Here is a 72,089-nt window from a genome sequence, read left to right on the forward strand (position 1 = left end):
ACTGTGCTGGTGTGAATCTCCTCATGGTTTTGTCTTTCCCCATGCATTGTAATAATTATACTAACTCCTATGAAGTGATTTAAACCCAACAAACAAACAAGCAAGCAATAACAAATCCTTCATAATAACAAGTACCACTAAAGAGAAAAATGAGTGCTAGTTGTAGAAATAAAAAATAAATAAACAGGTGTAAGGCAGTGATTGTTCTTTGCCTAGAACTACATGTTTTATGGGAAAATATGAACAAAAACCAGGCAAAATATATTTTCTAGAAGTGTTCCTTAGTTCTTATTTATCCCCTCCAATGATACCAGATTTGGCAACTTCTGAAAAATGTTATGCCAAGATTCCAACTACTTTTTTTTTTTAATGTTTATTTATTTTTGAGAAAGAAACGGACAGAACGTGAGCAGGGAAGGGGCACAGAGAGAGGGAGACACAGAATCCAAAGCAGGCTCCAGGCTCTGAGCTGTCAGCACAGAGCCTGGCATGGGGCTCAAACCCAGGAACTATGAAATCATGACCTGAGTCGAAGTCAGACGCTTAACCAACTGAGCCACCCAGGTGCCCGCCACCTTCTTAATTTATTCCTTGGCTGTAACAAGAAAGAAAGGGTGGAGAGAGACAGGGGAGTAGGGTAAGAGAGAAGGAAAAAGGTGGTGAGCAATGCTGGCTGCTGGCCCTTGTAAAAGATTTCAACTGTCAACTGATACAAGTAATGGTTAGGAAGGTTTTTTTTTGTTTTGTTTTGTTTTGTTTAAAAGGAGGGGAGCATGTTTGAAAGAGGGTGTGCCTGCAAGTCATTGAAAACTGGCCCTTTTCCCAACTATTTGTGGAAAGGGTTGAGGTTTGATGACCAAGACTGGGAGAAGGAACAGAAAGTGGTGGGTCTGACACTCCAAAGGACAGCATGAGGTAGTCAGCAGATAAGCAGCTCCATATCTCTACATCTTGGAGTCATATAAACAATAAGCTGGGAACCAGGTCCACCCACCCTGGGACCCATCTCTGTATAGACAGGAAAGATATGAGGCCCCTTTCTGACGAAGATTGGACATAAAATCAGCAATCATGTTCTGTTTGCTGGTGGTTTGGCGACTTGAATAGATTTGGGGCATATGCCTGCCAACTACAGGCACTGAAGTTCTCTCGAATCACCCACAGGGGAGAGTACTCCTTGGCAAGATACGTACTGAGTGATTAGGGAGCTTTTGTGTAAAATGGCATATTATTTCTAGTTTCTTGATGACCTACAGAATCACTCTTGCTTGCTTTCCTTCTCACTGAGCAATTTTCTTTCTTTTTTTGAAATTGGCATCATCACTTATTGTCCCCTACTAACTTACCTGTTCATACGGGACAGCTCCCCATAACAAAAGTATATCTGGCCCCAAATGCCAGAAGTGCTAATGTTGAGAAACCTCAGCTTACATGTATATGGGACTTCAATTATATTTTCTGAGGGCCATTTTACTCACTTGTAAAATGGAAATAAAAATACCATCAAAGCATTTTATGATCCTTAAAAATATAAATTTTTTACTCAAAATCACCTACCTCGTAGACAATAATACTAAACAATACTGAATACCGGACCCAGATTTCTAAGTGCAGTTATCTTTCTGCTACATTACAATCTTGGTACCTGCTTAATTTCTATGTTCTCCTACTTGCACTCCTGACTGTCTGTTCCAGAGCATGGTAATCATACTCCTTAGCCCTCACTTTTTTTCTGCCTGGGTTTCTTACCTGTTCTAACTTCTAATATTGTCTTCCCTTGTGTCATCATTTGACCTTCAGTGTCCCTTGGTTCTATGCGAAACCCAAGGAATAGTGTTAGAGCTTGAAATTCCTTCATGTATTACTGAATTTTATGGATACAATAGAATAAATTTTAGTATATAATTGTTTTGTAATTCTTGAAAACGAACTTTCCTTATTGCTTTTTTAACACTGCTGCTCAATTGGTAAAACTTTTAAAAAGATAGCAACAAAGAAATTTGAAAACATTCAGTCTCCAAACCTAGAAATATCTCTGCCATCATTTTGTCTTTTTTCAATGCATATTTTTTCTTCCATTAAAAGGCATTGTGATGTCAACACTATTCTGTAATTTTTTCCCACTTAATACATTGTAACCTCTTTCCATGTCACCAAGCATTATTATCTAACATCATCTTTAATGGGTCCATAGTAATCCATTGTACAAGCGTATTAGAATTTGTTTAACCAACGGTGTTGTTGGAGTAATTAGGCTGCTTCCAATTTTTATCTTTTATAAACATGCCCTTCCAAATATTCTTAAAGCAAATCTTTGAGCATTCTTATCACATACCTAAAAGATGGATAAATGAATCAAATGACATGCAAAAGTTTGAGTTTTGACATATATTGTTAAATTGAAGGGAATTTTACTTTGAATTAATGAATTTTTTGGTTAGTGAGTGTTGACACGCCATGGACATTCTTCATCCTGATTGGTTTCTCACTATAGTGGCTCCTCATTGCGTATCTGTGAAATGAAAGCCAGAGTAAGGCCGGCAATTGGTGGTGATTAGTCAGTACTGTCACCCCTACTGTAAACTAACTTCGAGTAATCCTGAAATTCAATTCCACTGAAGTTCAGTGAATGCCACATAGTACTAAAAACAATGTGGAGACTATAACGATGAACCACCAACCTTGAAAGTATTTACAATTTAGTGTTCACACATAATTATTATATAATACAAAATACGATAAGTTCAATAAGAAAGTTACAAAATGCTGTGGGAAGAAAAATATTTCTGAATAGGATGTTTGGGAGGTTTATATAAAGGAAATTATATTTAATCTGGACTTTGATGAGGATAAGGTCAGACTTTGACTGGCAGGGGGCAGAAAGGCATCTTGGGTATGGAGATATACCAAGCAAAAGGACCAAGGGCAAGAAAGTGTGTGACATTCGTAACAAAGGCGGGGGGGTGTGGGCGGCAGCAATTGAGGTATCCCATGAGTACAGTTAATGCAAGGCAATAATGAGAGATGTACTGGGGAAGCAGACTGATAATCAAATTTTAACACATTGCTGAGAAGTAGAAACTATTTGTAGGGAAATGGGGAGCTAATGAAGGGGAGAGATATGCTGCAGGAAGGTTAGTGTGTCAGCAATGTGGGTCACAGAGGCATCTGGTAGAGGGAAGTATTGTAGTAGTCGTAGAAGAAGTAAATAAGGGCCTGAAAAAGGAAAGGGGCAGGTAAAGAGGCAGACTGTGAGGAAAGAAAATGTATAGAGAAATTCTTCAAGTTACGTAGAATAAAATCATGCAAGCAGTGAAAATCATGCAAGAGTGAAAACTGGAAAAATTAAAAAACTGGATTTATAGTTCCCCTCCACACACACCCAACTTTTTTCCTAAATAAATATCCAATTAATTGTCAACATAGACTGTTCAGCTCTTTATTTAGATTTTATTTGAAAAGCACCAGCACCACCTGGTGACAATAACTCAGATTGCCCCTCCCCAACAGTCCTGGTTCCTTCTTTTCTACTTTCAATTGCTTTTTGAAAAAATTTCACACATACATAAAACTTGAAAGAATACTAAAGTAAACACCTCTATACTATCATCTATATTTACCAATAGTTAGTGTTTTGCTACATTGGCTTTATCCGTTTCTATATGTGTTCATAACTGAACCATTTGAAAGTAAATTGTAGACACAAAAACACTTAAGCTCCAAAATTTCCTGCATGAATCTAAGAAAAGGATTTCCTGTACATGATTGTAGTATCATCACCTTACCTGAAAAGTTAATAATAATTTTACATCATCATACAATATGCTATGTATGTTCAAATTTTCCCAATTGTCGTAAAACATTTCTGTTTTTAATCCAAGATCTAATCAAGACTTATGCTTTTCAACTGGTTGTTGTTTCTGAGGTCTCTTCTAATCTAGAACGACATCCCACATTCTGGATTTGTCTGATTATTACCCCCATGATTAAGTTCATAGTAAACATTTTGAATACTTCATAGGTGACTTTGTGTAGTTTTTATCGCATCTCTTCAGGAAAACTTACTGGTCAGCTTGTCCTTCTATTGGTGTTGCCAAGTTTGATCAACTTGGTTAAAGTGGTGACTGCAAATTTTACCCCACATAATTAATGCCGTAAGTGGAGAGTTACCTTGAGACCAAATGAATGTCTTCACTCCAACAAATTTTTACACAAAGGTTTTGACATACATTGGCACGCCTTACTCAAATCAGTTAATTATACTAGAAATTGCAAAATGATTTTCTATTTCTATCATTCTTTTGACATTAATTATTAAAGAAAAACAAATAAATTAACCTAGCTATAAATCAAACTGATGCAAGCAGATTTTCACCAAGTATTCTGTACACCCTTGGTGAGCTATATCTCAAAGACAAAAGGAACTGAAAAAGAAATTTCGAACTTGGAGTACCTGAGTAGCTCAGTCAGTTAAGCAGCCAAGGTCAGATCATTACTTCGTGGTTCCTGAGTTCAAGCCTACGAATGGGCTCTCTGTCATCAGCGCAGAGCCCACTTAGTATCCTCTGTCTCCCTCTCTCTCTGCCCCTCCCCAGTGTGTGTGCATGCTGTCTCTCTCATTCTCTCTCTCAAAAATAAATAAACGTTTAAAAATAAGAAATTTTAAATTTTACTTAGTTTGTATATTATTAGTAATCATGGTATTGTAATTCTGAAACTTTTTATGTAATTATAAAATTAAGCAAATGAACAGATGTATTCATAAAATTAGGAACCAAGATTTCACCGGAAGAGCAAAGAAATACAGAAATCAAATATAACTAGCTAAGGAAAAATGCTATAATGTTACGCTTGAATTAGAATTATCAATATTAATTCATGCTTTAAGAAAAAAAAAAGTTACTTCTGGGGTGCCTGGCTGGCTCAGTTGGTAGAGCATGCAACTCTTTATCTCAGGGTTCTAAGTTCGAGGAGAAAAAAAGTTACTTCTGGGGTGAGTGGCTGGCTCAGTTAGTGGAGCATGTGACTCTTTATCTCCTGGTTGTAAGTTCGAGGTCCATGTTGGCTATAGGGATTACTTAAAAATAAAAACTTTTTAAAAAAATTTTTAATGTTTATTGATTTTTGAGAGAGAGAGAGCGCGCGCACAAGTGGAGGAGGGCAGAGAGAGAGAGAGAGAGAGAGAGAGAGAGAGAGAGAGAGAGATACACAGAATTCAAAGCAGGCTCCAGGCTCTGAGCTGTCAGCACAGAACCGGATGCAGGGCTCAAACTCACGAACCATGACATCATGACCTGAGCTGAAGTCGGACGCTTAACTGACTTAGCCACCCAGGAGACCCTTAAAAATAAAATCTTACAGGGGCGCCTGGGTGGCTCAGTAGGTTGGGCGTCCGACTTAGGCTCAGGTCATGATCTCGCAGTCCGTGAGTTCGAGCCCCGCATCGGGCTCTGTGCTGACAGCTCAGAGCCTGGAGCCTGTTTCAGATTCTGTGTCTCCCTCTCTCTCTGACCCTCCCCTGTTCATGCTCTGTCTCTCTCTGTCTCAAAAATAAATAAACGTAAAAAAAATTTTTTTTAATAAAATAAAATCTTACAAAAAGAAACAAAGAAATAACTCCTTAGTTCTGTCCACTAATCATTTAAACAAAGATATTGCAGCAGCAATAACAGAACTAGCACCCAGATTTTGGTTTCTCATATGCTTACCTGACATTTGCGTATCTTCCTTCATGAAATGTCTGCTCAAATCTTCTACCTATTTTCATTGGATTGTCTGTGTTTTTTTATGATGTAGTGAAAGGACTTATTTCTGTATTCTGGATTCAAGTCCATTATCAAATATATTGTTTCGTGAATATTTTGTCTCATTCTATGGCTATATTATTTATTTTCTTAGTGTTTTTTTGATGAGCAATTTTTAATTATGATGAAGTCCAATTTACACATTTTTTTTCTCTTATGGTTATCGCTTTTCTGTGTTCTGCCCAAAACACCTTTGTCTATTCACAAATCACAGATACTCTTCTAAAATCTTTACAGTTTTAGTTTTAAGAATTTTTGTCAACTTATATAAAAGTTATTTGAATTTCAAAAAAATCTTTATAGTTTTACTTTTTATGCACAAGTCTACAATCTATCTAAAATAAATTTTGGTTTATAATATGAAATAAGCATGAAAGTTAATTTTTCTATATAGATATCTAGTTATTCCAAAATTATGTATTTAATGTTTATTTATTTATTTATTACTATTTTTTTAATATATGAAATTTACTGTCAAGTTGGTTTCCATACAACACCCAGTGCTCATCCCAAAAGATGCCCTCCTCAATACCCATTACCCACCCTACCCTCCCTCCCACCCCCCATCAACCCTCAGTTTGTTCTCAGTTTTTAACAGTCTCTTATGCTTTGGCTCTCTCCCACTCTAACCTCTTTTTTTTTTTTTTTCCTTCCCCTCCCCCATGGGTTTCTGTTACGTTTCTCGGGATCCACATAAGAGTGAAACCATATGGTATCTGTCTTTCTCTGTATGGCTTATTTCACTTAGCATCACACTCTCCAGTTCCATCCACGTTGCTACAAAAGGCCATATTTCATTTTTTCTCATTGCCACGTAGTATTCCATTGTGTATATAAACCACAATTTCCTTATCCATTCATCAGTTGATGGACATTTAGGCTCTTTCCATAATTTGGCTATTGTTGAGAGTGCTGCTATAAACATTGGGGTACAAGTGCCCCTATGCATCAGTACTCCTGTATGCCTTGGGTAAATTCCTAGCAGTGCTATTGCTGGGCCATAGGGTAGGTCTATTTTTAATTTTCTGAGGAACCTCCACACTGCTTTCCAGAGCGGCTGCACCAATTTGCATTCCCACCAACAGTGCAAGAGGGTTCCCGTTTCTCCACATCCTCTCCAGCATCTAGAGGCTCCTGATTTCTTCATTTTGGCCACTCTGACTGGCGTGAGGTGATATCTGAGTGTGGTTTTGATTTGTATTTCCCTGATAAGGAGCGACGTTGAACATCTTTTCATGTGCCTGTTGGCCATCCGGATGTCTTCTTTAGAGAAGTGTCTATTCATGTTTTCTGCCCATTTCTTCTCTGGGTTATTTGTTTTTCGGGTGTGGAGTTTGGTGAGCTCTTTATAGATTTTGGATACTAGCCCTTTGTCCGATATGTCATTTGCAAATATCTTTTCCCATTCCGTTGGTTGCCTTTTAGTTTTGTTGGTTGTTTCCTTTGCTGTGCAGAAGCTTTTTATCTTCATAAGGTCCCAGTAATTCACTTTTGCTTTTAACTCCCTTGCCTTTGGGGATGTGTCGAGTAAGAGATTGCTACGGCTGAGGTCAGAGAGGTCTTTTCCTGCTTTCTCCTCTAAGGTTTTGATGGTTTCCTGTCTCACATTCAGGTCCTTTATCCATTTTGAGTTTACTTTTGTGAATGGTGTCAGAAAGTGGTCTAGTTTCAACCTTCTGCATGTTGCTGTCCAGTTCTCCCAGCACCATTTGTTAAAGAGACTGTCTTTTTTCCATTGGATGTTCTTTCCTGCTTTGTCAAAGATGAGTTGGCCATACGTTTGTGGGTCTAGTTCTGGGGTTTCTATTCTATTCCATTGGTCTATGTGTCTGTTTTTATGCCAATACCATGCTGTCTTGATGATGACAGCTTTGTAGTAGAGGCTAAAGTCTGGGATTGTGATGCCTCCTGCTTTGGTCTTCTTCTTCAAAATTACTTTGGCTATTCGGGGCCTTTTGTGGTTCCATATGAATTTTAGGATTGCTTGTTCTAGTTTCGAGAAGAATGCTGTGCAATTTTGATTGGGATTGCATTGAATGTGTAGATAGCTTTGGGTAGTGTTGACATTTTGACAATATGTATTCTTCCAATCCATGAGCAGGGAATGTCTTTCCATTTCTTTAAATCTTCTTCAATTACCTTCATAAGCTTTCTACAGTTTTCAGCATACAGATCTTTTACATCTTTGGTTAGATTTATTCCTAGGTATTTTATGCTTCTTGGTGCAATTGTGAATGGGATCAGTTTCTTTATTTGTCTTTCTGTTGCTTCATTGTTAGTGTATAAGAATGCAACTGATTTCTGTACATTGATTTTGTATCCTGCAACTTTGCTGAATTCATGTATCAGTTCTAGCAGACTTTTGGTGGAGTCTATCGGATTTTCCATGTATAATATCATGTCATCTGCAAAAAGCGAAAGCTTGACTTCATCTTTGCCAATTTTGATGCCTTTGATTTCCTTTTGTTGTCTGATTGCTGAAGCTAGAACTTCCAGCACTATGTTAAACAACAGCGGTGAGAGTGGGCATCCCTGTCGTGTTCCTGATCTCAGGGAAAAAGCTCTCAGTTTTTCCCCGTTGAGGATGATGTTAGCTGTGGGCTTTTCATAAATGGCTTTTATGATCTTTAAGTATGTTCCTTCTATCCTGACTTTCTCAAGGGTTTTTATTAAGAAAGGGTGCTGGATTTTGTCAAAGGCCTTTTCTGCATCGATTGACAGGATCATATGGTTCTTCTCTTTTTTTTTGTTAATGTGATGTATCACGTTGATTGATTTGCGAATGTTGAACCAGCCCAGCATCCCAGGAATGAATCCCACTTGATCATGGTGAATAATTCTTTTTATATGCCGTTGAATTCGATTTGCTAGTATCTTATTGAGAATTTTTGCATCCATATTCATCAGGGATATTGGCCTGTAGTTCTCTTTTTTTACTGGGTCTCTGTCTGGTTTAGGAATCAAAGTAATACTGGCTTCATAGAATGAGTCTGGAAGTTTTCCTTCCCTTTCTATTTCTTGGAATAGCTTGAGAAGGATAGGTATTATCTCCACTTTAAACGTCTGGTAGAACTCCCCTGGGAAGCCATCTGGTCCTGGACTCTTATTTGTTGGGAGATTTTTGATAACCGATTCAATTTCTTCGCTGGTTATGGGTCTGTTCAAGCTTTCTATTTCCTCCTGATTGAGTTTTGGAAGAGTGTGGGTGTTTAGGAATTTGTCCATTTCTTCCAGGTTGTCCAATTTGTTGGCATATAATTTTTCATAGTATTCCCTGATAATTGTTTGTATCTCTGAGGGATTGGTTGTAATAATTCCATTTTCGTTCATGATTTTATCTATTTGGGTCATCTCCCTTTTCTTTTTGAGAAGCCTGGCTAGAGGTTTGTCAATTTTGTTTATTTTTTCAAAGAACCAACTCTTGGTTTCGTTGATCTGCTCTACCGTTTTTTTAGATTCTATATTGTTTATTTCTGCTCTGATCTTTATTATTTCTCTTCTTCTGCTGGGTTTAGGCTGCCTTTGCTGTTCTGCTTCTATTTCCTTTAGGTGTGCTGTTAGATTTTGTATTTGGGATTTTTCTTGTTTCTTGAGATAGGCCTGGATTGCAATGTATTTTCCTCTCAGGACTGCCTTCGCTGCATCCCAAAGCGTTTGGATTGTTGTATTTTCATTTTTGTTTGTTTCCATATATTTTTTAATTTCTTCTCTAATTGCCTGGTTGACCCACTCATTCGTTAGTAGGGTGTTCTTTAACCTCCATGCTTTTGGAGGTTTTCCAGACTTTTTCCTGTGGTTGATTTCAAGCTTCATAGCATTGTGGTCTGAAAGTATGCATGGTATAATTTCAATTCTTGTAAACTTATGAAGGGCTGTTTTGTGACCCAGTATATGATCTATCTTGGAGAATGTTCCATGTGCACTCGAGAAGAAAGTATATTCTGTTGCTTTGGGATGCAGAGTTCTAAATATATCTGTCAAGTCCATCTGATCCAATGTATCATTCAGGGCCCTTGTTTCTTTATTGACTGTGTGCCTAGATGATCTATCCATTTCTGTAAGTGGGGTGTTAAAGTCCCCTGCAATGACCACATTCTTATCAATAAGGTTGCTTATGTTTATGAGTAATTGTTTTATATATTTGGGGGCTCCGGTATTCGGCGCATAGACATTTATAATTGTTAGCTCTTCCTGATGGATAGACCCTGTAATTATTATATAATGCCCTTCTTCATCTCTTGTTACAGCCTTTAATTTAAAGTCTGGGTTGTCTGATATAAGTATGGCTACTCCAGCTTTCTTTTGGCTTCCAGTAGCATGATAAATAGTTCTCCATCCCCTCACTCTCAATCTAAAGGTGTCCTCAGATCTAAAATGAGTCTCTTGTAGACAGCAAATAGATGGGTCTTGTTTTTCTATCCATTCTGATACCCTATGTCTTTTGGTTGGCGCATTTAATCCATTTACATTCAGTGTTATTATAGAAAGATACGGGTTTAGAGTCATTGTGATGTCTGTATGTTTTATGCTTGTAGTGATGTCTCTGGTACTTTGTCTCACAGGGTCCCCCTTAGGATCTCTTGTAGGGCTGGTTTAGTGGTGACAAATTCCTTCAGTTTTTGTTTGTTTGGGAAGACCTTTATCTCTCCTTCTATTCTAAATGACAGACCTGCTGGATAAAGGATTCTCGGCTGCATATTTTTCCTGTTTAGCACACTGAAGATATCGTGCCAATCCTTTCTGGCCTGCCAAGTTTCAAAAGAGAGATCAGTCACGAGTCTTACAGGTCTCCCTTTATATGTGAGGGCATGTTTATCCCTTGCTGCTTTCAGAATTTTCTCTTTATCCTTGTATTTTGCCAGTTTCACTATGATATGTTGTGCAGAAGATCGATTCAAGTTACGTCTGAAGGGAGTTCTCTGTGCCTCTTGGATTTCAATGCCTTTTTCCTTCCCCAGGTCAGGGAAGTTCTCAGCTATAATTTCTTCAAGTACCCCTTCAGCACCTTTCCTTCTCTCTTCCTCCTCTGGAATATCAATTATGCGTAGATTATTTCTCTTTTGTGCATCACTTAGTTCTCTAATTTTCCCCTCATACTCCTGGATTTTTTTTATCTCTCTTTCTCTCAGCTTCCTCTTTTTCCATAACTTTATCTTCTAGTTCACCTATTCTCTCCTCTGCCTCTTCAATCCGAGCCGTCGTCGTTTCCATTTTGTTTTGCATTTCGTTTAAAGCGCTTTTCAGCTCCTCGTGACTGTTCCTTAGTCCCTTGATCTCTGTAGCAAGAGATTCTCTGCTGTCCTCTATACTGTTTTCAAGCCCAGCGATTAATTTTATGACTATTATTCTAAATTCACTTTCTGTTATATTATTTAAATCCCTTTTGATCAGTTCATTAGCTGTTGTTATTTCCTGGAGATTCTTCTGAGGGGAATTCTTCCGTTTGGTCATTTTGGATAGTCCCTGGAGTGGTGGGGACCTGCAGGGCACTTCCCCTGTGCTGTGGTGTATAACTGGAGTTGGTGGGCGGGGCCGCAGTCAGACCTGATGTCTGCCCCCAGCCCACCGCTGGGGCCGCAGTCAGACTGGTGTGTGCCTTCTCTTCCCCTCTCCTAGGGGCGCGATTCACTGTGGGGTGGCGTGGCCCGTCTGGGCTACTTGCACACTGCCAGGCTTGTGGTGCTGGGGATCTGGCGTATTAGCTGGGGTGGGTAGGCAAGGTGCACGGGGGCAGGAGGGGCAGGCTTAGCTCGCTTCTTCTTAGGTGATCCATTTCAGGAGGGGCCCTGTGGCAGCGAGGGAGTCAGATCCGCTGCCGGAGGTTTGGCTCCGTAGGAGCACAGAGTTGGATGTTTGCGCGGAGCGAGCAAGTTCCCTGGCAGGAACTGGTTCCCTTTGGGATTTTGGCTGGGGGATGGGCGGGGGAGATGGCGCTGGCGAGCGCCTTTGTTCTCCACCAAACTGAGCTCTGTCGTCCGGGGGCTCAGCAGCTCTCCCTCCCTTTGTCCTCCAGCCTTCCCGCTTTCTGAGCAGAGCTGTTAACTTATGACCTCCCAGACGCTAAGTCGCGCTTGCTGTCGGAACACAGTCCGTCAGGCCCCTCTGCTTTTGCCTGCCAGACTCGGGGGCTCTGCTTGGCTGGCGAGCTGCCCCTCTGCCCTGGCTCCCTCCCGCCAGTCCGTGGAGCGCGCACCGCCTCGCCGCCCTTCCTACCCTCTTCCGTGGGCCTCTCGTCTGCGCTTGGCTTCGGAGACTCCTTTCTGCTAATCCTCTGGCGGTTTTCTGGGTTATTTAGGCTGGTATAGGTGGAATCTAAGTGATCAGCAGGACGCGCGGTGAGCCCAGCGTCCTCCTACGCCACCATCTTTCCAGAAAATAATAATTTTTTAAAAAGGTAGCCAAGGTACCTTTCAACAGGTGAATGGATAAGCCAACTGTGGTATTTTCACACAATGGAATATCTCTCAATGACAAAAATAAGTAAACTACCAACCATTTAAAAGACATGGATAAGCCTTAGATGCATATTGCTAGGTGAAATAATCCAGTCTGAAAATGATTCCCATTACATGACCTTTTGGAATAGGCAAAACTACACAACCAGCAAAAGATCAGTTGTTGCCAGGGATTTGGGGGAGGAGGGAGAGTTCAATAGTTCAAGGCAAGCAATATATTTAGGGCTGTGAAACTATTCTGTATGATACTATAATGGTGAATACATGAAATTATACATTTACTAAAACCCATACAGCTTCACAGCACTGAGTGAAACAATGTATGCAATTAAAAGACATCATTTAGGAGGTTGGGGGATTCAGGAAGGAATGCAGATGAGACAAGAGACTCTAACTGTATTACAATGTATAAAACCACTTCCTTTCTCTGTTAGCAAGGAAATAAATATCACAAGTGTATAGGAATATAAGTTAATGATTGAATAGGGAAATGAAGGAAGGAAAAGAGACAAATATCCCTTACAGAAGAATTCTAATTTATTTACGTAGATGATCTGCCATGAAGGAGCATAACTTCCCACTGTGCATTAAGTGATTATCTTCCAAAGAGTACAGTATGGAAGGGGAGAGGGGAGAGTAACTTTATAGAGGAGAAATCTGACAATACTATCTCAGCCATATGAGCAAGGTCAATATCAACAGTGATAAACCATATTCATAATATGTACCTTTGATATGATGTGAAGAAAATAGCAATTTACCTCTGGGGTCTTCATCTCCAAACCCATATCCCCAGTCTAATCATGAGGAAAAAATTAGACAGATTCCATTAGAGGGATATCCTGCAAACGCTTGACCAGTACTCTTCAAAACTGTAAAATTCATCAAAATAAAGGAAGTCTAAGATTCACAGCCAAGAGGAGCCCAAGGAGACATGACAAGTAAATGCAATGTAGTATCCTGGGTAGGATTCTGGAACAGCAATATACATTAAGTAAAAAACAAAAACAAAAACAAAAACAAAAAACTAAGGAAATCTGAGTCTTCTATTGACTTTAGTTAACTGTAATACAAAAATACTGGTCCATTAAATTGTAACAAATATGCAATACCAATATAAGATGTTAATAATAGGGGAAACTGGGTGAGGAGTATATGGAAACTCTCTGTACCATATTCTCAATTTTCTGTAAATCAAAAACTTATGTAAAAAAGAAAGTGTATTAAAAGTATATGGCAGGGGCGTCTGGGTAATTCAGTGGGTTAAGCAGCCGACTCAGCTCAGGTCATGATCTCATGGTTCTTGAGTTGGAGTCCGCATGGGTCTCTGCTGTCAGCACAGAGCCCACTTCAGATCCTCTGTCTCCCTCTCTTTCTGCCCCTTCCCTGATCTCACTGTCCTCTCAAAAATAAATTTTAAAAATCTTAAAAACTGGTTGATCTTTTCAAAGAACTAAATTAAAAAAAAAAAAGGTATATGGCAGACATATTCCTATTAATGAAAGGAATCCTACTTAATGATAAATAATACTTAATGATAAATAAAAACAATAAAAAAGCAAAGACTTGAATAGATACTTCACAAAGGAAAATATATGAATGCCCAGTAAGTGCATGAGTAGTTAATATCACTAGTCATTAGGGAAATGCAAAAGTAAAACTACAATGAAAAGCCACTATTGACCCACTAGATTAACTAAAATTTAAAACACTGAAAAGACCAAATGTTGGTCAGGATGTGTGACTCCCATCCATTGTTGGTGGTATTATAAAATGGCACAACCACTTTGGGAAATATTTGACAATTTCTCATTAAATAGAGCAATTCCAAGTTTAGATATTTATCCCTCAAAATAAAATCTCATGTCTACAAAAAGGGCTTGTACATGAAAATAAATGTATAGCACCTTCACTCATAACAGCTAAAAACTGGAAATAATCTGTATGTCCATCATTGTTTATTAGATAAATAAACTGTGTTGTATTCATAAAACACTACTAGGTAATAAAATGGAACAAACTATTGATAACCACAGTGGTATGGATGACTGAAAGAAGCCAGGACATGATGCTAAATGGAAAAAGCCAGATACAAAATAATTCGTACTGTAATGTACTTTATATGATGTTCCAGAATAGGCAAAAACAATCTATGGTAGAAAAAAATCAGAAAAATTATTTACTCTTGGAGAGGGGTGGTATATAGCCTGGGAAGGGACATGTGAGCACTTATCTGGGTGATGCAAAGGTTCTATATGTGGGCAATTGTGGATTACCTGCATACATGCATTTATCAAAAGTCATCATGTTATAAAGTGAAGATATGTGTATTTCAATATGTAAATTTACTGAAATAAAAAACTCTGAAGGGGAAAAAAACTCTTAAGAAATAACTGGATTGTGAACTGGTAATTTTAATAAATTGAATAATTATTTTTAAAACTCTTGAATAATTTTTGTGATTAAAAAACTATCAACAAAGACATTATAAAAAATTCAAGATTAGATAATTTTGGCAAGAGATTTTGCCAAGAAAGGGAGGACAGAAATATAATGTTAGAGTCAGATGTGGAATCCAGGCAAAGTTTTTTATTTTACCTATTTATATTAAACTTTTTATTTTGAGTGAATTTTTAAATGTATAGAAATCATGATGATAGAAATGTTTCCATATACCCTTAACCTAATGTTATATATCATAGAATCACTGTACATTTATATAAACTAACAAATTTATGTTAGTACAATATTATTACTAAAGTAGAAATTTTCTTTAACTTTTCCAATTGATTTTCTTTTTTTGTTCCAAGATCCGATTTTGGGCACTACACCATTCTATTTTATTCGTCTCCTCCAATATGTGACAGTTTCTCAGTGTTTTCTTGTTTTTCATGACTTTGATAGTTTTGAAGAACACTGCTCAAGGTATTTTGTAGAATGTTCTTCAATATGAGTTTATGTGACGTTTTTTGTTCTGCATTTTCTTAGATCCTGTATTCATAGTTTTGGCATCCATTGATCATAGGGCCAAACTAACAGCCAGAGTTCTTTGCATCTCCTTTGTGATCCAGCATTCACAGGTACATGAAAATCATATTACAAACCCTCACCAGTTCTGGTCCATACTCTCGATAACCTCCTTTATCTAACTATCACATACCAAGCCAATATTTCCCCTGCTTTAAATCACCCAGGGCCAGGAACCAGACCACACCCGTAGCTGAGAGCCTGTTGATATTATTTGAAGTAGTCATTCCTAAGCGGTTTCTCCTGTCCTGTCTTGCCTGTTCCATTGAAAATACAATAAAGTTTTAGGCCATATGTTGCCCTTGCTCCTACTTCTGTCTCTTGATCAAAACTGGTGCTTTCCCATGTAGTCCTGTATGGCATGGCATAGCCCCTTCTCTTGGGAATTATAAGTAATAAATTCTTTCAGTCACATTAGCCTCTCCATGTCATCACTCAGTTACCTCCATAAATTTAAATCCCACATGTACATTTTAATACATTTTCTCATTATTAGACCAGGGCTATGAATTAGGGGGAAGAATACTGTAGAAGTAAAATGCTCTTATCATATCATTTTAGGGGCACATGATACCAACATTACTTATTACTGGTTATATTAACCTTGACTCCTTGGTTAAGGTAATGCCTGTCAGGTTTGTCTGCTGTAAAGTTAATGTTTTTCCCCTTCTATATTCTTTTTTTAAAATTTTTAAAAAATGTTTATTTATTTTTGAGAGAAACAGAGAGAGAGAGACCATGAGTAAGGGAGGGGTAGGGAGAGAGGAGACAGAGTCTGAAGCAGGCTTCAGGCTTCGTGCTATTAGCATAGAGCCAGACACGGGGCTCCAACCCACAAACCGTGAGATCATGACCTGAGCCTAGGTCAGATGCTCAACCGACTGAGCCACCCAGGTGCCCCAATACTTTCTCTATTCTGTTCAATAGAAGCAAATCACTAAATCTAGCATACAAGAAGTAGAATTACGTTCCACCTTTTGGTGGGAGAAATATCAAAGATTTTTTGGACGTATGTTAAAAGCACCACAATTATTAATAAACATGTTGGGGTAGATATTTCAAGGCTATGCACATACCCTATTTCTCCTTAAAGTTTTGCCCCCAAATTATAGTGCTTATTTTTATTGTGGTATTCTAATGGTGAATTTCTATTTCCCTTATCTTTCTGCATTTATTACTTGAAATTCTTTTCTAAAGATTTGTCCCTTCTCTCTTTCTCTTCCTCTTTCTCTCTGTTTTCCTTATTTATTTGCATGAATATGAATTCATGGACAATTTATTTTACTCACAGATGTATAATCAACACTATTATTATTTTGTTGTTTAAATTGTTCCAGCGTTGGCCATTGGGAGCCTGTGTCCTTTTGACATGCCCCCATCTCCCCATCCTCATCTTTTTTTATTTTTTTTTTTAATTTTAATTTTTTTTAATTAAAAAAAATTTAATGTTTATTTGTGAGAGAGAGAGAGACAGAGTGTGAGCAGGGGAGGGGCAGAGAGAAGGAGACACAGAATCCAAAGCAGGTTCCAGGCTCTAAGCTGTCAGCACAGAGCCCGATGTGGGGCTCAAACTCACAAATCATGAGATCATGACCTAAGCTAAAGTTGGATGTTTAACCAATTGAGCCACCCAGGTGCATTGCTATTAGGCACACTTGCTGCTTTTCAGCTCTCTGTAGACAAAACTAGAACATAAATGTATGTATACTAACCCATGCATACACATTGCATTGGTGGTCCTCATGACCACTTTCAGGTTCAGTGTTTTGCTAGAAGGACTCACAGGCCTCTGAAATCATTATATTCATGGTTTATTACATAAAAAAAAATACAAATAAAAATTATCAAAGGGAAAAAGCACATTGGATGAAGTCTGGAGGAATTCAAATGCTCATTTCCAAGAGACTTCTCCCAATGGAATTTTACAGGATGCACTTGATTCCTCCAGCATTTAATTGTAACTGCATGTTCAAACTGTTGTCTACTAGGGAAGATTGCTTAAGCCTGGGAATCCAGAGTTTCTATTGGGAATTAGTCACATAAACACACAGTGAATGCAGTTTCTGAAGTTCCCTATGCCCAGAAGGAAAGAAAATACTCACTATAAGTCATACTGTTTGCACAAATTATCTAAACAAATTGGTATAGGGGTTCAGGGCTTCTTTCACTTAGAAATGTAGCTGCATGAATCAGTACTTCGTTCCTTTTTATTGCTGAGTGGAATTTCATTTTCAGGATATACCATAGTTTGTTTATCACCTTTTGAAGGATGTCATCTAGGTTTTGTTGATTAATATAAAACTGCTATGCACATTTGTGTACAAGAACATAAGTTTTCAATTCTCTTGGGTAAGTATCTAGGAATGGGATTGTGGGGGGTCATTTGTTTGAAAAGAAACGCCAAAATGTTTTACAAAGTGGCTGTACAATTTTGTATGTACACCAGCAGTGAATGAGACTTCCAGTTCCATTCTCAACAGCATTTAGAATTGTAAGATATTTTGATGTTAGCCATTCTATTATGTGTTTAGTAGTAGTTCATTGTAAATTTAGTTTGCGTTTCCCTAATAATCAATGATGTTAAGTGCCTTTTCATATACTTATTTGCATGTGAAGTGTCTGCTCAGATCTATTGCCTACATTTTTATTCAGTTTTTTGTTTTCTTATTGTTGTATTTTAAGAACTCTATATAGAATTCTGGGAAGTTGGAAGGGTAGAAAGCACCAGGAATCTCTTTCTCTACCTAGACCACAATTGCTTTGGAGGAATCTGTCTGATGTAACTATTTTAGAACGCTGGAGTCTATTGAAGGATTGCAACTTCTGAAGAAAGGCTCAGACAGTAAATTTCATTTAATTTATGTCAATTTCAGCTTAGCACAGTAGTAGCTACCCATCCACCCATCCCCAGATCCATTGCAGGCAGCTGTGCACATGTTCCAGGAGCAGCTTGCATGCAGTTTGTGGAAGCCATGGTGGACAAAAAAGACCCTGTCACCTCCAGCATTACAGATCTATCCTCTGATACAGGTTGGAGCTTCTGATCTCAGAGGTGGGGGCAAAGAGTTGGGTGGCCTTTGTTATTTTACCTCCTTTATAGTTGCAAACCCTTCCTCCTCCAGTCAAAGTGACTTCCACAGGATTTAAAGGCCTCCTGTCTTCATTTTTCTCTTATTCCTCTTTTGGGAACCAAACATTAGAAATGAATATTCAAAAGCAATTGCATAAAAGGGGGAGATTAGAAAGTCACCATACATGCCCATGGATAGGCTTAAGCTCAGATAAAATCTGTGATCTTTAGCACAGACTTTGCCTACAATAAAAAAACAAAAACAAAACCCCCCAGCAAATTATAGGGGTAGGGAGAGAATCTAACTTCTAGACTTATCACAGTTTTGGATTCAAGTTCGCAGCTGTCAACAGCAACAACAACAACAAAATCACAAGGCATATAAAGAAACAGGAAAATATGGTTCCTTCAAAGGAAAATAAAGCATCAGAAACTGTCCCAGATGGCAGATCTGTTAGACAAAAACTTTAAAGCAACTGTTTTAAAGATCCTTAAAGAATGAAAGGAATATGTGGAGACAGTCAAGAAAATGATGTATGAAAATAAAATATCAATAAAGAGATAAAAAATCTAAAAAGAAACCAAAAAGAAGATTTCGAGCTGAAAAGTACAATACTGAAATGAAAAATTTGCAAGAGAGAATGAGGGTCGTATTTGAGTAGGCAGAAGAAACAATCAGTGAGCTTGAAGATAGAATGATGGAAATTATCAAGTGTGAGGAACAGAAAGAAAAAAATTTTGAAAAGTGAATAGACCCTAAAGGACTTGTGAGCACCATCAAGTGGACTAACATCCATGTTCTGGGAGTTCCAGGAAGAAAAGAGAAAGAAAGGAACAGAGAGATTCTTTGAAGAAATGATGGCTGAAAACTTTGCAAATTTGATGAAAGATGTGAATATAAACATCTAAGAAGCTCAGCTAACTCCAAGTAAGTTGAACTCGAAGAGATCCACAGTGAGATACATTATAACCAAACTTTCAAAAGACAAAGACAGAGAATCTTTAAAGTAGCCAGAGAGAAATGTTGAAAGCAGTCAGAGAGAAGTGACATGTCAGATCCAAGAGCTCCTCATTGAAATTATCAGTAGATTTATCATCAGATACTTTGGAGGCCATGCCAGAAGGCATGATATATTCAACGTGCTAAAAGAAAACAAAAAACCCTATCAATTATGAATTTATATCTGCAAAACTGTCCTTCAAAAGTGAGGAGAAATTAAGACATCACCAGGCAAACAAAAACTGAGGGAATTTGCTACCATTAGGCCTGCCTTGTAATAAATGCTAAAGGGAATCCTGCAAGTTGAAATGAAAGGGCACTAGATAGTAACTTGAAGCCATATGAAGAAATAGAGATCTCACTAAAGATAATCACCTGGGAAATTATAAAAACTAGTATTATTGTAACAATGGTTTGTAACACTTTGTTTTCTATGATTGAAGAGACTAATACATTTTAAAAATAGCAGTTTAAAAGCTAGTATTATTACAACTTTAGTTTGTAACTCCATATGTTTTTCTATGTAATTTAAGAGATTAATGCATTTATTTATTTATTTATTTATTTTTGAGATTAATGCATTTAAAGAATTAGTAGATTATGGTTGGGGGCATACAGTGTATAAAGATATTTTTTTGTGACATCAACCACTGAAAAAGTTGTGGATGGAGTTGTAAAAGAGCAGAGTTTTTGTATGTTATTGAATGTAAAACTGAAAAATTTTCCTCTTAGATTAGGAATAAGGCAAAGATGTCCACTTTAACCACTTCTATTCAAGTACTAGGGGTCTAGCCAGAGCAATTAGATAAGAAAAATAAGTAAAAGACATCCCTGTTGGACAGGAAGAAGTAAAATTATTTATCTTTACAGATGATAGGATCCCATATGTAGAAACTCCTGAATGGTCCACAAAAGTGTTAGAACTAACAATGCTGGGAAAACTGTATATCCACATGCAAAAGAATGAACTGGACCCTTACCTAACACCATATACAAAAATTAACTCAAAATGGATCAAGAAAACAAATGTGAGAAATAAAACTACAAAACTTTTAGAAGAAAACAGAACAAAAATCATGACATTGGATCTGGCAATGATTTTTTTAGATATGACACCAAGAAAAAATAGGCAATTTAGACTATATGAATGAAAGTTTAAAATTTTTATTAAAAAAGTCAATACACAGCTTGTATAGTTAGTACCTTTTATATGAAGAGGTCAGTGTTAATACTATGTAGACTGAGAAAAGTTAAGGATAGATGTTGAAATCTCTATAGTGACCATTAAAAAATTAACAGAAAGCTGTATAACTAAAAGGCAACAGATAAATTAAAATGAAAATTTTAAAGTAGTTCATTCAAAAACAGGCAAAAGGAGGAACCGAGGAACTAAAAACAGAGAGCACAGGCAGAAAGCAAAATAATGGAGTGGAATGCTTAAACCATATCAATGATAACATTTAATAATTATAATAAGACACCTAGAAATACTCTGACTAAATGTAGAGATTTTCAAAATGGATAAAAAAGGAGGACCTGACTATATGTTATTTCCAAGAGAGGACATAAATAACATGTTGCATGTCATATATATTTATAAATGAATATCATACACACACACATGCACACACACAGTGTTTTTGAAAGTAAAAATAGAAAAAGACACATGATGCAATAGGTGAACAAAAAACTGGAGTTCTATATTAGTATTGATAAAGTAAACTCAAGGAAAAGTATTACTCTGAGATAGTACTGCAATAAAAAAAGATATGTTATAAAAGAAGTAATTCATCAGGAAACATAATAATCACAATTGTGTATGTGTGTAACAACAGAACTTCAAATCATGAAATAACAATTGATGGAATTAAATGGAAAAATAGACAACTCCTTAATTATAGTTGGAGATTTTAACACATTTCTGTCAGTAATTGATAGAATTTTTTAAATCAGGAAAGACATAGAAGATCTGAATAACTCTATTAACCACATTTACCTAACTGACATTAAGTGGAACAATACACAACAACTGGAGAATACACATCCTTTTCCAGTGGACATTGCTAAGTTTACCAGGATAGAATGTATGCTGGTCCATAAAACAAGTCAATAAGTCTCCAAGCATTGAAATTTCACAGAATATACTTTCTGACGAGAAAGCAAGTATATTAAAGGCCACTAACAAGATATACAGAGTAATCCAATTACTTTGAAATTAAATAACACATTTTGAAATAAGCTGTGGGTCAAGGAAAAAATTTCAAGGGAAATTAGAAAACATTTCAAAGTAAATGTTAGTGAAGACGAAAAATATCAAAAATTGTGGGATGCAGATAAAGATACTTAGAGGGAAATTTGCAGTCTTAAAGGCTTATTTTAGAAAACAAGAAAGGTCTAAAAAAATAAATAAACAAAGGTCTAAAATCAGTAACCTAAGGTTCTGTCTTAAGAAGCCAGAGACAGAAGAGCAAAGTAAAACCAAACTAAGTAGAAGAAAAGAAGAACTAAAGACTGAAGTAGAAATCAATGAAATAGAAAACATAAAGACAATATAGAAATTTCATAAAGCCTCAGTTTGTTCTTAGAAAAGATCAACAAAGTTGATAGACACCTATCTAGACAGATTAAAAAAAAAAAGAGACCAAAATCACCAATAGGAGTAATCACTACAGACTCTAAAGAAATTAAAAGGCTAATTAGAGAATTAAAAAAAATTTTTTTTAAGTTTGGTTATTTATTTATTTATTTATTTATTTATTTATTTATTGAGAGGAAATGAGCATGAGCAGGGGATGGACAGAAAGAGAGGGAGACAGAGGATCCTAAACAGGCTTTTAGCTATCAGCGCAGAGGTAAACAAGGGGCTTGATCTCATGAATGGTAAAATCATGACCTGAGCCAAAATCAAGAGGCAGATGTTTAACCGACTGAGTCACCCAGACACCCCAGAGAAAGTTTTCAACAACTTTAAAGCAATGCATTTGACAGCTTGGAGAAAACAGACTAATTCTTTGAAAGATAAAACTTACACAAATTGACACATGATTAAATCTATTAAAGAAATAGAATTATTAAAAACCTTCCCACAATAAAAAGTGAAAGCCCAGATGGTTTTATTATTTAATTTTCTCAAGCATTTAAGAAAAGATATAAAACTAATCCTAACAAACAAACTCCTTCAAAAATAATGGAGTGACTACTTTCCAATTTATTTTATGAGGTCAGCACAACCTAATACAATACCTAACAAAGACCTTACAAAAAAAGAAAATTACAGCTCTATATCCCCAATAATCATAGCAAAAATATCCATAATAAACAATTAGTGAGTCAAATCCAACAATACATAAAAAAGATAATACATTGTGACAAGTTAGTTTTATTCTAGGAATAAAAGGTTGGTTTATATTTGAAAATCAATGAAAGAAAGCATATTAACAGAAAAATGGGAAAACTATATTATTATTTCAATAGATACAGCAAAAACATTTGGTAAACTTCATTCATTACTAGTAAACACTCTCAGAAACTAGAAATAGAAGGGAACTTGCTCACTCTGATAAATGGAATATAAGAAAATGGCATATATGAAAAAATAACAGTACTGCTTAATGGTGAAATATTGAATGCTTTCCCAAAAATTAAGAACTAGGCAAGAATACTCATTCTCATTACTTTATATTCACTCTCTCTAAGGTCGTAGCCATTTCAGTAGGGCAATAAAAAGCAGTAAAAAGCATTAAAGATCAGAAGAGAAAGCCTGTTATTTTGTTGTTGTTGTTGTTTTCGGCAGATGACATGATTGTTTATATAGAAAATCTCAAGGAATTTATAAGATAACTATTAGCAAAATTTCAGGATACAAAGTTAATATACAAAAATCAATTGTATTTTTGTATATTATCTTAAACTACTGGAAAATAAAATAAAAAGTTAATTTCACTCACAATAGGATAAAAAAGTTAAAATACTTAGTAATAAATTTAATAAAAGACATGCAAGTTATTTTCATTGAAAACTATGAAACATTGCTGAGAAAAAAGGATGACATTATATGAAAATATATACCATGTTCATGGATTAGAAGACTCAATATTGTTAAAATGTCAATTCTTCCCAAACTGATTATAGATTCAACACAATCCTAGTAACAGTTCCACTATGCTTTTGGTAGAAATTGACAAACTTTTTCTAAAATTCACTTGGAAATGAAAAGGATCTAGAATATCCAAAACATCTCAAAAAAAGAACAAAGTTAAAAGACCTAACTACTTAAGTTCAATACTACTATGAAGCTATGGTAATCCAACTGTATGGTATTGGCATAAGAATTGACATGTAAATCAGAGGACTGAATAGAGAGAATTAGGCTCACACTTATAAGCTATTTGATTTTCGACAAAGATGCCAAAGTCATCTGATAGGTAAAGGAAAACATTTTAACAAATAATTTTGGGAAGATGGTGGCGTAAGAGGACGCTGGACTCACCGAGCATCCTGCTGATCACTTAGATTCCACCTACACCTGCCTAAATAACCCAGAAAACCGCCAGAGGATTAGCAGAAAGGAGTCTCCGGAGCCAAGCGCAGACGAGAGGCCCACGGAAGAGGGTAGGAAGGGCGGCGAGGCGGTGCGCGCTCCACGGACTGGCGGGAGGGAGCCGAGGCGGAGGGGCGGCTCCCCGGCCAAGCAGAGCCCCCGAGTCTGGCAGGCAAAAGCAGAGGGGCCTGACGGACTGTGTTCCGACAGCAAGCGCGACTTAGCGTCTGGGAGGTCATAAGTTAACAGCTCTGCTCAGAAAGCGGGAAGGCTGGAGGACAAAGGGAGGGAGAGCTGCTGAGCCCCCGGACGACAGAGCTCAGTTTGGTGGAGAACAAAGGCGCTCGCCAGCGCCATCTCCCCCGCCCATCCCCCAGCCAAAATCCCAAAGGGAACCAGTTCCTGCCAGGGAACTTGCTCGCTCCGCGCAAACATCCAACTCTGTGCTCCTACGGAGCCAAACCTCCGGCAGCGGATCTGACTCCCTCGCTGCCACAGGGCCCCTCCTGAAATGGATCACCTAAGAAGAAGCGAGCTAAGCCTGCCCCTCCTGCCCCCGTGCACCTTGCCTACCCACCCCAGCTAATACGCCAGATCCCCAGCACCACAAGCCTGGCAGTGTGCAAGTAGCCCAGACGGGCCACGCCACCCCACAGTGAATCGCGCCCCTAGGAGAGGGGAAGAGAAGGCACACACCAGTCTGACTGCGGCCCCAGCGGTGGGCTGGGGGCAGACATCAGGTCTGACTGCGGCCCCGCCCACCAACTCCAGTTATACACCACAGCACAGGGGAAGTGCCCTGCAGGTCCCCACCACTCCAGGGACTATCCAAAATGACCAAACGGAAGAATTCCCCTCAGAAGAATCTCCAGGAAATAACAACAGCTAATGAACTGATCAAAAGGGATTTAAATAATATAACAGAAAGTGAATTTAGAATAATAGTCATAAAATTAATCGCTGGGCTTGAAAACAGTATAGAGGACAGCAGAGAATCTCTTGCTACAGAGATCAAGGGACTAAGGAACAGTCACGAGGAGCTGAAAAGCGCTTTAAACGAAATGCAAAACAAAATGGAAACGACGACGGCTCGGATTGAAGAGGCAGAGGAGAGAATAGGTGAACTAGAAGATAAAGTTATGGAAAAAGAGGAAGCTGAGAGAAAGAGAGATAAAAAAAATCCAGGAGTATGAGGGGAAAATTAGAGAACTAAGTGATGCACAAAAGAGAAATAATCTACGCATAATTGATATTCCAGAGGAGGAAGAGAGAAGGAAAGGTGCTGAAGGGGTACTTGAAGAAATTATAGCTGAGAACTTCCCTGACCTGGGGAAGGAAAAAGGCATTGAAATCCAAGAGGCACAGAGAACTCCCTTCAGACGTAACTTGAATCGATCTTCTGCACAACATATCATAGTGAAACTGGCAAAATACAAGGATAAAGAGAAAATTCTGAAAGCAGCAAGGGATAAACATGCCCTCACATATAAAGGGAGACCTGTAAGACTCGTGACTGATCTCTCTTTTGAAACTTGGCAGGCCAGAAAGGATTGGCACGATATCTTCAGTGTGCTAAACAGGAAAAATATGCAGCCGAGAATCCTTTATCCAGCAGGTCTGTCATTTAGAATAGAAGGAGAGATAAAGGTCTTCCCAAACAAACAAAAACTGAAGGAATTTGTCACCACTAAACCAGCCCTACAAGAGATCCTAAGGGGGACCCTGTGAGACAAAGTACCAGAGACATCACTACAAGCATAAAACATACAGACATCACAATGACTCTAAACCCGTATCTTTCTATAATAACACTGAATGTAAATGGATTAAATGCGCCAACCAAAAGACATAGGGTATCAGAATGGATAGAAAAACAAGACCCATCTATTTGCTGTCTACAAGAGACTCATTTTAGATCTGAGGACACCTTTAGATTGAGAGTGAGGGGATGGAGAACTATTTATCATGCTACTGGAAGCCAAAAGAAAGCTGGAGTAGCCATACTTATATCAGACAACCCAGACTTTAAATTAAAGGCTGTAACAAGAGATGAAGAAGGGCATTATATAATAATTACAGGGTCTATCCATCAGGAAGAGCTAACAATTATAAATGTCTATGCGCCGAATACCGGAGCCCCCAAATATATAAAACAATTACTCATAAACATAAGCAACCTTATTGATAAGAATGTGGTCATTGCAGGGGACTTTAACACCCCACTTACAGAAATGGATAGATCATCTAGGCACACAGTCAATAAAGAAACAAGGGCCCTGAATGATACATTGGATCAGATGGACTTGACAGATATATTTAGAACTCTGCATCCCAAAGCAACAGAATATACTTTCTTCTCGAGTGCACATGGAACATTCTCCAAGATAGATCATATACTGGGTCACAAAACAGCCCTTCATAAGTTTACAAGAATTGAAATTATACCATGCATACTTTCAGACCACAATGCTATGAAGCTTGAAATCAACCACAGGAAAAAGTCTGGAAAACCTCCAAAAGCATGGAGGTTAAAGAACACCCTACTAACGAATGAGTGGGTCAACCAGGCAATTAGAGAAGAAATTAAAAAATATATGGAAACAAACAAAAATGAAAATACAACAATCCAAACGCTTTGGGATGCAGCGAAGGCAGTCCTGAGAGGAAAATACATTGCAATCCAGGCCTATCTCAAGAAACAAGAAAAATCCCAAATACAAAATCTAACAGCACACCTAAAGGAAATAGAAGCAGAACAGCAAAGGCAGCCTAAACCCAGCAGAAGAAGAGAAATAATAAAGATCAGAGCAGAAATAAACAATATAGAATCTAAAAAAACGGTAGAGCAGATCAACGAAACCAAGAGTTGGTTCTTTGAAAAAATAAACAAAATTGACAAACCTCTAGCCAGGCTTCTCAAAAAGAAAAGGGAGATGACCCAAATAGATAAAATCATGAACGAAAATGGAATTATTACAACCAATCCCTCAGAGATACAAACAATTATCAGGGAATACTATGAAAAATTATATGCCAACAAATTGGACAACCTGGAAGAAATGGACAAATTCCTAAACACCCACACTCTTCCAAAACTCAATCAGGAGGAAATAGAAAGCTTGAACAGACCCATAACCAGCGAAGAAATTGAATCGGTTATCAAAAATCTCCCAACAAATAAGAGTCCAGGACCAGATGGCTTCCCAGGGGAGTTCTACCAGACGTTTAAAGTGGAGATAATACCTATCCTTCTCAAGCTATTCCAAGAAATAGAAAGGGAAGGAAAACTTCCAGACTCATTCTATGAAGCCAGTATTACTTTGATTCCTAAACCAGACAGAGACCCAGTAAAAAAAGAGAACTACAGGCCAATATCCCTGATGAATATGGATGCAAAAATTCTCAATAAGATACTAGCAAATCGAATTCAACGGCATATAAAAAGAATTATTCACCATGATCAAGTGGGATTCATTCCTGGGATGCTGGGCTGGTTCAACATTCGCAAATCAATCAACGTGATACATCACATTAACAAAAAAAAAGAGAAGAACCATATGATCCTGTCAATCGATGCAGAAAAGGCCTTTGACAAAATCCAGCACCCTTTCTTAATAAAAACCCTTGAGAAAGTCAGGATAGAAGGAACATACTTAAAGATCATAAAAGCCATTTATGAAAAGCCCACAGCTAACATCATCCTCAACGGGGAAAAACTGAGAGCTTTTTCCCTGAGATCAGGAACACGACAGGGATGCCCACTCTCACCGCTGTTGTTTAACATAGTGCTGGAAGTTCTAGCTTCAGCAATCAGACAACAAAAGGAAATCAAAGGCATCAAAATTGGCAAAGATGAAGTCAAGCTTTCGCTTTTTGCAGATGACATGATATTATACATGGAAAATCCGATAGACTCCACCAAAAGTCTGCTAGAACTGATACATGAATTCAGCAAAGTTGCAGGATACAAAATCAATGTACAGAAATCAGTTGCATTCTTATACACTAACAATGAAGCAACAGAAAGACAAATAAAGAAACTGATCCCATTCACAATTGCACCAAGAAGCATAAAATACCTAGGAATAAATCTAACCAAAGATGTAAAAGATCTGTATGCTGAAAACTGTAGAAAGCTTATGAAGGTAATTGAAGAAGATTTAAAGAAATGGAAAGACATTCCCTGCTCATGGATTGGAAGAATACATATTGTCAAAATGTCAACACTACCCAAAGCTATCTACACATTCAATGCAATCCCAATCAAAATTGCACAGCATTCTTCTCGAAACTAGAACAAGCAATCCTAAAATTCATATGGAACCACAAAAGGCCCCGAATAGCCAAAGTAATTTTGAAGAAGAAGACCAAAGCAGGAGGCATCACAATCCCAGACTTTAGCCTCTACTACAAAGCTGTCATCATCAAGACAGCATGGTATTGGCATAAAAACAGACACATAGACCAATGGAATAGAATAGAAACCCCAGAACTAGACCCACAAACGTATGGCCAACTCATCTTTGACAAAGCAGGAAAGAACATCCAATGGAAAAAAGACAGTCTCTTTAACAAATGGTGCTGGGAGAACTGGACAGCAACATGCAGAAGGTTGAAACTAGACCACTTTCTGACACCATTCACAAAAGTAAACTCAAAATGGATAAAGGACCTGAATGTGAGACAGGAAACCATCAAAACCTTAGAGGAGAAAGCAGGAAAAGACCTCTCTGACCTCAGCCGTAGCAATCTCTTACTCGACACATCCCCAAAGGCAAGGGAGTTAAAAGCAAAAGTGAATTACTGGGACCTTATGAAGATAAAAAGCTTCTGCACAGCAAAGGAAACAACCAACAAAACTAAAAGGCAACCAACGGAATGGGAAAAGATATTTGCAAATGACATATCGGACAAAGGGCTAGTATCCAAAATCTATAAAGAGCTCACCAAACTCCACACCCGAAAAACAAATAACCCAGAGAAGAAATGGGCAGAAAACATGAATAGACACTTCTCTAAAGAAGACATCCGGATGGCCAACAGGCACATGAAAAGATGTTCAACGTCGCTCCTTATCAGGGAAATACAAATCAAAACCACACTCAGATATCACCTCACGCCAGTCAGAGTGGCCAAAATGAAGAAATCAGGAGCCTCTAGATGCTGGAGAGGATGTGGAGAAACGGGAACCCTCTTGCACTGTTGGTGGGAATGCAAATTGGTGCAGCCGCTCTGGAAAGCAGTGTGGAGGTTCCTCAGAAAATTAAAAATAGACCTACCCTATGGCCCAGCAATAGCACTGCTAGGAATTTACCCAAGGCATACAGGAGTACTGATGCATAGGGGCACTTGTACCCCAATGTTTATAGCAGCACTCTCAACAATAGCCAAATTATGGAAAGAGCCTAAATGTCCATCAACTGATGAATGGATAAGGAAATTGTGGTTTATATACACAATGGAATACTACGTGGCAATGAGAAAAAATGAAATATGGCCTTTTGTAGCAACGTGGATGGAACTGGAGAGTGTGATGCTAAGCCATACATAATAAGCCATACAGAGAAAGACAGATACCATATGGTTTCACTCTTATGTGGATCCCGAGAAACGTAACAGAAACCCATGGGGGAGGGGAAGAAAAAAAAAAAAAAAGAGGTTAGAGTGGGAGAGAGCCAAAGCATAAGAGACTGTTAAAAACTGAGAACAAACTGAGGGTTGATGGGGGGTGGGAGGGAGGGTAGGGTGGGTAATGGGTATTGAGGAGGGCACGTTTTGGGATGAGCACTGGGTGTTGTATGGAAACCAATTTGACAATAAATTTCATATATTAAAAAAAAATAAAAATTAAAAAATAAATAAATAAATAAATAAATAAATAAAAAATTATTATTTTCTTCCAGTCTATAACCTGCCTATTTATTTTGGTAAGAAATTTTACATTTGATGAAGTTTAACATATAATTTTCTCTTTTATGGCTATTGCTTTCCATGTCTTCTAAAAATTATTTGCCTATTCACAAGGGTATATACATATTTTCCTATATTTTCTTCCATAAATTTTATTTTATGTTTATGTCCACAATCTATTTTCAATTAATTTTTATGTAGCATATGAAGTAGGGATTGTAGTTCATTTTTTTACTGATGTAAAATTCATATAAGAAAAACTATCATTTAAAATTACTTTTAAGTTTATTCATTTTGAGAGATACAGATACAGCGTGAGTGGGGAAGGAGCAGAGAGACAGAGGGAGAGAGAGAATCCCAAGCAGGGTTCATGTTGCCAGCACAGAGCCTGATGCAGGACCTGAACTCACAAAACCGCAAGATCATGACTTGAGCCAAAACCAAGAGCTGGATGCTTAACTGACTGAGCCACCCAGGCGGCCTCTAAATCTATCATTTTAGAGTGTACAAATCTGTGGTATTTAGTACATTTCACAATGTATGCAACAATTGCCTCAATAGAAGCAATTATTAATAAATAACATTTTCATCACCCCAAAAGACAACCTTATGCCTATTAAGCAGTTCTTCTCCATTCCATCCTTTTTTCCAGCCCTGGCAAACATTATTCTGCTTTCTATCTCTGTGGTATTACTTAATCTGGATACATATAAATGTTGTTACAGAATATGTGAACTTTTGTGTCTGGTTTCTTTTCTATAGCATAATATTTTTGAGATTCACCCACATTGTAGCATGTAGCAGTACTTTATTCTTTTTCATGGTTGAGTAATACTTCAGTGTATGTATGTACCACATTTATTCATCCATTCGTCTGTTAATAAGACTTTTGGGTTGTTTCCATGTTTTCCCTATTCTGAATAGTGCTGCTCTGAAACTTGTGTACAAGTATTTGCTTGAGTATCTGCTTTCAGTTCTCTGGAGTATATGCCTAGGAGTGGAATTGCCAGTTTATATAAAAATTATGAATTGAATTTTTTGAGAAACCACCAAACTACTTTGCACAGTGGCTGTACCATTTTACATTCCCACAAGGATGTACAATGTTCCAATTTCCCCAATTTCTCAACCAATATTTGTTTCCTTTTTTAAATTATAGCCATTCTAGTGGGTGTGAAGTAGTATTTCATTGTGGTTTTGATTTTCATTTCCCTATTAATGATTTTGACCATCTTGTTATGTGCATTTTGGACATTTCTATATTTTCCTTAAAGAAATGTCTATTCAAGTCTCTTGCCCATTTTGAAAAATGGCTGTCTTTTGATTACAAGTTTTATTCTTTATTATTATAGCTTAATAATAAGCCTTGCATTTCTTCAAACTTTTCTTATTTTTATAAATTAATTTTGTTAATATAGGTCCTTAGAATTTCCAAGTAAATTTTAGAATAATCTCGTCACTTTCTATACAAAAACCTACTGGGATTTTGATTAGGATAGCATTCAATATATTGATCCATTTAGGAAGCAATGACATCATAGTGACATTACGCATATCGATCCATGAACATAGTATATTTCTCCAATTATTTAGTTTGTCTTTAGCTTATCTCCAGAATATTTTGAATATTTTGTAGTTCTCAATATATAGGTCTTATACACATTTTATTTTTAAGTATTTAATTTTTAATACTATTATAAATGGGTCCCTCTTTTAAAATATTTAATTTTCAATTGTTTGTTGCTAACATGGAAATACAATTGATTTTCCTATTGAGCCTATATTAATTCTCGTAAACACACTTGTTAATTCTAGTCTGCTTTTAATAGATGTCTTGGATTTTCAACCGAGATGATCATGACATCATGAATAAAGTAATTTCTGATCTGTATACTTTTTATTTCTTTTTCATATCTTGGTGCACTGGGTAGGATTTCCAATACAATATTGAATAAAAGTGGTTACAATGAACATCCTTGTCTTGCCTTTGTTCTTAGAGGACATAGTGGGAAGAATTCTAAAAATATCCCCCCAAATTCTCATTCTGTGATTATACAATCAAATACTAATCTAGGTACTGCTGTGTAGTGACTCTGAAGATGGAATTAAGGTTACTAATCAGCTAACCTTAAATTAGGAAGATTATCCTATTAAGCCCAATGTAATTACATGAGCACTTAAAAGTAGAAGAAAAAGGCAGAAAAGTCAGTCAGAGAGATGCTGAAGAAGAGGAAGTTAGCAAAGGAAAGATGATGAAAAAAGGGAGGTTAGAGAAACAAAGCATAAGAAGAATTTGACTTGCCATTGCTGATTTTGAGAATGCAAGAAGGCAGGCATGAGCCAAGGAACACAACTGGCTTCTACAAGCTGGGAACAATCTCCAAGTGACAGCAAGGAAACAGGGACCCCAGTACTACAATTGTGTGGAACTGAATTCTTCCAACAACTTGAATGGTCTTAGAGGTGGATTCATTCTTAGAGCCTCCAGAAAAACAAAACAATACAATACAAAAAACACAGCCCTGCTGACACCTTCAATTTGGCCTGCTAAAATGCAGGGCAGAAAATGAACTGAGCCACACTGTGCATGGACTGCTGATGTACAGAACTGAATGATTTTTAAGTGAGAGTTATTTTAGGGCACCTAATTTGTGACAATTTTGTTATGGCCACAATAGAAAAGAAATATAAAAGGAACATATTCAGTATTTCACTGCTGAGTTTGTTCATTGTTGGGTTTTTTCATAGATGTCCTCTTTATATGTTACTATGTTAAAGAAGTTCCTTTATATTCCTAGTTTGCTGAGTTTTTCTCAGGAATGTATATAAAGTTTATCAGATGCTTTTTCTGCATCTATTGAGATGATCATATGGCTTTTCAACACTTTTCTGTCAATGTGGTGAATTATATTGAATTTTTCTTCTATCTTTTTAATTAATATTTAGGAAAGTCATAACAAATGGAACTTTTCATATAAGCATATAAAGGAAAAGGTTTATGAAAGAACCTTCACTATGGTATGCAAAATTATTTATGCATCAATGCTTACTTTTTATCTTTTTTAAATAACAGCTTTATTGAGGTATAATTCACATACCATAAAACTTCCCTAGTAAAGTGTACAATTCAGTGACTTTTTTTAAGTATATTCAGGGTTATGCAACCATCACACTAGTTTCATTTTATGTTTTCATCACCCCAAAAGAAACCCTGTACCCATTGGCAGTAACTTATTCTCCCCTCCATCCAGGTCCTGGTAACCACTAATCTACTATGTGTTTCTATGAATTTGCTTATTCTAGATCCTTCATATAGATGGAATCACTCAATATGCAGCCTTTTTTCAAGTAGCATTATATTTCAAGGCTCATCCACGTTGTACTATTCATAAGTACTTCTTTCTTTTTATTGTGAAATATTTTTCATTGCATAGAATATAATGGAATATTATATGACTAGATGTGGAATTGCTCAGTCAGATGCTTACTCTGTGTTTAACATTTTGAGAAATGAGAAACTCATTTAACATTTGAAAAAAATTTCTTTGCCTTTCTTTCACTAGCATAAGGTAGAAATCTATGCCATTGATTTAAACCTTTCTCCTTTCCTAAAATAAACATTTAAAGCTATCACTTTTTTCTCTACAGTTGTTTTAACTATAGCCTACAAATTTTAATATATTGTATTTTTGTTATTCAATTTAATATATTCTTCTCACTTTCCTTGCCTTTTCTACTTTGACCTACAGGTTAATTACAGATGTCCTAATCTCTAAATATTTTCAGTTTTTAAATATGTCTTACTGGTTTTTTATTTAATTCTATTGAGGTTAGCCAAAGATTTCTGAAAATTGATCAAGCATATTTTGGATGATGATCAATGTATACTTGAATTCAATGTGTATTTTACAGATTTTAGGTATAGCACTCTAAAAATGTCCATTAGATCAAGATGGATTGTGATTTTAAACCATACTACATTCTTAATGATGCTATGTCTATTGTTTCATATATTGCTGAGAAAGGTATTGAAAAATACCTACAATTGTAGACTAGGCTATGTATTTAGTTCTGTCAGTTTTTGCTTCATGTATTTTTAAGCTCTATTAGTCATGTACACACCTAAATTATGTTTTCCTAATGATTTGATCCTTTATCATGCAATGTCTCTTTTCCATTGGTAATAGCTCTTTGTCTTGAGGTCTACGTTATGTGATATCAATAAAGCCACTCCAACATTTTAATGCTTACTGTTTGATTGGTATCATTTTTTTAATCCCTTTATTTTCAACCAATATGTGTCTTCACTTTTAAGGTGTATCTGGTAACACTATATGTTAACTAACTTGGATTTAAATAAAATTCAATGTTTTTTAATTAAAAAAAAATTTTTAAAAGTGTAACTGGTAGATGGCATATAGTTGGGTATTATGAGACTGAGATTCTCTAGTCTGACAATCACTACCTTTTAATTGGAATGTTTAACCCATTTATATTTAATGTAATTATTGATCTGGTTAATTGGGATTGGGTCTCTTTGTTATTTGTTCCTATTTGCCCCATCTGATTCTTTTGAGATTGATGACATATATTTAATGTAACATATCCAAAATATAATTTCAACATGTGATCAATATAGGACATTATTAGATAATTTATCTTCTTTTTTGAACTTACTGAGGTATAATTGACAAATATATTTGTAAGAAAATTTAAGTGTACATCATGATGATATGATATACATACACATTGTGAAATGATTCTTCCCATTTAGTTAATTAACACATCCATCATTTCATATACTTATGTTTGGGGGTTATTTTTTGTTACTGTTGTTGTTGTTTGGTGAGTACATTTAAGTTCTACTCTCATACAATAAAATGTTATCAACTATAGTCACCATGTTATGTATTAGATCCTTAGACCTTATGCATTTTATAAGTAAAAATTTATACCCTTTTACCAACTTGTCTCTATTTCCCTGTCTCCTATTGCCTGGCAACAATATTCTATTCTCTGCTTCTATGCATTCGACTTTTGTTTTTGGTTTTGTTTTGTTTTGTTTCCACACATAACAATCTAAATGCAGTATTTGTCTTTCTCCATTTGGCTTACTTCACTTAGAATAATGCCCTCAAGATCCATCTGTGTGTTACAAATGGCAGGATTTCCTTCATTCTCATGGCTGAATTCTATATTTGAATTATAATTCAGCCATATGTGTGTGTGTCTCCCATCTTTTTTATCCATTCACCCATCAATGGACACTTAAATTATTTGCATAACTTGACTGTGTGAATAGCAATGAACATGAGAGTCCACATATCTCTTTGATGTCCTGTCTTCATTTCCTTTGGATATATACCCAAAAGTGGGATTTCTGGATCATATAATAGTTCTATTTTTATTTTTTTTTAACAACCTCCATGCTGTTTTCCATAGCTGCTGCACCACTTTACATTCCCAACAGTACACAAGGGTTCCCTTTTTTCCACATCCTTACCAACACTTGTTATCAAATACATTTTTGAGGATAACCATTCTAACAAGTGGGAGGTAATATCTCATTATGATTTTAGATTTACATTTCCCTGATGATTAGTGATGCAGAGCCCCTTTTCATGTACCTGTTGGCCATTTGTATATCTACTTTGAGAAATATCTATTCTGTTCCTTTGCCCATTTTTTACATTTAGACTGTTTTTATGCTATTGAATTGTATGAGTTTTATATATTTTGGATATTAACCCCTTATCATGACTTACAAATATTTTCTCTGATTACATAGATTGCCTTTTCTTTTTGTTGATGGTTTCCTTTGCTGTAGAAGCTTCTTACTGTGATATAGTCCCACTTGCTTATTTTTGCTTTTGTTTTCTTTGCTTTCAGTGAAAAATCCAAAATATCATTGCCAAGATCAACGTCAAGAGCTTACCCCCTCTGTTTTCTTCTAGAAGTTTAACAGTTTTGAGTCTGTTGTTCAAGTTTTTAAACCATTTGAATTATGTTTGTATACAGTGTAAGACAAGGGTCCAGTTTCATTCTCTTGCATGTGATTATCCAGTTTTTTCAACACCAGTTATTGAAAGATTATATTGTATATAACTGTATACTCCATTGTATTCATTGTATATTTATGCCTCCTTTGTTGTAAATTAATTGGCCATATAGACATCGGTTTATGCCAGGATCCTCTTCTAGTCAATTGTTCTATGTATCTGTTTTTATGCCAGTACCATAGAGTTTTGATTACTTTGGCTTTGTGATACAGCGTGAAATCCAAAAGTGTGGTGCCTCTAGCTTTGTTCTTCTTTCTCAAGATTAGTTTGTCTACTTTGGGGCTTCTGTGGTTCCATGCAAATTTAAGGAGTTTCTCCTAAGGTGAAAAATGCCATTTGAATTTTGAGACGAATTGCACTGAATCTGTAGATTGCTTAGGGGTAGTATGCACATTTTCATAATATTAATTCTTACAATCCATGAGCACAGAAAATATTCCCATTTATTTGTGTCTTCAATTTGTTTCATCAACACTGTTTTCTGTGTATAGGTCTTTCACCACTTTGGTTAAATTTATTCCTAAGAATTTTATTCTTTTTGATGCAATTATAAATGGATTGTTTTCTTAATTTCTTTGATAGTTCATTACTAGTGTATAGAAACACAACTATCTTTCCATATTAATTTTGTGTCTTGCAACTTTACTGAATTCATTTATTCTAACAGCTTTTTTGGTAGAAACTTTAGGGTTTCCTATATACAATATAATGTCATTGCAAACAGAGATCATTTTACTTATTTTCCAATACGGATGGCTTTTATTATTTTTTCTTACCTAAATATTCTGGTTAGGACTTCCTAACAACAAGTGGAATAAAGGTGGTGAGAGTGGGTATCCTTGTCTTAATTCATTATTAACTGTGGGTTTGTCATATATAACCTTTATTATATTGAGGCACAATCACTCTATACACAGTTTGTTGAGAGTTTTTATTATGAATGCATGTTGAATTTTGTCAAATGCTTTTTCTGCAACTATTGAGATGACTGTATAATTTTTATCCTTCATTTTGTTAATGTGGTATATCATATTGATTGATTTGCAGATGATGAACCATCCTTGCATCCCTGGAATAAACCTCACTTGATCATGGTGTACAATCCTTTTAATGTACTATTGAATTTACTTTGTTAATATTTTGTTAAGGATTTTTGCATCTATGCTCATCAGGGATATTGACCTATAATTTTTTCTTGTAGTGTGCTTGTCTGTTTGGGGTATTATATGGTCTTATAAAGTGAATTTAAAAGTAACCCCCCTCTTCAATTTTTTGGAAAAAGCTTAAGAAAAGTTTATATTAATTCTTCTTTAAATATTTGGCAGAATTCATCAGTGAAGCCATCTGGTCCTGGACTTTTTTTTGGTTGGGAGGTTCTGATTACTGATTCAGTCACCTTACTAGTAATTGATCTTTTCAGATTTTCTATTCTGTGTGATTCAGTAATTGTAGGTTGTATGTTTTTAGGATTTATCTATTTTTTCTAGGTTGTCCAACTGTTTGAAGTATAATTGTCCATGGTCGTCTCTTATTTCTCTGGTATCAGCTGTAATGCCTCCTCTTTCATTTATAACTTTTTTTCATTTATAACTGTTCTTTTTTCTTGGTAAGTCTAGGTAAATGTTTTTATCTGTTTTGTTTATTTTTTTAATAGCTTTTAATTTTACTAATATTTTTCCAATTTTTTTTGCAGTATTCCATTTTGCTTTGGTAATTTGTGTCTTCATTTTCATTTGTCTCAAGATATTTTATTTCTCCTTGATCTATTGGTTGTTCAGTAGCATGTTGTTTAATCTCCACATATTTGTGACTTTTCCAGTTTTTTTTCTTGTAATTATTTCTAGTTTCATACCTTTGTGGTCAGAAAACATTTGATATGCTCATAATCTTCTTAAATGTATTGATTTGTTTTGTGGCCTAACATATATATAACCTATCCTGGAGAATGTTCCATGTGCACTTGAGAAGAAATGTGTTTTCTGCTACTGTTAATTAAATATTTTGCAAATGTCTGTTAAGCCCATCTGGTCTAATGTGTAGTATAAGTCCATTGCTTCCTTATTGATTTTCTATCTGGATGATCTATACATTGTTGAAAGTGGGGTATTGAAGTCCCCTACTATTATTGTATTGCTGTCCACTTCTACTTTTAGGTCTGTTAATAGTTCCTTTATGGATCTAGGTGTTTCTATGTTGGGTGCATAATTATCTACAAATGTTATATCCTCTTTCTGAATTCACCCCCATATCATTATATGACTTTGTCTCTTATTACAGTCTGTCTTAAGGTCTATTTTGTCTGATATAGAAGAATAACTATCTCATCTTTCTTCTGGTTTCTATTTGCATGGATTATCTTTTTGCATCCCTTCACTTTCAGTCTGTGCCCTTAAGGCTGAAGTAAGTCTCCTGCTTTAGCTTTAATAATCATCTATATACTAATGATTCACAAATGTCCATTTCTATTTAAGATATATACATATATCTCCCATAGGAAGCTGAAATTCAATCTGCCCAAAAGTAAACTCAACTTTCCCTGGTAATTTGCTCTTTCTGTTATATTTTCTATCTCAATGAATGGTAGCATCATTCTCCCAGTTTTTTACTGTATCCTCTTCCTCATACCCTACATCTCTCTTTCCATTTTGACCCCTAACATTTAATTAATTATAACACTATTTCCATTTTTCACGTAATTCTCTTGAATATGTCCTCTCTATGTTCTCATAGTCACCACCTTTGTTCACCAACATATTTCTTCCTAATCAGTTTCCTATTTCCAATATTTTCTCCTCCCTCCAAATCCTCCATACCATAACCAGAAGTGTCTTTCTAAATGAAAGCTACATTCTTGTTATTTTCTTATATGTACTATTTCAATATCTTTCTGGTTTACTTGGGAGAAAATTCAAGTTCACTTATCTCTTTTTACAGTATGCACCAGATACACTGAAACATTTACAGTCCAGGATGATGCTATAATTCTCTCATCTACAAGTCTTTGTATCCCTTATCCCTTTGCCTAAAATACCTTTTCCAAAACTCTCCTCATTGCTAACTTCTACTAATTTTTTTTCATGTCAGATTAATATATTCACTGCTAGAGAAGCAGTCTTGAAATCTTCTAGACCTGTGATGTGTCCAATATCATAGACACCATCATACCTATTGAACACTTAAAATATGGGTAGTCTGGGTAGTCTGAATTGAGATGTACCCTACACCAGAGACTGAAGGATCAGTTTAAAACAACTATAAAATTATCTTAATAATAATTTTTATATTGGTTACATATGAAATCTTTTGGATGTATTGGGTTAAATAAAATATATTATTGAAATTAATTTTATCCCCTTTAACTTTTTAAATATGGTTGCAACAAAACTCAAAATTATATGTGGCTTACATCATATTTCTATTGGATTACACCTAGACTAGATGAGGAAGAGCTCTTTTTTTTCAGAACCCTGTAGTTATTTATTTGTATTTATTTTATCTGTTAAAATTGCTAAATTGCATCATATAGTAGACTGCAAGCACCTAACGAACAGGGGGCTGTCTTGGTAAACATGGTAATTCCAGTGCTAAAGGTATTAAAATAAAAACAGTAATCCCCATTATTCATGGATTCCATATTTGTGACTCTGCCTATGGATTCAATTTACTTACAATCAGGACTAGCAGTGCTTTCAGTCAGTTATGGACAAGCACAGAACAGCAAAAGATAGAAGTCATCCAATGCATATTTTCCTAGCTGAGGTCAAACAAGGTGAGGCTCTGCCTTCTTGCTACAGCTGTCAAATTCAACAAGTGTTTCTTTTCAGTCTATTAGCACCACTTTTCACATTTTTGTGACTTTTGTTGGTGACTTGGCTGTTTACGATGGCTCTGAAGCATAGTGCTGAAACGCCGTCTAGTGCTTCTAAGCACAAGAAGGCTGTGATGTACCTTATGGAGAAAATACATGTGTTAGATAAGCTCCACTCAGGCATAATAATTATAGTGCTGTTGGCTGTGAGTTAAATGTTAATGAATCAATACGTATTAAGTAAGGTGAAACTGAAACACACATAAAACAAGATTATATATTGGTCAGTTCACAAAAATGTTGTGACCAGAGACTCACAGGAACCTAACTCTGCACTTCCCCTAGGAACAATGGTTCAGTATTTGCTGACTCCGAGTTCCAGCAACTTCACTAGAATTGACTGTATTTGTTGAATGAATGAAGCTGGATCATTTGATTCCAAATCCAAATCTTATGCAAATGCAGCAGTAGTTAAAGTAGTGATTATGGAGCCAAGCTGCCTAGAGTTCAATCTTGGCTCTCTGATTTCCTAGCTGTGTGAGTTTGGCCAAAATACTTTTCTCTGCTTTTTTCTCACAATTAAAAATGCAGATAAAACAGCAGTTGCTAATGGTTTCCAGGGGCTGGGTGTAGGGGGAGGGGACTAACCACAAAAAGGAGGGAACTTTTGGAATCAGGGAAATATTCTTTATTTTGATTGAAGTCATAGTTATAGAACTACTTATGTTTTTCAAAACTCACAAAACTGAAAAGGGTAAGTTTTAATTTGTAGAAATTATAACGTAGTAAACTTAACGTTAAGGGGCACCTGAGTGGCTCAGTCAGTTAAACGTCCAACTTCAGCTCAAGTCATGAGCTCAGGTTCCTGGGTTCTAGCCCTGCATTGGGTTCTGTGCTGACAGCTCAGAGCCTGGAGCCTGGCGCCTGCTTCAGATTCTGTGACTCCCTCTGTCTCTCTGTTTCTCCCCTGCTCATGCTCTCTGTCTCTCTCTCAAAAATAAATAAAGATGAAAAAAATTAAAAAAAAATAAATTTGAGGTTAAAAAACGGGTAATAGTCAAGATTAAAGGAATAATGCACATAAGACATTTTATGCTTACCTACTTGCATAGATACTCTTTACATATTAGCAATCATTCTAATAACATTAGACAGGGAAAGGTTAGACTGTGTAAGGAAAAGCAGAGTGGACTCATGAACCAGGGTTCTAATTCGACTTTTTCATATATTAGCTAGAGGCTGAATTCCGTTTATGGGAGTTCATTTTTTTACAATAAAGGTTGAATTCAACATGTGTCAAATACCTGTGCAAACCATAGGGCCACATAGTAATGTGAGAACGTGACTGGTACTCAAAAGACAGCGATACAAAATTACAAGACCACATACTGGGGAGTATAGGTCACCTCCCCAAGGTAGAATGCAGTGCGTTGTGAAATGGAACACAAGGGGGCGCATCTCTTTTAAGAACCTTGGTCCTTAATCCTAGTCAAGTCTCTATTGGCTCCTGGTCTATTTTGAAGACAACCCAACAGCTCTACTGAGGTTTGAACATACCTCAAACTCAAATACCAATGCCAAGAGGAAAGAAGAGCCGAGTTTCTCAGAACTGGACTGGTCTGAGTTTCTGGACAGGACCGTGATGAAGGAAGGAGGTAGGCATTCACCATTCACCTTCACAACTCCGTAACAGCCTAGTGTGAAGAATGAGCTGGGTCGTTTCACTGCTGTTATCTGGGTCGCAGATGTCTCAGGAGTTCCCACCCCAGAAGGCACTGCTGACCCTGCCCAGGCACCCAGTGGCAGTCACTGCCAGAACCTCATCACGGATGGCCGGGGTCCCCTGTGAGCCGACAAGTTAGAGCCGGTAATAAAATACTGCACTTGGGCTCTTCCTTGAGGAGCCAAGTGTGGTTTCAACCATCAACCTGAGCCAGAAGTTCGACCCCAAATCTCCTCCCACAGCCACGCAGGGCACCCGTTGAATCCGTGTCCCTCACAGGGCCTGACAACTGTCACGTGACAACCGCCACGCACCCGATGGCAGGGGCCACAGAACGTGTGGTTTGGCTTCTGTTAACTTCAACTTGGACCCGAGTGCAACCAACATAAAAGTTTGAGGTAGCAAGTTTCCTTGCCTTTAAGTTCACCCTCAGCAAACGGACTCCAAAAAGTGCTCCTCACGCCGGAAGTGCACTAATCCGCAGCACGTGGGGTTGCCAGGGCGCTCTTCACGTGACTGGGCGGGACCTCGTGAACATTGTAGCCAATGGTAGCCCGAGAGGGCGGTGCCTGTGACGCGCCGGGACCTATCCCGGAAGTGGGGCTGTGGTGGGGGCGGGAAAGGGCGGGGAGGCCGGGGTGTGGAAAGTGTGGCGGCCCCGCCCCGTCTCTTGGAACTGCCGGGGCCGCCACCGCTGCCGCCGCCGCAGCTGTAGGGGACCGGCGCCGGTGAGCAGGCAAAAGGAGCTCTTTCCCTGCTGAAAGGTGAAGACATGGGGAAAAGCTGGTAGGGCCGGGACCGGAGCGAGGCAGGGCCGGAGAAGGCGACCGGAGCCGAGTCCAAAACTAGGGAAGGAGGAAGGATGGATGGGGGAACGGAGGAGAGCGCGGGACCCGCCAGGGCTCAGGCCCTTGCGGGGCCGGGCCGGGCCGGGCCAAGGATGCCGGCAGGACAAGGGGGCGCCTGAGAGGCCGGGACGACGGCGCCAAAGGCTGGAGGGCGGGGTGCACGCCTGCTGCCTGGGGGCCAGGTGCTGTTGACCAGGTCCTGTTATCCCCATCCTTCTCGGGGATGTGCGGCCTGGGCTGGGTCCCCCGCAGTGAGGATAAGGGCGGCGGCGGAGGGCCGGGTGGCGCGGCGCGGCGCTGTGCGGGAAGGTCGCCGGTTTCTCCTGCGGTGGGACGACGGGGGCCGAGATTTGCTGCTCCCCGCGCCGGTGAGTGCCCAGGGCGGGTATCCCCCACCCGCTAGGAGCTCATCTGCGACCTCCCTCCCTACCTCCCCACCAATGGATGGAAAAGTTTGTAGAGGCCGGAGTTAGAAGTGCCCCCTATTCTTTTGTGGGTGTTCTATAAATGAAAAAATAATAGATCCATGATGTTTGGTACGTAACCTGTCCGAAATGTGATGTTTCCCTGCCTGCGTTCCCGTTGTTAAAAAGCAAACACAAACTTTTTGTGTAGTTCCCTGGGAAAAGCTAGCATCTCCCCAGCCCACCATGGCGGATGAAATTGATTTCACTACTGGAGATGCTGGGGCTTCCAGCACTTACCCAATGCAGTGCTCGGCCCTGCGCAAAAACGGCTTCGTGGTTCTCAAAGGACGACCATGCAAAATAGTGGAGATGTCAACTTCCAAAACTGGAAAGCACGGTCATGCCAAGGTAAGTGCCCTTCCAGGTCTCTCTTTGCGTTGGGGTTTTAATCATTTGTATTACAGTGCGGAACATGAGATTTCCATATTTATAACTTTGTAATAATCACAATTTTTTCTTCCCACAGTTACCGGGTGACCAGCTATTGCTTTGCATACTGAAAATATAGCATTTCCTTTTGGGGCCCTTATAATGTTTCATTTAACTGGGAAATGAAACTTTCCTGAAATCCTAGTGACTTAGAATAATCTATTCAGATGAGAAAATGTGTTCTAACATAACTTCATTTTTCTTATGCATCTTATAATTGAATTACTGGACTATATATGATATTGGGTCTGGATATGTCATGAAACTGTTTAGTTTGGTTCACTGCTTCTCAAGTCAATGACCACTACTTTTTTTTTTTTAAGAAAATAAAATTAGATGACCTTGGAAGGAGAAAGAATCTGTCATAATCAGCTTTGGTATTGTGCTCTTATGTATGTAATGAGTGATATACTTGGCAAAGATTAAACAGGTTTCCTGTTCTCCCTTTTCTGCTAGGTTCACCTTGTTGGAATTGATATTTTCACGGGCAAAAAATATGAAGATATTTGTCCCTCTACTCACAACATGGATGTTCCAAATATTAAGAGAAATGATTATCAAGTGAGTACCAATTTCCTGTAAAATGCTGGTTGTTTCTTAAAGTTGCAAATACATTCTACTGTTAACTGTAATTTAACAAAACCTGGGAGTAGTTTTGTAGGTTTTTCTAACCAAATATTAGGCACCACTTATCCTAAAAATTGGAAAAATAGTGATATTTAACACTTGTACCTTATCTATAATTATTGCTAATTTGCTATTTTTTTAACATTTTGAATTTTTAAAAAGTTGAACATGTCTTATTGTTTCTCAGATCAAGTGACTGCATTTTGTGACTGAATAAGTCCAATGTTTGGTAAAACTGCTCTTTGTTGTAAACTATTTCAAATGTAGGTAACTCCCTCCCTGGTATTTTATTTCTTTTCACTTCTCAAACCTAAGACTTTATAAAGTCTTTGGGATTCATGTTCCACCAACCAAGTTTGTGTATTAATGAATGTGAGTTAGAATTTGGTATTCTTAAATAGGGAAGTCAGCCGAAAGCCATTAGTATAAAAGATGAAGTACCTGGCCACTGCATATAGTAAAGAAAATACAAAACTATGTAATTGTTTTATTTACATTCAGTGACCATGCTGTGACCTTTTGTTAAATTATAGGTATAAACTTCCAAGTTTTAGTTCCAATTATATATTTGGATAGGTCATGTGTAATGATAACATTTTGTTGGTTTGGGAGAATTGATGGTAACCAAACCATTGACCTCATAGGATGTGGGAGCTCAGATTAATCATAACTAAAGTCTCTCTTGTAAGTCTTCAATCTCAGTGACAAGCATACCATATACAGAACTCTTTTCTGTTATATTTTACACAGTGAAAAATATAAGTGTGATACCTAGATTTTTTAAATTCATTTTAAACTGACTTCTTGCTATATCTTTTATTGTATTATGTAATTTTTAGAGCATGTTACCTTCAGCTGCAAGTCCCATATGACTTCCTTTTACTCTTTATTCACACATAATGTAAACATATTTTTACATAGTTTTAACCTAGTAAGTTTTATATTGTCATTTTCCCATTTATAAATATTTTCTAGGTTTCTTTGGAGTCTTTGTAGACATTTGAATTGTCTTATTATAATAATAGCGTATGGGCTTTTTTTTTTTTTAATCAGGCAAATTTGGGTTTGGATCTAGTTCTGCCACTTTCTAGCTGGACAACCTTGGACAAATTATACAATCTCTCTGAGACTCAGTCTTCCCATCTACAAAGGAAGGATAATGTGAGGATTAAATGAGAAAATGTATACCGTAATTACCTCATGAGTAGATATGTACCAAAAAGTAGTCCTTTTCTGCTCCCCCTTTTCCTGTATAAAAATTCCATTTAATCATTCCATTATGCTTGGAGCACCTAATTTAGACATGGCTTATAGTGGGTGCTCAATAAACATTTGTTAAATGCATATGTGATTATTCATTGAAGTAAGGATAGTGCAGCTAAGGCTAAGCATAGACTTTTCTTTTGCCAAAAATGGATTTCTGTTTTTTTATCCTTAACATGTGAATGCTTTGAATATTCAATATTCATTATATACATTAATACGCATTCAACATAGAATGCTTTTGCCTTTGAGTGTTTCAGAAAGATAGTATCAGTAATTCATATAATTACTACCATGATCAAATTAGTCAATCATTGGGGCACCTGGGTGATTGACTAATTGTAAAAAATATTGTGCTCTAGGCAAAGGCTCACTTACCTCGTTCCCTTTACCTTAGTCTAGGCCATGCTGTATCCCCAAATAAAACCCAAACCAAATTTTTCCTTTAAGTCTTTTCAGTCGGTTAAGCATCTGACTCTTGATTTCGGCTCAGGTCGTGATCTCACCGTCAGGGCTCTGTGCTAATAGCTGGGAGCCTGCTTCAGATTCTCTCCCTCTCTCTCTCTGCCGCTCCCCCATGCACACACGATCTCTCCGTCTCTATCTCTCTCCCCCTCTCTCTCAAAAATAAATAAATATTAAAAAAAATTAGTCAATCATTGATTGGAGCTCCAGATTTAACATAAAGGAAAATTTAGTTTGGGTTTTATTTGGGGACACAACAGGACCCAGACCAGGGTAAGGGGAATGAGGTAAGTGATGCCCTTGCCTAGAGCACAAATTTTTTTTTTTTTAAGTTTATTTATTTTGAGAAAGAGAGAGAGAGAATCCCAAGCAGGTTCTGTGATGTCAGCACAGAGCCTGACTCAGGGTTTCATCCCATGAACAGTGAGATCATGACCTGAGCTGAAATCAGAAGTGGGACAATTAACCAACTAAGCCACCTAAAAGGAAAAATCAGTAATTCAAATTTTGTCTTTATTTAAAATTTTGATACTTTGTTCATCATGGAATTTTTGTATTAATTTTAGTTTTAAAATATGTGATCACTGATGAGTTTTTTTGGTGCCACCTTAAATTTTGCACTCAGAACAAGTGCTTCACTTTCCTCATCCTAGTGTCAGCCTTTGGTATGTAGTCTGTACTGGATCATGGATAAGAGAATGACTCATGCCAGATAGGCTGGGTCTGAATCCTTACTTTAACACTTACTAATTACGTGACCTTGGTTGGCAAGTTATTGAACCTCTTGCCTTTTTTTCATTATTTATAAAGTGAAGATAAGAATAGTAAACCTCATGGGAGGTTTAGTTAGTTAATACTTAGAACAGTGCCTTGCATCGTAAGTACTCAGTGATCATACCCCTTTGTTATCAAGTCACCATATAATACTTATTTCTGTTCATTTAAAAAATTTAGCTCTGTGGGCCTTTTCAGTTATATTTATTGTGCTGTGGTGGTCTTCATGCACGTATCCATGCCAAATATGTACAAGGTATGAACCTGGAGTTGGGAGGAAATAGTTTCTATCAAAGACAATATTGGAACAATTGATAAATTTGAATATGGACTATATATTAAATAATATTTTAGCAATATTACATTTCCTAATTAAAAAAAATAAGTTGGTTATATAAGAATTTGTCTTTTTTGGGAAAGAAAAAAAAATTTGTCTTTCTTGCTAAAGAATCATGATTTTTGAAACATACTCAAATGGTTTAGTAAAAAGAAGAAAAGAACAAGAATGTATATTCTATGTATTTTATGTATTCATATATACATAAATGCACATGTGGTTAAATGTTAATGGGTGAATCAAGGGGAAAAATATGGGATTTTGATGTATTATTTTTGTAACTTTACATATATCTGAAATTTTAAAAATAATTTGTGTAAGAAGATCAAATAATTTTCATTATTTAATTTTATTTTTCTACAGTTTTATTTTTGAAAATTTTAATTTTATTTCATATAGCAATTTATTTTAATAAGATGTTTAATTTTTTAAAATGTTGTTTTACTAGATATTTTATAATGTCTATACGTATTTTATTTGAAATGCTTTATATTTCATCCCACAGTTTAACTGATGAATTCTTAACTCTTTAAAAATAAAATACCACCATTATATAAATAAATATCAAAGTATCAGTAGTATTATTTGACTTTTATGTTTCAGTCACTAATGGCAGTGGGAACCTTTAATTCTCAAAATAGACAAGTTCTACTTCAGGGAATTGCTAAAAGAGCCAAAATCAAAAAGATCTGCCTTGTAAGCCTGTGGCTATTTAGAATTATATAATAAATGATGTTGGAAAAACTGGACAGCCACATGCAAAAGAATGAAACTAGATTATCTTACACCATATACAAAAATTAACTCAAAATTGGTTAAAGACTCGAATATAATTCCTGAAACCACAAAACTAGAAGAAAACATTTGTGGTAAGCTTCTTGACATTGGTCTTGGCATTACATTTTTGGTTCTGACACCGAAAGCAAAGGCAGCAAAAGCAAAAATAAATGAGTGGGACTACATCAAACTAAAGTGTTTCTGTACAGCAAAGGAAACCACCAACAAGATGAAAAGGCAACCTACTGAATGGGAGAAAATATTTGCAAATCATATATCTGATAAGGGGTTAATGTCCAAAATATATAAAGAACTCAATAGTAAAAAATAAACCCCAAGCAATTTGATTAAAAAATGGGCAGAGGATCAAAACAAACTTTTCCAAAGAAGATACACAGATGGCCAACAGATACCTGAGAAGATATTCAACATCACTAATTAACAGGGAAATTCAAATCAAAACCACAATGAGATATCATTTCATACATGTTAGAATGGTTGTTATCAAAAAGACAAAAAGTGACAATTATTGGAAAAGATCTGGAGAAAAAGGAACTTCTTGGACTGTTGTTGGGAATTTAAATTGGTATAGTCACTATATAAAACAGTATGGAGGTTCCTCAAAAAATAAAAGTAGAACTATCATAATAATCCAGCTATACCACTTTCGGGTATGAAAACACTAATTTCAAAAGCTATATGCACCCAGATGTTCATTGCAGCATTGTTTACAGTAGCCAAGATATGGAAACTGCCTAAATGTCCATTAATGGATAAATGAATAAAGAAGATGTGGTATACATATACAACTGATTACTACCTTGTAATGAAAAAAAGGAAATGTTGACATTTGCAACAACCTGGATGGAACTTGAAGATATTATGCTAAGAGAAATAAGTCAGAGAGAGAAAAAGAAATACTGTATGATTTCACGTCTATGTGGAATGTAAAAAACAAATGAACAAAAAGAAAACAAAACTTATAGAGCAGATTGGTGGTTGGTTTTAGAGATGAAGGGGATTGGAGAATGAGTGAAATGGGTAAAGGAGGTCAATTGTATGGTGATGGATGGTAACTAGAATTATTTTGGTGATCACTTTGTAGTGTATACAAAGATTGGTACAATAAAAAAAACTACACTTCTGCCTCAACCTCCTTGTTTCCCACTCCTCTCCCAACTACCTCACAAATGTTTGAGTGATGCAAAGATGAATTAAAAGGATTTGTAGTTGCTTTGAGGATGCTTTTTGTTTTTGAGGTTTTAGACGTGTGCAAAAGCTGAAATCTGATGAGATATCTGTGGGAAGCCATAGCCAGATTTGGTAGTGCCATAGAGAGGAGATTTGAAATCTACCTCTATGGTAGGTTTGTGTTACAAACAGTAACACAAAGCAGTAAAGGGAGTAAGGACCAAATCTTCAACTCCTTTTGTGTTTGTCAATGTTAGCATCTGGTGTTCTGAGCAATTGCCTTTTATAAAATCTGTTAGAAGTCTAGGCACCTGTTGCTGGATGGTAGGATAGTTCTATTTTTGTTTTTTTGAGGAGCCTCCATACTGTTCTCCAGAGTGGAAGTGGCTGTACCAGTTTGCATTCCCCCCAGTAGTCACTTATATGTGGAATTTCAGAAACAAAACAGATATGGGAAGGCAGTGGGGGGGAGAGAAGAGACTGAGGACTGATGGAAGGGGGTGGGAGATGGGCTGGAGGGGTGAAGGGCATCAAGGAGGGCACTTGTGATGAGCACTGTGTGTTGTATTTAAGTGATAAATCACTGAATTCTAGTGAAACCAGTACTACACTATACATTAACTAAAATTTAAATAAACTTAAAGAAATCTAGACATACTGTATATGCTTCTAGAATAAATAAGTACAGCCTGGCTATTTCATCATTCCTGTAATAAAAAAAAATCAGCAATATCAAAACTGTGTCTCTTTGTAGGTTAGACTGGGTTTGTTTCATTAACGTCATCAACAAGCAAATGTTTGTCTTTAAAAAAAAATCTAATGTTTATAGTAAACTGGACACCAAAAGTTTTCTACAGAATTTTGTTCATAATCAAATTATAAAACACATTGTAATCATGGAAAACTAAAATTAACTTTATGCCCATTAATAGGAAAACAGTTAAATCAGTTACAATCTATTTATGCAGCTGTGAAGTAGTTAAAGAGACTGAGGTAGGCCTATAGTTTCCAATTTGGAAAGATTTCTAAGACATACTGTTAAGTGAAAACAACTTGCTGAAAAATACCTGTAATATCCCATTTATGTTTTTTTGACACAAAAAGTGACATTGATTCAAAGAAAAGAAAAAAACCTGACAAGATGTCTATCCCGTGGCTCCCTTCCCTCCCCACTCCTGCTCCTCTTCAGCTCCCAGGGCCTGAATCCTGGATAGGGCTAGGTAACAGGACAGCCCTTCAGATGAGGTCAGCAACATTGACGAGCATCTCCTCAATTGAGGATTTGTGGAAGGTCTCGATATCTCAAAGAGTCCTCCTGTCTTCTTCTGTCACCATGTTAAGGGCCACACCCTTATGGCCAAATCGTCCACCAGGACCAACTCTGGATAGTTTCCCCTGTTGGTGGGAAGGTCATAGTTGATGACTAAAGAAACCTGATGTGTATCAATGCCTCTGGTCTAGGTCAAGGGCTTAAGAAGACGCAACCTATCCAGAAAGGGTTGAAGTATACATGTAGGCAGCCAAAGGAAGGCAAAGGAAACAAACATCCCCTTCCTTTCAACAACCTAAGACATGTCAGATTTTTTTCCAAGTTACTAATTTCCTGAAGAGGGACATGAGCAGACCCCATGTAGACGGAATCACCTTGGATTCTCATTTATTTTTTCTAAAGCAACTATATTTGTATTGTGCACATACACATAAATGCTTCAGGGCATATTAGAGAGAGAGAGAGAGAGAGAGAGAGTTGGGGGAACGTGGTGTGCAGGAAGGAGTGAACTTATACTTTTAGTCTATACATCTTTTATGGTTTTGTATGTTTAGCATTATTTAAGCTCAGAATATATTAACGTATTACTGTGTACTTGTACAAATTAATGTGGATTGCAACTTAACTATGTAAATATTACAAAGTGATATAATCTAATCACTGCAAATGATATAATTTCTTTTAATAGCTGATATGTATTCAGGATGGTTACTTATCCCTGCTGACAGAAACCGGTGAAGTTCGTGAGGATCTTAAGCTGCCAGAAGGTGAACTAGGTAAAGAAATAGAAGGAAAATACAATGCAGGTGAAGATGTACAGGTAAAGACCTAAGGGGAGAATGCTTTTTATAAGAACTGTGGCATAAACTAGTTAGCAAAAAATGGCAAATATGAAATGTAGTTTTTAAATACTGCTCTATGAGATGGTTTTCCCATGATACCCCGAGAGGTCCATTACCAAAGAAAGTATCAAAGTTCACTTTTTGCTAAGCAGACACTGCCAACCCCAAATTTGTTTTGAAGACCAGCACCTGAGCTATGAAAGATAAGAAAAGATGGCATGGGAATACTAAAGCGTGAAGGTGATTTACTCTTTGTCTTTGCTATGACTCTCAGAAGTATGACATCTGATAAGTATTGAGACATTCATAGCTCTTATTCTTCCCGTTTCCTGGAAGTCACCTTAAAAACCACAGTTTGAGAAATTTTACTTTGGAAAACTATAAAGAAAGTAGGTTATCTGGTCTTGGAATACCTCTTTCCAAAGTCAGCATGTATAAAATATCCACAAATATCCAGTATATAATAACATATCTTATATATGTATTGCCTTCTGAATAACTTTTTGCCTGCATTTTTCCCTTCTAGGTGTCTGTTATGTGTGCAATGAGTGAAGAATATGCTGTAGCCATAAAGCCCTGCAAATAAATGGGAACATCAGGCATGAGCAAAATGTTAGGTCTGGATCAACCACAGATCTAAAGTTTGGGTCTAAGTTGTCACCAAAGCTATGGCCTTCATAAGCCACCTCATTTTTTTAAATTGTTTTGAAATTGTACTCAGTTAGTTTTGTAGGCAATTGGTAATTTAAAATCATCAAGTTTGTAATTCTTTTTTTTTTTTTTTTAATTTTGTAGGTGTCTTTCCTATAACTTTCCTGTGGTTTTCAGTGAGTACAAGAAATAGATAAGATGGCTTCAGCAGATATGATTTGTCTGAGCAAATCATTCCTGAATTTTAGTTGATAGATAAACCAGGGCTTAAAATCAGACAATGTAGCATCTAGTGGTATCAAAGTACCACATTTAAGTTGAATTGTTCTGCATTAATTTCAGACCTAATATAGAATGAGTTGATTGTGGATTGGAATTGTCACAGTTTCAGCCTGTGTGTGGCAAGCACAAATCCTTAACCAAAAATCATGTTATCAAAAAGTGTCAGTTTTCTTAGTAGGCATGTGCAGCCACCTGTATTACCTCAGTCATACTTTCCTTTGCCAAATTGTTGCAAGACTAAACATAACCTTATATGTAGTGATTTTGCTACCTGCTCATAGTTGACAGACATTGAACTGTAGGTTGACTGTTATTAGCAAGTCAGATTACAAAGGAGGAGTCTACAGGGGACAGTGGCAAAGGGGATTGGTTAGAGCTATAGGTTTTTACTTGAGGCCTGTGTAACTGGCATAAAAATAGAAAGTTTCTTTCTAGTTATGTTTTTGCTTTTTGTTCTCTCTCTGTATTTAAAGGAGTGACCTGCTTTATAGGATGCTATGCAGTGCTTTTTATCAATATGTTGAATAAATTGTTGGTATTTATAGTAGTCCCTCCTTTCCAACCATTTTTAAGTACACTTTTTGGCATTAAAATATTTAGTTGTCCAGCAAAACTGGATATTCTTTAAATTGATTTGGAATATTTGTTAAATTTATGTACACTTTTTCTAAAGTGAATTGAAAGTGCATCATGGAGCAAGAGTTACTTTCTGTGATGATTATTTTTCTTACTTTGAGAAGTACATATATTTTTTTCTGATTGTTATGTACTTAATTCGGTTACCAGTGTGAAACATAACTAGGAAAGAATTCTAAAAACTGAATAATTTTAAAAAGTGTTTTAGGTGACTCAGCTACATTTCTCTTCGTATATCTTATTTCCAGGATTCTAGACACTGTCACAGGGTTTGCAAGGACCTTTGACTTAAAAACAATCATTATATTGAAATTAAACTTAGAACAAAATCACTACTTCAGTAATCATTCTCTAAGACTGATTATGAGACCTTTCTCATCATGCCTTGACCTCTGAAAGACCTTCGTTCCTATCATCTGGAGGAAAACATATATGATGCTGTAACTAAAAATAGTATTAGGCACTTGATCTTAGCCAAAAGGCCGAGAAGCAATACTGAAAATAGTATTAGGAACAGAAGATCCCATAGGTTTAGTTACTTAATTTGTGCACATTTTTAAATCTTGTATAGGCCTCAGCAAACCCATTTGGAGAAAAAAACAGGATACTTAAGAGAAATGCAAGGAGAATTCTAAAGCACAAGAAATATAGAGGTTATAGTTAACCATTTTAGCATAACATCTTAGCTTTTGCCCATCTGAAGCACAATTAGGAATTAGGCTAAATTCTTTCCAGTATTCCATCTAAGTATCTACTTCATACTGCTCTAGTGTTTTAGTAGTCTGTTCTGTGCGTTTTACTTGTTACTGGTTGGCATTGTTATCCACAGGAATTCCAGGAAGTTCTCAATCTGTGCTGCTTGCTGGTCACTCACATGGCCCCAGTTAACCATACTAGTGTTCTGGTTTACTGTTAATTCTGGATTAGCATGCCCTTGTTGTTCCTAACTTGTCAAACTTCACATAAATACATTTCAATTGTGAGGTAAGCATATGTGAATTATAATGCATCTCTATCTTCATACCTTGAATGGCAAAAGCTATTTATGCATAAATATTTTAAGTACCATAATGAAATGTAAATACTCTTCTGATATATAAGTATAGATTTTAAAGATATGGGACTGTTTATTTTCACATAAGTCAGTACATGTTTCTCTAGAACAAAATATTTCATTTAGTAAAGCTTTATAAATTGTATTAAAAGGAAGCAGGTAAACGTATTTTTTAACATAGAACAGCAGTAACTTCATTCTTTTTGACATCAGAAATACTAAAAGTTGATTCCTAGTATTTGTTGTACTTTTTTGTAGCAAATGTTAAATATCACAAGTTACCATGTATAGAGTGTAGACTGTCATGTTGATAGATTATACGATGATACACCATTTTTGTTGGCAGGCATTTCACCAATTTATATACAATATTAACAAGTGGAATATTTGTTTCTTTCTAGAGCAACATATTTTATTTCTACTGTGAAGACTTTGTTATACCTTATTTGCTACTACAAAGTTGAATACCCTCTGAAATAGATCAAATCATTGCTACTTTGACTTAGCATTTGCGTCATAGACATAATTATGATATTTCATTCTCCCCTCCAAGGGCTGTCTGTCACTTGAAATTGTTGCTAACCAAGCTCTTGAATCCGTTACCATTTATGGTACAAAATTCTGTACCAATGCTTTATAACAATTACCAAAACTCTCCTGCAGCCGGAGCATGATATCTTTAATAGGAGATGCTATAATAAAATGTTTAGGCTATAAAATTTGGGGACACAATTTTTCATTATAGCACAATGTGGAGTATGTGCATATGCACACCCAGCTTTGTATGTTTGTTCTTTTTACAAAGTCCTTTCAACTCTTAAAAGTACTGTAGTCTGGTAGTGCCTCAAATGTTGTGACTTTTTTTTTTTTTTAATTTACAACTTTTCCAGAATTTGTTTTTGTAACTTTAAAGTTTCTCAATTAGATTATTTCTAGTTGAGCTGTAATTTGAATGCATTGTTCTCAGGGCTGTTTGTGCTAAGAGCTGAAGTTGCATTATTTTAAAGCTGCCTGAAAGTATATTGCCAAATTTTCCCAAATTGTAATACAATGATAACATGCAAATAAAAATCCTTAACATCAAAATACTTAACCTAAGTATTAAAACAAAATGGGAACATTGATAACATCTATACTGAAATCTTGCCATATAGTTTTCATTGTAGAATAGACTTTGGTAGTCTTATCTTAGAACCCAAACCTTAATGATCTATCTGAAAGCATTTCTTTGGCATGGACCCCAAAGATAGTTTTTAGAGCCAGACAAATAGGTAGTGGTTCTCAAACATATCTAGGGACAACAGATCAAAAATTCATAATGCTCTTTGGGTACATGAAAATGTTTACATACTGAATTCTATAATATGAACCACAAACAAATTTACTATGAGAAAATATGGCTCTTAAGCAGTATAAGAGCAAACTCTGAGCATATTTCCATAAACCGTATGTTATATTGAACTGATCAACAGTTGAAAATTTTCTAACTTTACTTAGGCATAATATTTTATAGTTTTTAAGCCTTTTTTTCTCCTAGCATTCAGACAAGTAATAGACAACAAAGGCTTATGAAAAATTCATTGTGGAAAATCTTAAAATTGAGAAAATTCAATCTATTAACTTTAATCTATTAAATTTTTTTTTCTCTGAACTGGATATATGGCATCATTATTTGATTTTAGCGGGAACATTTGGATTTAGCTTATGGAACACAGATGTTCTGTGAGAACATGACTTGAAGTCACTATATAATTTAATGTTTCTCCATTAAGTATACATCTGAACATCAACTTAACTACCAAGTGAGGTCAAGTGCCTGAAAAGTGCTATCTACATCTAATTAGCATGTTTTCCTTGTGTGAAAGAGGCATCTTATAGCAATGCATATCGAGCTTTCTTTCACCTGCTAGAAACATACTTGTTGCCAAATGTTACCAATCACTACTATTCCTCTCGCCTTAGAATTGGATGAAACCTATTTTACAATTGAGAGAGAGGTTATTTTATTTATATGAAGTCCCTAAAACTATTTCTTGGTATTGGTAGACTTAGGTTCATCTTAGTTCATGATTGTATTTTTTAAAAACTCTGGACACCAAACTATATTCAGTGATGACTGTACAGCTTGTCATAAGTCATAATTGTGATCTTTCTTGAAAGGAATTCTTTATTATGGTTAATACCTACTATAAATGAGCACTCTTGTGCTTGTTACAAAATACAATGCACATTACTAGTTCTATGCTAGTATAATGAAAATGGCTAGTTCCATATTATTATGTACTTGTGTTCTCCTCTCCAAAAAGGAAATAGTTGAAATGGCATTGTCTAATCCAGTGGCACTTTATTAGTAATACATTTTTATTTGTCTTAGGTACAGGAGAATTCTTGCTTTTATCTACAGAGACTCATGTTTTAGCTAAAACTTTAAAATTATAAGATATGTAGTATGAGTATTATAATTGTGTATTTTACATCTCAAAAATGGGTAAAATTCAACTGTCTTTGGGTATACTAAATTATTAAAATCCTTTACATTGTAGATGATATACATCAATTATAACTTTTTGTTACATTAAAATATATTTGTCTGGTAACTTCATCAGCTATATTAAATAAACATAAAGTTAACTTAACAGCCTGCCCTATTCTTGTACATATACATCCCTAAAACCATTTTTATGCTAGAAAATAGTATGGGGACGCCTGGGTGGCTCAGGGTGGCTCAGTCGGTTAAGCTTCTGACTTTGGCTCAGGTCATGATCTTATGATTCGTGGGTTCAAGCCCCGCGTCAGGCTCTGTGCCCAGAGCTCGGAGCCTGGAGCCTGCTCCGGATTCTGTGTCTCCCTCTCTCTGCCCCTCCCCTGCTTGTGCTCTGTCTCTTTCTCTCTCAAAAATAAATAAACATTCAAAAATTTTTTTAGAAAATAAAAGAAAATAGTATGTATTTATGAGTTGATGACTGTTAAAAGAAAATCTAACTTATTTTTACTGTGTTTTTATATTCTGGATCCTTACTAGACAGTACCCTAGCTTTATGGCTGGGAATGGTAATTTTTACATTTTAGTTCCAGATTTAGGTATAGTTTTGTTTTCATTTTAAAATTTTTAATAGTTTTAAGATATGTAAAATAGCCCCATGATTCAAAATTCTGTAGTTACAAGAGTAAAAACATCTTTCCATCTTCATCCTTTTCCTTGCATTCTTCCAGAGATCTTTAATGCAAGGGCAATTAATGGTTCCTCCCCTACCCCTGACCTTCCCAGTGTCTGAGGTGTTCCTTCCCTACCAGCATTGCTGTTCTCTTTCCCCAGTGATGTGAATGGTGTGATGAGTCCCTGAAACAAACCCTTCATCCTTTTTCCAATTCTGTGTGTAATCAACACCATGTGGACATTTTCATCCCTAGATGGCTCAACCCTTTTTTCCTTTTACACACTGTACCATTCTAGAACACCTCTCACTCCCTGACATTTGAGCCATGCCAGGACTACCATGGCAGTTGTGACCTCGTATCCATAACTAGTATTACTGATATCCATAACCTTCCAAAATCAGCAAGATAATTGTGCAGTAAGAGAGGCACCAGTTTAGAGTCTTCCAGCTCTCAGCCCCACTCTTTTATTGCCATTTGCAAATACCAGTAGCCTAGGCTCCCAGAGGGAGGCATGGGAGGGGGAAAAAGCATGAAAAGACTAATTATTTGTTATGTGTCAGCCTATCTTAATCCCTCCTCCATCCCCAACCTTTTAATTAAACATTCTATCCAAATAGGAGGTGTCCTGTGGAATTGCCACATTTAGAACTCAGACTGCCTATCTAAAGTATGTGTTCCACTGGGAATTTAAAACATCTACAGGCAGGGGAGCCTGGGTGGCTCAGTCAGTTAAGCATACGATTCTTGGTTTAGGCTCAGGTCATGATCTCACGGTTCATGAGATCCAGCCTCAAACCCCATGTCAGGCTCTGCACTGACAGTGTGGAGCCTGCTTGGGATACTCTCTCTGCTCCTTCCCCGTTCACACTCTTTCTCTCTCCCAAAAGAAATAAACATTAAAAATAAACAAAAATAACATCTACAGGCATACCTCAGATTGCAGGTTTGGTTCCAGACTACTGCAAGAAAGTGAATATTGAAACAGTGGGTCAGGTGAATTTTTTTGTTTCCTAGTGCATAGAAAAGTTACATTTACGCTATATACTGTAGTCTATTAAATGTGCAGTCACATATGTCTAAAAAGATAATGTACACACATGAATTAAAAAATATTGCAAAATGGGCTATGTGGGTGACTCAGTTAAGCGTCCGGCTTCCGACTTCCAGTCAGGTCATGATCTCCTGGTCCATGAGTTCGAGCCCTGTGTCGGGCTCTGTGCTGACAACTCAAAGCCTGGAGCCTGCTTCAGATTCTGTGTCTCCCTCTCTCTCTGCCCCTCACTGCTCATGCTCTCTGTCTCTCAAAAATAAATAAACATTAAAAAAATACTGCAAAAAAATGCTAACCCTCATCTGAATTTTCAGCAAGTCAATCTTTTTGTTGGTAGATGGTTTTCTCTTGATGTTGATGACTACTGACTGGTCAGGGTGGTGGTTCCTGGAGGTTCGGAGGCTGTGGCAATTTCTTAAAATAAGGCAACAATGAAATTTGCTGCATCACTTACTTATTCCTTTCATAAGCTATTTCCCTGTAGCATGTGATGCTGCTTGATAATATTTTACCCACAATAGAACTTTCAAAATGGAAGTCAATCCTCTCAAACCTCGAACCTCGCTGTTGCTGTATTGACTATATTCTATTCTAAATCCTTTGCTGTCATTTCAGCGATTTTTCACAGCATCTTCACAAACAGTAGATTCCATCTCAGGAAACCCACTTTCCTTGCTCATCCATAAGAAGCAACCTCTGATCCATTAAAGTTTTGTGAAATTTCAGTAATCCAAATATAATAATAATGAAGAAGTGTGAAGTATCGTGAGAATTACTAAAGGACACAGAGATATGAAGTAAGGAAATGGTTTTGGGAAAAAAAAAATGGTGCCGACAGGCTTGCTGGACTCAGGGTTGCCATAACCTTCAATTTGTTAAAAAGCAAAAAATGCGGTATCTGTGAAGTGCAATAAAGCTAAGCACAAGATGAGGTGTGTTTATGTTCCCATGATACATTCAGCAGGATCAGTTACAACCACTGGGTGTATACTGGCGGAAAAGGACTCACCTACAAGGTTATATCAATCTGTTGTCCAATTTGAGAGTTATTTCTGGATCCAGTAAAATAATTTTTGGCCACACCATGGGCACATCCCAGCATCACAATGACTTGTGCCCCAGTGTTAGGAAGGGCCAGAAAAGCTTGGCAACCTTGGTTGCCATCAGATCCCTAACCAGATTCTAATTGGGAGAACAGAGGCTCACCTACCCAACACTGATAGCCTGTCTGCCCTTTTTTGTTCACGATTATGTGTGTGAATTTCACTTAAAATTGCTGTCACTCTAGTTCCTTTTAATTGCTGTGCAATCAATAAGGTAAATCTTTTGGGGATTCTATGTACATATCACTAACACTCTCATATTAGAGAATATACCTTTCTTCCAAAGGCAAATGGAACTTTTGGGGAAAAAAAAGAATATTTAGGGCACAAAGAAAACGGTAGTTTCTTTAAGGTAGAAATACTTAAAATAGCATTCTGAGGGGCGCCTGGGTGGCTCAGTCGGTTAAGTGGCCGACTTCAGCTCAGGTCATGATCTCGCGGTCCGTGGGTTCAGGCCCCGCGTGGGGCTCTGTGCTGACAGCTCAGAGCCTGGAGCCTGTTTCAGATTCTGTGTCTCCCTCTTTCTCTGACCCACCCCTGTTCATGCTCTCTCTCTGTCTCTCTCTCTCTCTCTCTGTCTCAAAAATAAATAAATGTTAAAAAAAAATTAAAAAAAATAAATAAAAAATAAATAAATAAAATAGCATTCTGATACCAATCCCAAGTGAAATTAAAATTGAAATTTAAGAAAACCTTTCTACCTGCAAATTTAAAAACCTGTTACATAATACTATGTTGAAAGGGAACTACAACAGAAGCAATTCCCGAAAGATGATGAAGAAAATGTATGTAAAGCTGTAGAAAACAAATTGTAGCCTTAACATCTATATCAATAAAAATGAAAGCATGAACATAAGTGAAATTAAAGTCCTAAATCAAACTAGAAAAATAACAGAAAAAGAAACTAAAAGCACATGGGAAGAAATGATCAAGATAAAAGCAAAAATTAGGTGAATAGAAAAATAACACATTAAAAAATAAAATTCTGGGGGTGCCTGGGTGGCTCAGTCGGTTAGGCATCTGACTTCAGCTCAGGTCATGATTTCATGGCCTGGCTTCTGAGTTTGAGCCCCGTGTCGGGCTCTGTGCTGACAGCTCAGAGCCTGGAGCCTGCTTCGGATTCTGTGTCTCCTCTCCCTGCCCCTCCCCTGCTTGCACTCTGTTTCTCTCTCTCTTAAAAAATAAATAAACATTAAAAAGAAAACTATTCTTGGGGCGCCTGGGTGGCTTCGTCGGTTAAGCATCCGACTTTGGCTCAGGTCATGGTCTTGCAGTTCGTGAGTTCCAGCCCCACATTGGGCTCTGTGCTGACAGCTCAGGGCCTGGAGCCTGCTTCAGATTCTGTGTTTCCCTCTCTCTCGGCCCCTTTCCCACTCACATTCCATCTCTCTCTCAAAAATAAATATTTTTTAAAAATTAAAAAATAAATAAAATTGGGGTTCTTCAAAAAATTAACATAACAACAAACCATTGGCCAATTTATTTAAGGTAAAGGAAGAAAACACAAGTATAGAAAGTGAGAAATAATAGGAATGACTAATAATGGAAAGGAAAGAAAAGTAAAACAAGAAATTCTATGCAAATAAATTTGAAAACTTAAATGATATAATTTCTTAGGAAATTATGGTTATTAGAATCAGCTTCAGTAGAAATAGAGAGCCTAAACAGAACAAATTTAATAAATGAGAAAATTATCAAGAAAACATCCCACAAAGATTTACATTTTTTTCAATGTTTATTTATTTTTGAGAGACACAGTGGGAGTGGGGAAGGTACAGAGACACGGAGACAAAGAATCTGAAGCAGGCTCCAGCCTCTGAGATGTCAGCACAGAGCCTGATACAGGCCTCAAACTCACAAACTGTGAGATCATGACCTGAGCCGAGGTCGGACACTCAACCAACTGAGCCACCCAGGTGCCCCCCCCCCCACCCCACCCGACAAAGATTTATAGATGTAGATATAGATGGAGAGAAAGAGGACAAACAAATGATAAATGGAGCAAAATGTCAATAATAAGTAAAAATCCGCATAAAGGATATATAGACACATATATGTATTTATATAGACTTTGTCCAGATTTTTATGCATTTATATTTATATGTGTGTATGTGTGTGTGCTTTCTTTGAACTATTTTTGTAACTTTTACAATTTTAGGTACAGTAATTTTTTCTAAAAGAAGTTTTTTAATTCAAAAAGCATGTATAGTACCATCCAATTTTTATACATGAATGTAATTACTTGCGTAATCTAAATTATTTATATTTAGTCATACATATTCACAAACATGCATGCCCCCAATGCATTAAAAAGCTATTTCTAAGCAAGTAGGATTTTAGATATTTTTATGCATTCTCTTTTTTGTTTCTCTGTATTTCTTTTCATGAGAATTTCTTTTGACTTAAGATAATAATTTTTTTAATTTAAAAAGATCCTTAAAGCATTGCTTGTAATGGTGAAAAGGTGGAAATAAATTTAAATGGGCAATAATTTGAATGACCAAGCTAAAAATAACAAGACAAAAATTACAGAAAATAATCAATGAAAAAAGATACTCTCTTTTTAAAATTTGATCAATTATTCAGAATTCCTACGGCACTAACAAGAAAATCTTACTTCTGAAATTACAGTTGTTAGAAATAATAAAAGTAAATAACCATTTAAGGTTTTCCTAAATATACACAGAGAGAAAAGATGCATTGAAGCAAGCATAAACTTTTTCATCTCAGTTTTTAATGTTTTAATGTTTAATGCTTTCTAATCAAATTAGTAAAGGAAAGACAAGCAGGAGTGACGTCAGATTTATTTCCCCTGCCTGGCGCCCTTAACTTTCATTTATAAATATTTAACAAAGAACATTCAAGGTCGGAGGGTCAAAAGCAATATTCTTAGGTGGTAGTAAGTTTCTCTCAGTGCCTCACAGTTTGCATAGAAGGGCTGCAGCACATCCTTTGTTAAAGCTGTGCAGGGATGCCTGGGTGGCTCAGTTGGTTAAGCTGCTGACTTCAGCTCAGGTTGTGATCTCATAGTCTGTGGGTTTGAGCCCCGCATCAGGCTTTGTGCTGACAGCTTGGAGCCTGGAGCCTGCTTTGGATTCTGTGTCTCCCTCTCTCTGCCTCTCCCCTGCTCATGCTCTGTCTCTCTCTGTCTCAAAATAAATAAAAGGCATTTAAAAAAAAAAAAAAAGCTGCGCAGTTTGCTTCCATAGGACTGTTTGTGCTACAATGTCATTTGAGTATATTTTTCTGGAGATGCGTAGTGTTTGTCTATGTTGCACTCTAAGTAATTTCCCATTCACTAATTTTCTCTGCGGCTGTGGCTACTCTCCTGTTTAACTCTTCCACTCTTTCTAACTGAAGTTTTCTATTTTTAATTTCTAGAACTTATTTTCTTTTAGTACTAGCCAATTTGATTGTTCCTGTTTCCCTCACCATATTTGAAATACCATTAACTTCTAAATATATTCAAGACACTTATTTTACATTCTATATAATTCCAATATATATTGGTCTGATTTTATAGTTTTTTGGGAGGAGTTTGATTTTCATTCATAGTTGCTTGTTTTCTTTTGTATTTAGTGATTTAAAAAAAAAAAATTTGTCAACTCATATTTCTGTAAGTTTATCTCAGGGAATCCTTTGTGCCTGAATCTAAAGTACATCTATACAGATAGGATCTACATTTACTTTTGCCTAGCACTATCAGTCCAAGCACTCTTTAAACAATATTTTTAGGTTGAAGTTTTCTCATGCTATTTGAGCAGAGCTGATCCTAGTCCCAAAGTTACATGAGCATGCCTTGTCATCTCTGCCTCCAAAAAATTTTTACTTTCAACCAACTTGATCATACATTAGAAATTATGTATAACACTGTGTTTTATCCAGTTTGTTTGTTTTTTTTTAGGGTGGCTACATATGGAGGGATTTCTCCATCCAATCTGCTGTATTGTCCTTCTATATTTTATTTTATTGATCTATTCAGGCTCCAGAATCATGTAGATCAAATGATTGAAGTTTATATTAGAACTATATCTAACATATATTATAGTATCTTATAGTTGAATGACTGGAAAGGTAACTTTTCCTTATTCTAAATTTTCTTGACTCTTTTCAGACATTTAATTCATATGTTTTAGAATCCATTTCAAAGTAAGAACTGTCTAGGAGGGGGTGTTGACAGGCATTGAGTATTTATAGTTCATGTGTAAAATTTGGGAAATACTATGTTATTTACAATATTTAATCTTACCATCTGCACATTTCTAGTTAATATTCTTTTCAGCATTAAAAAAATAGAGAAGTCTTTTTTTTCCACTATGGTTTCAATTTAGTTATTTTGAGATTACTAGCTAGTTTGAAGCACATTTTAATATCTCCTGTGTACAAATGACTTAATAGTTCCTAAAGGGTTTTTTTTTGTTGTTGTTTATTTCTTTGTTTCATTTTTCAGTCATAACATGGAAGTCTGCCAAAAACAACAGAAATAAAATAGTGTATCAATTAACAGTTTATTTTCAAAATACCCAATACTGCAGGGATAATTTCTGCTCTACAGCCTGAGCAGCCCTTGAGGAGAAAATGCTAATTTCCTTTTTTTTTTTTTTTCCCTTAATCTTTGAGAAAGAAATTCTGGTTCTTGAGGTAAACGACCAAAAAAAAAAAAAAATCTTGAAATGGATTTCTCCGAGGAATTCAATAGTTATATTCAGATCCTACACATTGTATGCTTCATTAAAGCATAATTTCCACTATGACTAACCACTGTCATAAAAAATAGGGGCACCTGGGTGACTCAATCGGTTGAGCATCTGACCTTAGGTCATGATCTCAGGGTTTATGGGTTCAAGCCCCACATCAGTCTCTGTGCTCACAGCTCAAAACCTGGATCCTGCTTCGGATTCTATGTCTCCCTCTCTTTTTGCCCCTCCCCTGCTCATGTTCTGTCTCTCTCTCAAAAATAAATAAATATTAAACAAATTTTTAAAAAATATATGCAGTTGTTACTTTCTAGGAAATTTTCTGAATATTAACAACAAAAGTCCCCCCCATCCATACCTCTCGCTCCCAGTATGATAGTTTCACCTCTGTAAAACAAATTGCAAAATATTGAGAAGGATATCATTTTTCTGATCTGTTGTCAACTTACAATTCTTCAAAGTTCAAAGGCTATTTTTTCCTTTTGTCATCAAAACTGTCCCCACCCCACATTCACCCTCATGTGCTTTATGCATTTTAGTAGTTAGGTCTCATCAAATATTTGTTGAACTTTAATTGGGACGTATTTTGGATGGAAGTCAGGAGCCCTAGGGTATCATGGGCATGCTATGAAGGTGCACACATGAGTTGTGTCTTTCCATAATATCAGCTTTATTCAATCATAAAGCAAAGTTAAATTGTAAATCAGGTTCAGGATTCCAAACTCAATGACATTTCACGTTTAACTTGGTTTCTTACCCATCACACAAATTAAAGCACAAGGCAAGCACACAACAAGATAAAACAAGAGGTAGGAAATTAATGAACTAAACTTGCAATCATTTTCTGAGTGTGGAGTTATGATAAGGCCTCCCTTGGGTCTAGGCCAGCTCTCAGCACTTGCTGCTTATTATGTTCAAGCAATGAAGGATCTCTGTTCTGCCCAGAGACCATTTGGCAGAACCTTTGGGGTAGTCGCCTTTTTGGTGTGGTCAGAGGCGAAAGGGTCAGCATCTGGAAAGTCTTGACAGTCTGCTGCAAAAATCCTTCCTTTTTAAAGGGATTCAACCAGACCTCCTCTGGTTTTGCTGGTTATCAGTTTTGGTGTGGTCAGTCGTACTGGCTTGGAAGGTACCTGGTCTTACCTACACTGCCCTTGGCCGCTTACATCACTGCTTGACCTAAATTCTGCCTCACAAGAGTGACTCCATCTTAATTTCTACACAGGGCTAACTAAAACCCATGATAAAATTAAGTCACACTCTACAAGTGAACAAGTGAGAGCAATCCTTTTTTTTTTTTCTTGGAAGCTTTTTTTCCTCAAGAACCCAATTTATTTTGGCTCCCTGAAACACTTCCCTCAACAGTCATTTAGAAAACAAGACTCATAGACGAAACATGAATACAGACGTAACTTTTTCTCTGCATAATTGTAATTACAATATAAGACAGAAGATCCCAAAGCACCCTGAGACATTGTCTTGCCCTGATTGGAAAGAAGATCTAGGTGATCAATGAAAGATGATTCCTGCATCCCTCGGTTGTGTTTATCTGAGAGCGACCTCCCAGGAACTGCAGAGACCTCTGAGGTCCGTGGATTAGTGTTGTCTTTAGCGGAAAATCGTGAATTACTTTACAATGGCCACTAGCCGGCGCTCCCGGGAAACCTGACTGCGTAGGAAACCTATCCACCCTGGCCACGCCCCAGTTTCCTGGGTTACCGGCCTCCACACGTTCTCTTCCGGGAGGCAGCGAGCGTACGTTCTCAGCGCGTGACGCAGCACGTTTTGCTATAAATACGTGACGCGCGCCTGTAGCTTTCTCTCTGATCCCACGGTTGGCCTTCAAGATGGCGCCGGTGAGTGAGCGTTCTTTGGGTGGGAGCGTGTTACCCCGGTGTAGATGATTTTTACATCTACAAAAATTTTGCGAGTTGGGGACCTCTCATTCGAGATAAAGGAAGAGTTGAAATGGAGACTAGGTTAGGAGCACAAGCACGTTGTTAAAATTACAAGTTGTTATTTTCAAGACTCCTGGAGACTGCCATGCGGTCTAGTAGAGTTCGAGCTCCGTCCGGAACTGGCTTGGGATGGGTGGCTGTGGCAGCGCAAGGAAGGAGGAGGCACGACGATGAACAAGGATAGGACAGCACTGGGGCCTTTTTCTTTTCAGTCTCGCTTCTGGAAATGCCGATGCTGTCCTATTCGTTTGCACCAGGAAAGAAATGTGGGTAATCGGGCCGGTCTGATAGCCTCGCCAGCGTGGAGGGAGCTCCGAGGCTACGACAGTTTCAGAGAACTTTAGGACTAAAGGAAGAATTGTCATTGTTACTTCATGAAGGAATTTTTTTTAAAGGTGAAAGTCACGACTTTAGGCAGATAAAAAAGCGTGAGAAGATCTTATTTACGTTGTTAATAAGGGAATCAGATATCAAAACCAGTCTAAAGAGCATTTGAAAAGGTAGGTATACGTCGGCGACTTACCAGTTCTAAGTTTTGGAGGCGTTTTTTTTTTTTTTTTTTTTTTTTTTGGTGCAAATTAGTCGTCTACCTAAAAGCAAACTGGCATTAGTACTTGCTATCCGTTTGGGTGGATCTAATTTGGAGATGCATCCTCTGATGAATACTGATTTGTCTGTTTTTAGGACATTGAATGTATACTGATAGTAGCCAGAGCAACGTTTTACTTGTACAGCCTGATTATGTGATAATTCTGAGTTTGGGGTATGGCAAACTAAAGTTACATATGTTTTTTAAATTACATACTTGGATTAAATATCTCCTTTTTCTCTCTTATAACACAATAATGATTTAATTCTCTAGGCTTGAGTGGATAGAGTATCCTGTTCTGGTGTATAATTGAGCTTGGGCAAAGTGGTGTATACTACCTGTTTCCCATAGGGCCTGGCCTATAGTAAATAGTACCTGATAATTTAAAATTGAACATCAGTGACCTGGAAAATACTAAAAGCCCATAAAACTTCTCTTGATAATTGGAACAGAATGGAGAATGGACTTGATTAGAGGTTCAAACCAACCCCAGGTCGTGGTTTAATTTTAATTTACAGTAGAAAGTAAATTGATTCTCTTATTAATCTCTTCCAGTTGTAAATATAGGATTCTCTGGAATTTTCTCATTCAGAGAACTAATAGCGGCTACCCATACGCTTCATGCTTTCTTGAGTTTTGCACTTTTGAGACACTTGCATGGTGAACAGGGAGAATTACCATTGGATTTCACAAAAACCCGGTTTAAACAAGTTAAGGAGTGTACCCCTTTTCTGACAGACTAAGAAAAAGGGGTATACCCAATAGATAAATTAAGCGACTTTTTACAGTTTTGCACCATTTCATAATATGACATCACAGTACACTGTGCATCTTTGGGCTGATAACAGAAAGTTTTGCAATATAAAAATGAGTGAATGGACTAGTCCTAATTATGTTAACTATCTGTAGCAGAAAGACAAGAAGCCTAAGAAGTCAACCTGGAAATTTAATTTGGACCTTACTCATCCAGTAGAAGATGGAATTTTTGATTCTGGAAATTTTGTAAGTATCACTCTCCTTGGCTTGTTTTTATCATTGTATTAGAGTGCTTGATGATTTAAGTATATAATTCTTGATTTTAACCTAAGCTCTATTCCTAGGGTACCTTCCCTAGTGAAAATCTAGGGTTTTCTTCCCTAGTTTTGCATTTTTTCTGTTTTAAAATAGGAACAGTTTCTACGGGAGAAGGTTAAAGTCAATGGAAAAACTGGAAATCTGGGGAATGTTGTTCACATTGAACGCATCAAGAATAAAATCACAGTTGTTTCTGAGAAACAGTTCTCTAAAAGGTTAGTATTTGTTTCCCATAATATTTTAGTGAAATGATGGTAATTGTGAATATTACAGAATACGTAATCCTAATATTTTCTCTTCATATGCAGGGATAGATGTGTTGATACGTTCAGAGATGCACAAACTTTAATGATGTTAGATGATTTAATATTAGAATATGTTGCAAGAAACGTGTCTAATGTGTAACTTGGAAGTAACGTCTCAATTTGCCTAATGTAAATGTTTTCATATATATATATATATATATATATATATATATATATATATATATATATATATAAAATTTAAAGGTTTTCGTGGTTGGTTTAGCATAGGCAGGTAGTCAGAGGTTCATTTAATTTACTCAACAAATTTTTATGGTAGCACTGTTGTAGGATTGGATAGCCCAGCAGTGGGCCAAGAAGCCAAGTACCTACCACCAAAGGAGCTTAAATTCTAGTGGAGACAGTGAAGTGCAGTATTAAGTGGTTGAGAAGTGAAGCTGAAGACAACAAACTTAATGGGAGAATAGAGGAGATGGTAGTGGCTTGGACTAAAGTAGTGACGCTTGTTAGCTGTTTGGTTAATCACTAGGGATTCAGGGGTGAAAACATAACATTCTCAGGGATCTTATAATAGGCACATAACTGTAAAATGCAGTGCTATAATAGCTGTGTTGAAGGTAGAGATCGGGCTAAGAATTTGCAGAGAACCTGAGATCAGCAGTGTTGCCAGTCGAATGATGTAATTCCCGCCAGAGGGACCGGCATTAAAGAAAAACAGAAGCTTGAGGAATGCTTGGTAGTTCAGAATTACCGTAAAGCATAAATGGAAGAGAGTGGCTGGAGTGATGAAATGAGACCATGCTGAAAGTTTTTTGTAAGAACTGAGCCATATGCTAGTTGCAGGTGTGCTGATCTTTTAGGTTCATCTATTTTGAGAGAGGAGGAGAGAGAATCCCAAGCAGCCTCCACCAGGCTCGATTCCAGAACCCTGAGGTCATGACTGGAGCGAAATCAAGTCAGTTGTTTACCTGACTGAACCACCCAGGCACCCTAATGAGATTATGTATTTTAATTAAAACGTAATCTTGTTATGGCAGTAAAACTGAAGAGCAAGCTACTGTGGCTGTCTCTTTAGCTTCAACATAAAGGACGTTTATTTTAGGGAGGTGGGGGAATAGGGTTTGTAGGACATGAACTGATTCTAATTGGGGTTGAGAAGCTGCCTAATTATTCTGTCGCCAGCAACCTTCCACAATGTTTGATACAAATGAAATATTTTGGAGGGAACATTAAAGATGAATACAACTGCATGTTTTATATGATAATCCTGTGCATGGTAGATAATTATGTTTCTTAATGAAATTCATGTTTTTATCTTACAGGTATTTGAAATATCTTACCAAGAAATACCTTAAGAAGAACAATCTTCGTGATTGGCTTCGTGTGGTTGCATCTGACAAGGAGACTTACGAACTTCGTTACTTCCAGATTAGTCAAGATGAAGATGGATCTGAATCTGAAGACTAGATAAGGCAGCCTCTTACAGGGTTTTGCTCGCTAATAAAACAAATGAAGCATGCAAAGGAAAGAAACCTCTAGAAATGGACTTTTAGTTTACTGGTGAATAAAAAACACTGTACCCTGTGTGTTAAGCTTCTGCCTTTTCTGTTTTAAGTGTATGTTGTTTACGTGATTCTGGCCTTTCCTTTGATAGTTTTTGTAAGCAGTATTTAAAGATTACTTATTTTGAGAGAGTGTGGATGGGGTGAGGGGCAGAGAGGAGACAGAATCCCACGCAGGCTCAGCACAGAGCCCAATGAAGGGCTTAAGCTCCTAATCAGCTGAGCACCCCTGGTGCTCCTGAGCAGTATTTAAATTGCGTATAGCTGGTAAAATTTTTTTTTGTTTTTCAGGATTTCTGAAGTTTTACTCCTTTTATGGGTGTCCTCAAAGTATGTAGTGATGCATAGGAAATAATGAAGGGCAGTATTGTGTATGATTATATAGTGAAATATTTTAAATTGTCTTGACAGTCTTAAACATTTTTGTACATTTTGAAAATGGCAATTCTGAGTGCCTAGAATAGTTCTTGCACGTAAGTGCTCACAACTGAAGCACTTGTGGCCTCTGCTTCAGAAGATGTGGACTCCTAATTCACATAAAAACTATGCGTGAGCAGGGCACGGCTCTAAACCAATGTTTAATTGCCTGTTTGACATCTCAAACCAGATGCCTTGTAAGCACTAGAATCTCAAAACCTTCCAAGTCAGAACCATTGATCTCTTACCCACTAAATCTGCTTTTGTGTTCCTTGTCTGAATAATTTACTTAGCCAGTTAGAATCTTGTCCCCTCTTTGACACCTCCTTACTGGTAATTCTAAAAGTGGTTGTCTATTGATTAGTTCTCAGTGGATGGACCCTTTCCCCCGAATAAAGTAGTCTTTGAGCAAAGCAGAATGGTTTGGTAAAATTGAGATTGCAGGAGAAAAGAATACTGGGATGGGGGTACTAGAGCCGTACCAATTTTCTTGTTTTCCAGTGGTCCTAAGTAATGCGTCTTTTTCCTTTTCTAACCTGAAGGTGGTAACTCAGGTACTTGGAACACAGGCCCTGATACCAGTAGAATCATGTTGCAAAAATAGCATCTTGACTATAACAACCTGATGTACACATTTACTTAATTGGTTTGGGAATGTTTGGAATAATGTTAATTCTTTTGGGGCGCCTGGGTGGCTCAGTCAAGTGTCCGGCTTTGGCTCAGGTCGTGATTTTATGGTTCATGAGTTCAAGCCCCATATCTGGCTCTCTGCTGTCAGCATGGGGCCTGCTTGGGATCCTCTGTCCCCCTCTTTCTCTCTGCCCCTCCACTGTTCTCTCAGACATTTAAAAAAGGGCTACTGGGTGGCTCAGTCAATTGAGCATCTGACTTGGGCTTAGGTCATGATCTCACTGTACCTGGTGAGATCTCACCGTTCTATATCAAGCTTGCTGCTGTCAGCGTAGAGCGTGCTTTGGATGCCATCCCCGTCTCTCTCAGCCCCTCCCCTGCTCTTGCTCTCTCAAAATAAACCGAAAATATTTTTAAATGTTAATTCTCTTGATTATTAAGAACTTGAAGTGGTCCCTAATATTATTAACCTACTACCCTAGTACAACAACTCCTTTGTTCTTTTCCTGACAATAGTAATAACCTCTTAACTGCCTTGTTTGAATTGTTCGTGTTTTCTGCCAATAGTTACCAAGATCCTACTGTGCTTCCTTTGTTGAGCATTGTGGATACAAGGGAGTAAAAACAGCCTACTCTAGTATGGTGAGGGAAACTGACTAGATAATCCCATAGAAACTTGATTACAACAAAGGAGAGGCGTTTATAAGAGGGATTTGATCTAGTCAAAGAAGGTAACAGGAAGTATTTGAGCTAACCTAGAACAGACATGGTATTAGCTGGGTAAAGGAAAATGGGTGTTTCAGGCAGAACAGCATAGGTAAAATTCTCAGGACATTGAGAATCTGGTTAGTATAGAGTCTACCTGGAATAGAGTGATTATGAGAAGAATTTGGAAAGGTAGGTGGAAACCAGCCCCATGCAGGACAGAAATCCATGTTTTCTTTTATCCTGAGAGCAATGGGAAGCTACTGAATTTTAAATAAACTAATGTGATACAATGCGATCCACATTTTGAAAAAGATACTTGTGGTGAGTGGTTTTCAGAGGCGTCACCTCATTCTCTCCACCACACATTCAGCTCAGGTCACAGAGACTTCCTTATTGTTCCTGAATATACCAGAGGCACCCCTGCCTCAGGGCTTACTCTGCTCGCCCCTGTGCCTGCCTGGATGCTTCTCCCCTAGATGTCTAGTTGGTCTTTACTCTGAGCTCTTCTCAGTAAAGCCTTTCCTGACCCTATTTACAAGTGCAACACTCCCGTAATTCCCTATCTCCCTTATTTTTCTTCTACTATTTACCATGTACCATAGGCATTTTACTTTACTCTCTGTCTTCCTCCACTGATGTATAAGCTTCCCAAAGACAAGTGTTTCTCTTTCTGATACTGCAATATGCAGCTGGCTCTCAAAAAACTTGTTTTTCAAAATAATAAAATTTATGTTGATACGTCCAATTCAAATTTACCATGACAGTTTTTACGTCATCTATTGTATAGTCCTATTTCCTTTCTCTATGCTGAAAATTTCAGCGACACCAACACAAGTATTTATTTGCTTTACCTCACAATACACATGTAATAGTCACCAAAAGCAAAACCAATATTACTACCCTTAATATACTTTGCAATTTAAGATTGTTTTGCAGTTCTTCTTGTCCTTATTGTATATCCCACTAGGAATGAACAAAGTCCTGTGTTTTAAAGTCACTAGAAATGATTCATCTCTCTGTGGTTTGGGCACAAACGACATACAGTTCACTTGTTTCATTTTACTCTTGATTTTAAAAAGTTCACTTAAAATCTTTTTATATTTTATAATTGTGTTAAATGTTTACAAGGTTCCAAAGTCCCAAACAAAGTATATTTAAAGAAGACTAGGGGCGCCTGGTTGGCTCAGTGTAGAACTCTTGATTTTGGCTCAGGTCATGATCTCATGGTTGTTGAGTTCAAGCCCTGTATTGGGCTCTGTGCTGACCATGCAGAGCCTGCTTGGGATCCTCTCCCCCTGCCCCCCTCTGTGCCCCTCCTCTGCTCACATACTCTCTCAAAATAATATATATAACTATATATATAACTATATATATAACTATATATATATAACTATATATATAACTATATATATAACTATATATATAACTATATATATAACTATATATATAACTATATAACTATATAACTATATATATATATATATATATATATATATATATATATATATATATAGTTTATTCAACCAGTTGTTTACTGATAGACATTTGAATTGTTTCCAAACTTTTGCT

The 72,089-nt window shown here is 36.8% G+C and overlaps 2 protein-coding genes, 1 long non-coding RNA gene and 1 other non-coding gene across 10 annotated transcripts; 2 read left to right on the forward strand and 2 right to left on the reverse strand.

The window, feature by feature from the left end:
- Positions 1 to 2,387: 2,387 nt before the first annotated feature.
- Positions 2,388 to 41,685, reverse strand: LOC122230586. The gene is made up of 3 exons (XR_006207576.1): positions 41,231 to 41,685; positions 12,988 to 13,056; positions 2,388 to 2,512 (listed from the first exon to the last, which is right to left on the reverse strand). It is a non-coding gene; the product is annotated as an uncharacterized LOC122230586 (long non-coding RNA).
- Positions 41,686 to 42,027: 342 nt separating this feature from the next.
- Positions 42,028 to 55,175, forward strand: EIF5A2 (eukaryotic translation initiation factor 5A2). 6 transcript variants are annotated; one of them, XR_006207579.1, is made up of 7 exons: positions 42,496 to 42,612; positions 42,860 to 43,059; positions 43,597 to 43,701; positions 50,533 to 50,664; positions 51,213 to 51,303; positions 51,482 to 51,513; positions 53,085 to 55,175. XR_006207579.1 is itself a non-coding variant. In XM_007077078.3 (6 exons), the coding sequence occupies exons 2-5, from the start codon at positions 42,895 to 42,897 to the stop codon at positions 51,270 to 51,272; spliced, it is 462 nt and encodes a 153-aa protein (XP_007077140.1). In that variant the 5' UTR covers positions 42,496 to 42,612; positions 42,860 to 42,894; the 3' UTR covers positions 51,273 to 51,303; positions 51,482 to 55,175. The 6 variants fall into 6 exon arrangements, 4 of the variants coding, with proteins under 4 accessions (XP_042812503.1, XP_007077140.1, XP_042812501.1 ...); XM_007077078.3 differs by having other exon boundaries at positions 51,482 to 55,175; XM_042956567.1 differs by lacking the exon at positions 51,482 to 51,513.
- Positions 50,083 to 50,225, reverse strand: LOC122230865. The gene has a single exon (XR_006207935.1). It is a non-coding gene; the product is annotated as a small nucleolar RNA SNORA67 (small nucleolar RNA).
- A 9,948-nt stretch (positions 55,176 to 65,123) lies between the features above and the next one.
- On the forward strand, positions 65,124 to 68,789 carry RPL22L1 (ribosomal protein L22 like 1). 2 transcript variants are annotated; one of them, XM_007077076.2, is made up of 4 exons: positions 65,124 to 65,175; positions 66,776 to 66,868; positions 67,034 to 67,155; positions 68,526 to 68,789. In XM_007077076.2, exons 1-4 carry the CDS (start codon positions 65,167 to 65,169, stop codon positions 68,668 to 68,670), a joined length of 369 nt encoding a protein of 122 aa, XP_007077138.1. In that variant the 5' UTR covers positions 65,124 to 65,166; the 3' UTR covers positions 68,671 to 68,789. The 2 variants fall into 2 exon arrangements, with proteins under 2 accessions (XP_007077138.1, XP_042812651.1); XM_042956717.1 differs by having other exon boundaries at positions 65,141 to 65,175; positions 66,779 to 66,868.
- The last annotated feature ends 3,300 nt before the right edge of the window (positions 68,790 to 72,089 follow it).

This window comes from Panthera tigris, chromosome C2, assembly GCF_018350195.1.
Source record: "Panthera tigris isolate Pti1 chromosome C2, P.tigris_Pti1_mat1.1, whole genome shotgun sequence".
In the NCBI taxonomy this organism is placed as follows: Eukaryota; Metazoa; Chordata; class Mammalia; order Carnivora; family Felidae; genus Panthera; species Panthera tigris.

Excerpts from the sequence above, each read along its gene's own strand:
- EIF5A2 (XM_042956569.1), top strand. The coding sequence starts at position 42,895 with ATGGCGGATGAAATTGATTTCACTACTGGAGATGCTGGGGCTTCCAGC. Across the intron at positions 43,060-43,596 it reads GAAAGCACGGTCATGCCAAG|GTTCACCTTGTTGGAATTGA; the intron begins GTAAGTGCCCTT and ends CTTTTCTGCTAG. Across the intron at positions 50,665-51,212 it reads ATGCAGGTGAAGATGTACAG|GTGTCTGTTATGTGTGCAAT; the intron begins GTAAAGACCTAA and ends TTTCCCTTCTAG.
- RPL22L1 (XM_007077076.2), top strand. Across the intron at positions 66,869-67,033 it reads TTTTTGATTCTGGAAATTTT|GAACAGTTTCTACGGGAGAA; the intron begins GTAAGTATCACT and ends GTTTTAAAATAG. Across the intron at positions 67,156-68,525 it reads GAGAAACAGTTCTCTAAAAG|GTATTTGAAATATCTTACCA; the intron begins GTTAGTATTTGT and ends TTTATCTTACAG.